The 72089-nt window shown below is 43.7% G+C and overlaps 2 protein-coding genes across 2 annotated transcripts; one reads left to right on the forward strand and one right to left on the reverse strand.

Annotated features, from left to right (window-relative positions):
• Positions 1 to 6771: 6771 nt before the first annotated feature.
• On the reverse strand, positions 6772 to 16568 carry LOC131260291 (uncharacterized). Its single transcript, XM_058261987.1, has 7 exons — positions 15854 to 16568; positions 11851 to 12003; positions 11303 to 11780; positions 10998 to 11165; positions 10577 to 10766; positions 10309 to 10457; positions 6772 to 9031 (listed from the first exon to the last, which is right to left on the reverse strand). The coding sequence occupies exons 1-7, from the start codon at positions 16566 to 16568 to the stop codon at positions 6772 to 6774; spliced, it is 4113 nt and encodes a 1370-aa protein (XP_058117970.1).
• A 13431-nt stretch (positions 16569 to 29999) lies between these two features.
• LOC131260293 (neuroligin-4, Y-linked) lies at positions 30000 to 51676 on the forward strand. Its single transcript, XM_058261989.1, has 11 exons — positions 30000 to 30373; positions 30609 to 30772; positions 43846 to 44007; positions 44405 to 44602; positions 46051 to 46293; positions 46368 to 46518; positions 46582 to 46794; positions 46921 to 47059; positions 49619 to 49770; positions 50039 to 50145; positions 50715 to 51676. Exons 1-11 carry the CDS (start codon positions 30021 to 30023, stop codon positions 51674 to 51676), a joined length of 2844 nt encoding a protein of 947 aa, XP_058117972.1. The 5' UTR covers positions 30000 to 30020.
• The last annotated feature ends 20413 nt before the right edge of the window (positions 51677 to 72089 follow it).

Consider the following 72089-nt stretch of genomic DNA (forward strand, 5'->3'; position numbering starts at 1 on the left):
ACTCACCACGAGCTATTTCCTTCCTCCCTTTTCGCTACACTCTCTCGTTTGCATTCTTGTTGTTTTTCCTCCGGGGCTTTCCGGAACGGTACTCGGCAGCATCGCTAAAGTTTTTTTTTTATTTCCACATCTTCTCACTCTCACGACCACAGATCGAGTTGGCCGTGAGTCGCTTTCCGGTTCCGCCAGATTGGCCACATCCGCCCCGCAAAAAGCTTCCCGCGGGCACGCTTAATCATATTTCCTCTCAACCGATATTGAACGGTTTTGACTGTCATTTGACCTTCCGCTTATCTTGCCGCCGCCCGAACACCGGAAAGAAGCCATTCGGAAACCGGGGTTGACTGGCGCAAAATTGGAATCCCAGCCCAGTCGACGTTGCAGCCGGTGGCTTTGGTTTGTGGAGTGAAAGAGACCGTAAGGAGATAAAGAAAGAGAGAGAAAGTTAGTGAATGAAAGGGGATGGAAAATATCGTAATGGAAAACGCTAGCAAGTAATGGGTTTTCCTTCAACTGTTCAAAGCCCTATTGGCAAATCAGGCGAATTCCAGTGAACGATAATACGAAACATGGTTAGTGGAAAGGTCCTATTAGGAAGAGGAAAAACAGTGTTTCTGTTCAACATGTATGCAGGATGTTGTCGCAGGTTGTGAACTTTACAGTGGAAAGAACAAGAGTTCTAGAAGCTTCCTGGGACAGTACGCAACCCTTTTGCCACCGGGCAACTGCATCGTATGTGCCCGGTGATGGCTTAATTTCACTCCAAGCAAGTTCCCGCAACTTAAATAACTTGACCGCTAATAACGTTACCACTAGGGTGGGCCGAATTGAATGCTACGTGAGCCCGGAACTCCAGGCGGACTTCCTGGTCCAGGAAAGTCCTTGTTTTGCACACTCAACATCTTAAATTTACTTCTGCTAGCACTATGTTGCCTTCGGGAAATCGAAGACTTTCGATGTGCATGTGAGTTTGTTAACTCAATTCGATGCATTTCCCACGGCGACGTATCGGAATGCCATCCCGGAGGTGGTTGTTTGTGTGCCGGCACTTTGTGTGCGCACGATGTGAACAACTCAAACAGCGTCCACCAGGCATGCAGCCTCTTCCGAGGCACGTACGCAGCATAAAAGTCCGCTGTCGTTTGGGTGCCGAATGCACACGGTCATGGCAAAGGCTTACCCGGAACTTTACCGTGCCTTTAACTGTCGCTTCCGGGGTGGAATCGGGAGTTTCGGGTGAGCAATCTATCCAGCTCCCTCGGCACTGGGATTTCGTTTTCCTCCTGGGACAAACATGAAGAACGAACACCAGCCGATTGGAGTGGGAAAGGAATCGAGTGACTTATCGTACGATGACAACGATGACATACACGATGGTAAAGAATACTTTACCGTCTACCATCCCACTCGGTGAGGGTTCGAGGTTGTGGTGCACTGGAAACAATTCTTTTGCGTGTTCGATTCTTTCACATTCACTCCTTAGTTGCTTCCCCTCCAAGCCTATGGAACCGAGTGTTTCTCAGGATCACTGCGAATGCTTGTCCTGAATCATGTTTGCGATGAATAATCGTTGAAGGCGAGTGTGCTAACCGTACGTACATATTTACGAACGTAAGTGAAAATGATCTTGCCAAACAAGCGAAAACATTGAAGCAACCTCTTTGGTTAGGTAAGAGAATTGAAAGTGACACAACTTTTGTAAGTCTTTCACAATGTAGAAAACATGGTTCGATAGAGAAAGAATCTATTAACATAAATCAATTTCTCTAAAAGAAAGGCAAACAGTAGAAGAAACAGAATAAAACTACAGTAAACAACCTTTAATCTCTTCTGGTGCAGAACAACATCAGAAAATGTGTGCACATCACCCGAGCCCATCGGAAGACATCGTCAATGAAGTATTTAATTATGCTAAAAGGCGAAAAGCTCCTGCAAAAGCCAACTCGAGCATCCCTCGGTACGGCTTTTTATAACAGCAAAATCCCTACAAAGAGCCTCCTGGCGTTTTTTATTCTCTTTTTGAAAAAAAGTTCCTTTGATAATCCTGGCTCTAGGAGAAAGGGAAAAGAATAGATAAATGAAAACACCCCACCGAAGGCACGGTATCGGTAAAGAATGTTGGAAAAAGTGTTAATTTAAAAAACCCTTCCACCGGACCCCCAACGAGATGGTAACACTGGGCGGTGTTGATGCTTCACCGAACTGCCGGGCCCTATTAACAGCGTGTCAGGTTGATTTTTTAATTATATATGCATATATAAACCGGTTGAGGATAAATCAAGGATCCAGTTCCAGGCGCCATCCGGGGAACATAAATCAATTTTGGCGTTAATCATCTCACCGGCCGAAACCATATCACCCTTTTTATTCCTCATTGTGTTGCATTCTTGTGATGTGGTACAAACAAATATTAATTGGTTTCCTTTTTCAGTCTTATACCAACCGCCACGATGGATTAAAGATATGCACGCTATAGAAGTGTATGGGCGGTTAAGTTTGAGCCGACTTAACAAAGAACCAATCCACACCGGTTTTCAAGGTACTTTAAGTACGCCAAAAACATGGCATTACCCCCGTTAGGCACGAACTACACATATTTGTCTTGCAAGGTGTCTCCGAAGCTAATTACACCTTTCCGGTTGAAAAGCTTTTTTTCTTGTAATGTTCTCTGTGGCCGTGTCTTCATCGCACCTTTCCGGAGCGTTTATTTCGTTCCCATAGCCAACGGTACGCACTGAGGAGAAGACAATTTAAACAGACTCGGCAAACCACTTTCAGGCAAGTTTCATTGGAATTCGTGCAGGTTTGCCGACAGACGCTTACTTCCATTCATTTCCGCTTCTAACAAGCTTTTACCATTCACCATTAACGCGAACATTGGCAAACAATTTAATTTACCAGCGTTCCATTGTACTTAGGGGTACACCTTCACACGGACGCCGAAGAAGCGCAGAGACATTCTCGGCAAATGTTCCGTCTTGACACAGTGAATCTATGAGGCGCGCAAGGATGAGTGAGGTGAGTTTTTCTTGTTGAAATAATTGTTGTTTTATTTGTTTGGAACACAGTTTGATTGATAAATTCATTTATATATTCAATCTTTTAACCTATTTACCAAGTTATTTGGACCATCAAAGTGTATGAATTTCTGTTTGACTAAATACTTACTTTATTGTTAGCTAAGGATCCAACGGTAGCATACAATAGAAGCAGACAATTTCTTAATCACTAATCAAATACAGTTGATTAATGAAATAAATAAATAAACGAATAAACAATTGTAAGCGTAAAAAGAAACTCAATTTGTATGTAAAATGAAATATTAAAATAAACCAAGCTTTAAGCGGATCGTTTCAAATCCTTAGATTATAGCCTAATGTGATTACAGTATTTGTTTGGTTTCTTAAATTTATAAATGATTTTGCTGAAATTCAAAAATGGAATTCCCGTTTCAGTTTGAATTTATATGTGTCAATAAAGTGACAGATGAAACTAATAATATGTACAAACACAAAACGAGGGTACAAAAGTATTGTTCGGTCTAGAATCGAAAGAATTACTTTATGGTGAAAAGAATATAGCTAAATATTTTATTTAGCTCTTCTGTGGATGTTTTTTTTTTCATGAAAATAAATGAACAAATTACCATTTAACCATGAGTTATTTGTTGAATCTGTAATCCGATTTTTGTAGCTAACATCGTCATATTATCCCACTATTCCAAGACTCTTGTTAGTGTTTGAAAGAAAGTCTCATTGTTCTACTCAGCTCGGGCTCACGGCGAAAAAGGATAGTTTTCGTAATCCCGTTCGATCTGGTTGCGCTTCAGCTTGTTCTCATTGGTTTTATTCTCAATTCCCAAGTGGCAAGCAGCTTTTTGAAACACAACAAAAAGAAAAACCCCAAAGCATCGATCTCGGCAGCTTACGGAGTGTGCTCGGGAAATAAAATCACCCGTCTTATGAAGCGCAGCCTGAACTTTCCTGACAGTGAAAGCCCCGGCCAGCATCCGGCTTCGATCGAGTCCGGTACCGCTTGTTAGCTTCCGTCTTACGGATTCATTATTTTCCACCGGTGTACCGCGTGTGAACAAGAGCCAACTACTCCGTTGGTGTACAAAAGAAAAGCAGGAAGAGTAAATGAACGATTCTGTAGGTAAAGGGGGTGGGGCCTGGTCTGAACCTGCCGCGGCAAGTAACTCGTATAATGAACGGCGGAAGTGTCGGCCACCCCGTTTTGAAGCTCAGTACCGGGAGATCCTACAGTGCGCAGCACCATCGAAGAGGAAAGCTTAAGGGAATTGCGAGAAAAACTCAATTAAAAATTAATTCACTGCCCGGACAGAAAGGAAAGCGGACAAAGGGATACACACTGTCGGTATTGCAGGGGTTTCAGGGCACAAAGCAAGGGAAAAGCCCTGGCGGAAAGAAAAAGGAAACAGAACCGGAGAGTAGTAGTCCTGGTAGGCCAGCGGATCGATAGCTGCAACACAGGCGAACAAATGGGCAACTATTCCCCAGCCGCTCCGAAAATACCCGTCGGTAATCAAGTTTTCTTTCGGATGCACTCGATACCGGGCGAATAGTTTCAACTCGGCTTTCGTTGTTGGGATATTGTTTTCCCCGCGTTTGACCGACTTTCGGCCGTCCTGTCCATTCTGGCACCTTCACACTCGAAATTTCAATTGAAACTGTTTGCGAAGAAAAGCTACTACTTCCTGCTAGCTACTGATTTCATTTCGAACAATTCGCCTACCAATTCAACCATTACAAGGTGTGGTGTTTGCGGTTTGAATTGTCTTTTTGATTGCTTCCAAGAAACGGTTCGACTGTTTGAGGTTGAGGGAAAAAAACAACCCCCAATCCGCAAAACACAATCCGTTTGAAATGGTTTTGAGTGATTTCTAGCACTAAGTGGGTAACACGAGGAGCTCTATGCGCCATTACGAGACGAAAACGTGCTAAAGGGGTGGAAATCGACGATCCATTATTAACTAGTTCATATACCCTGTGGAATACTAGATGAGCGATATAATGATCATTATAATGCTATTATGCCACGCTGACAGGAATGAAAAAAAATTCTGCGAGAAGCGCTTTCTTTATTTTTATATATATAAGAAATGTACAGCGAGCAGCAACAGTGAGCACCTTGTTTGGCCTAGTTGTTCATTTACTCGTTGAAAAATGGCTGCCTTCTTTCACGGTGCAATCCACATTTCTTGCTCACACCGAAGTCAGCAATCTGCTGCCGGTTAACCGTGAGGTTTTAATATTTGTTATTTTCTTTTGCCCGCTAGTTTGCTCGCCGTATCTCTGGTCCACCTGGTGCTGGAACCATTTCGGACGTAACTAGTTTTCATTTTTTTTTATTCGGAAGGCTAGGGTTACACTGGACAGTAGAGAGCGCACTGCCCGCGGCACTAATGAAGGAAAAACTTTTGTACGCGCGAAAACTTTTACTTTATTGCCTCGCGCAAGCGGTTTGCCACCAACAGGTTGAGCTGAATTTGATTGTGCCGTTCCGAGTCCTTCCTGGAGGAAGAGAGGACCGAACGGCACCTTTGATCAGGTAGAAAGAAAGAGAAGAAACATGTTGTTGTTCGTCTCTACAAATATTTACCTTTGTTTTGTGTAAAACCAATAAGAATATAAATTTAAATTCATTTTTACTATAACATTACTTGCTAATGTTTACGTTACTATAAACATGTTTCAAAGAACCAGTTTTATGGTAGGTCATAAGTGCCATAAAAAGACATGCTAGAAAATCACGCAAGTTTTTCTTGCATGCAAACTTGTTTGTTTCGTCCATCGCCAAAAGCTCAACCTGGGCGGAACTTTAAGTTTTTCCGACATTAGAAAAATATGGAAACTTACGAAGAAGAAAGAATCTATTATGTAGTTTTGACAAAGACTTCGCTAAACTTATGCCTTCTTATACATCGTACAGGATCAATCGACTAAGATAATTTTTATTTTATTTGCTGGGAAAATATAATTATTTGAATAAACTACCGAACAAATTCATAAAATAGACACAATATTCTCAATTAGTGATTTCCATTGTGTTAAGCATTATGTTTCGCCATACGGCGATGTTCAGCCTTCTCCCACTACTGGCAACTAAAAACAAATCAGCATGAAGTTTAACTTTTATAGTTAGTGGTTTTTATTGTCTTACACATCGCACCATACGTTCCACGTTTGTTCCTGTTTTCTTGTTTTCTATTATTGTTGCTTACACTCTACGCCGTGTTTGAGCACTCGTGTTGCATTGCGTTCGTTCCCTGTACAAATAAAGCATTAATAAATAGTCGATACCGGTCACCGGCACAGCGGACGCGGAAGCACATCGATCAGTTCGGCGTGGCTTTCAGCTTCCGGTGTTGGATTTGTGGATTAATGTAATCAATAAATGGAATCTCTTCATACGGTCCTAATGCATATCTCCGCCTCCGGCGAAGAGCCAGTCGATGCGCCTTGCGGGGATGATGGTGCTGGGTGGCAAATGTTACGAAGGGAGCCGCGGGCATGCGGGGACATTGTGTAGCACACCCTACGGAAGGCTTTGTTGAAAGTGGACGTGATCCTTAGAATAAATACTCGACCGCTCTGAAGTGCACGGCAAAGCATCCGTTCGTCCAACAACGAACGTCCTTGCCCTCAATTCGGTTCGAACCGGGCGCGTGAATCGATCCAAGTGTGAATCAATTCCCCATGCACTGTTCCTATCTCTCTCAGTTTGAACATGCCGCATTGTTTCCTCTATCTACAGTTTCTTGATCGTTCCGGTGCTTCCGGAAGTAGTATCGGTGGCGGACGAATCGGAACTTAGTTTATCCCGCTCGGGAACCCGGGAAGCGTCATCAGCATCGAGACTACCACCATCCACCGCCCTTTGTGCCCCGTCATCAAGCGGTCGCACCAACTCGGGACACTTGAAAGACGACGGAGTTCGCATCAACGCAACGGGCCGTACGTAACTGTAGTGGCTTTCCGGCTTGTGTTCGATGCAAATAATGTCCACCGGTGGGGTGGCTTCCTCTTGCTCGTCTCCTTCCTGGCTCGGCACGGTAGGGTCACACTCCGAGCTGACCGAATTCTGCCTGGACATGGTCATGTAGGTGCTCTCCTGGTGCGTCGGCAGCAGGGGCCCAACGTGGAGGGTGTTCAGTGCGATCGGGGGCTCTTCCGCAACCGGAGGCTCTTCGGCCACGATAGGGGGTGAGCTGATAAAGTTTTTGCTCGTGCGTGCCTGCCGTCCGAGGGTGGAGCAGATGCGGGGCGGAGGGGCTGGAACTAGTCGGCCACCGTTCGTCGCGTCCCGACGTAAACTGTGCGTGCCGTGGGGAAGCGGTCCGTACAGGGACTGTGGAGGCAGGGAGCGACGCTTCATGGACGCGCCGATGGTTGCCCCACCGGAGCGCGGATGATCCGGTAGGACCTTTGGGAAGTTCCGCCTCTGTATCACCCGCAGCGCTTCCTCCGGTGAGAGCGGATCCTTCTCAATGCTCGCATCCCGGCACGTCACGTTGATATCGTTCGAAGGGTCGTGTTCCGGCTCTATGAAACTGGTGACTTCCTCCAGTGCGTGCTCGGCTGCGAAAGGTGGCGGCTGTCGGTCGGGATAGTTGTAGTATATCGTTGGTTTGGCTTCTTCCGTTGTGGCTGAGCTGGAGTAGGATGACGAGGCTGTGCTGCCAGTGCCAGTACTCTGGCTTCCACTGTGAGAGCATGGTTGGCCGTCGGGAAGGTCGCAACCGTCCGCCTCGTCCATCGAGCCGTATTCGAACGACTTCGCCTTGGTGATCTCGATCGGTTCCTGCCGGAGGACGCTGTTACTTCGCGCTTGTGGTGTCGCGTCGATGGCCACACTGATTTTGTGTGGAGGAACGACGGGAGGAACAACGCGCGGACAGCCTGCCGAGGCCACCATCCAGTCGCAAACCTTCGTGTGCGAGTCAACCGCATCGAGCCCAAGCGAACCCGCTTCCGATGAGCAACCGATCGGTGCGCCCTCTGGCGGTGGGTCAACGAAGTGCTGCTTCGCCACCGGTTCGTAGGAGTTGGACTTCCGCAGCATCATGGCCGCGGTCGAGGGACTGTGCTCCAGTATGTACCCGCCACCACCTTGCTGCAGATGGGGCAGATGATGATGATGGTGATGATGGTGCAGCGGGTGATGTGGCCCACAGGGGTCTTCCTTTTCGCCCAACGCAACGCCGGACACGACGGCAGCGGCCGCACTCTCCAGCATCGCGTCGTCGTACTTCCGCTTGACCACCTTCCGCCCGGCTGGGCCACTCTGGTTGGCCGCCAGATGACGCCGCACGAGGTACGCCACGACGACGAAGATATTGAACAGCAGAAACACGATGGCGATCGCGATCAGGAACGTGAGCGTTGACTCACTCTTCATTAGATCCGCCGCGTTGCCATCCAGATCCGCCGAGTCCGGGCCGAACCCATCGCGTCCCTGTTGCTGTTGCTGCAGATGTTTCTGGTGCTTTTGCAGCTCAACGCTCGTGGCCAGCTGGGCGGGACCCTTGTCGTGGCCGGACGGAATGGCGGCGACGGACGAGGTCGCCGGAGCATTGTACATCCCCGGGCCAGCCAGCGGGTCCTTCATTCGATAGAGCAGCTCCCTAAACGGGTCTTCCGTCGGACGCTCGATGTCCACCCGTATCGGATAGACGTTAATGTGCCCGGTGGGATACGCGTCCGGGTTCGGTGTGGTACCTCCCCGCACGCGACTCCCCTGCCCAGCGATACCCTTCGTGGTGGGATTGAAGAAATCCGAGTACGGCGCGTGAGTCTTAGAGCTCGTGATCTTCTTCAGCTCCTCCGGGAGCTGCTCGTTCCAGTACTTCATGTACTTCTGCCGGTAACGATGGCCCACGACGGGCGTGATGCCCATGTGAAGGTAGCTCTGGTTTACGCTGTTGTACTCCGGCCAGTCGACGTCGTAGTACGACCAATCTTCCGGATTGAGATTCAGAAACAGGTCTTTCCACGGTGCTTTTGGATTTCTGCAAAAGGGGAAAAGGAAAATGGACCATTAGCCAGCTACCTTTGATGAAAATCGATTGGCGTAAGGGACATCCGGATCCATGCAGCTGAGTGGTATTGCATCACTAAGTGAGATTACGCTGTAGGTGAACAATTTACAAAAGGAAACTTTTCCCAAGTCCATCTCCTTCGTTCATTGATCGAATGTTGCAGCGTTGTGCTTCAGTTACTTTAACTCGTTAGGTTCGCACTCGAAGAAGAATGGTTTTAGAATTTGGTGGACAGAAAATCCAATCATGCCGAAAGTTTGCCAATCAAGTAACTTAGTAAGAGACTTTGTTAGAAACTCAACCTGCTTCGAAAAAGTTTATCATTCCTTCCCGCAGTAACTGAATATGAAAGCTTGCATATAAACGAACGTGCAACTACAATTGAAGTTCTCCACAAGTTACTTTCCAATTTCCTTTTCGATGATATGTGTTTGGTGGGTCAGTGTTCAGGTGTTTGTTCCATACCGTATTGGAAATCAAAAACACACGTTATGGCGTTAGTTTGCAACATGTTGCAACGCATGCAATTAAAATATTTGATTTGCACCTATTGTAAATTAACGCTATCTATTATTTGCATACATGAGAACATTGATTACAAAGTTTTTTAATCAACCGTTTTATTACAGCATCCCTCAACATAAACAAGGCATTTTGCGGGATTTAAATGCTCGCTCAACCTTTACAAAAAAGTTTCATTCAATTCAATTATAAACTGGTAATCAAAATCGATAAGCCTCATCATCAAACAAAACAATAAAAAATCTGTATCAGTTTTATCATTTTATCTTTTAAAGTATTTTCTATATTACACTCCAAACAAAGCAAATATCTTTAAAAATCAAATGTAAGTACTGATTTACAAATTACATTTGACTGGCTTTCCTCAAGACTTTGTTCACTCATTTAGATGAAGATCCTCTGGCGATTTTCAGTTTGTCAAAAAAAAAATTACTTTGCTGCGTTTTCATTCGTTATTTTTTTTTTTTTTTAGGATTTTATTCGTAACATGTTTTCCAACTAAGCGGAATTGTTTTACAAATCAAAAAGTATTAATCTTGTCTACTTAGCAATAAATATTAGTGGACAATAAAGTTAGCAACCAGTAGCAGTTAAATCGGTTCCTACAATAAATTATTGCAACGTTCACGTAGCACAAGGTTTGAATCGGTTAATTAATAGATTAATAGCGAAATAGACACAAACAATTTGAAATGCGCATATTCCAGCAACCGCTTGTCTCTTACCCCGTTTTGGCAAAGTTGGAAAAATACTTCATCACTGCTTCGGAAAACAGTCGCTCGCGGGCGTTGTAGTGGTGCTGGAATGGACCAACCTGACCAAGTGGTGCTCCAAAAACGTACGCCAGATCCTCCCCGACGACGCTCTGGGAAAGCTGTAACCGGAACGTGATGGAGAGGAACGAGGGACAAAACAGTCGGGTAGTAATTAGACATCATTCCAATCGCGGTCTGTGGAACATTCCCGAACCACGTTCCGTGTCGGTCCACTTACCCGTCCGTACTCCCCAGCCTCACTATTGTGGCCGAACACGTACATGTAGCACTTGGGGTTGACCTTCGACAGATAGAGCCCGGTCTGGACCATCGGGGCGGCGACGCGCGCATCGGACAGTATCTCGAGCAGATTGTCCCGATGCTCGTCGGCCAGGGCCTTGTTCGGATCCATGTAGATGTCGGTGTACCTGCGAGGGGGATGAGAGAAACGGCGTCGGTAATGATTTCCATTTTCGATGCATTTTGCAAACGGAATCAATTTTCCTCCCGCGCTTGGTGCACTCTTTTCGGTTTCCGCTTCATTCGCGTTTTGCGGTGATGTCATTTAAATCATTGCATGAACCGGAGAGCGATAAAGAGCAAGGCGTGCAGGAAGTAGAAAATAGTAAAAATGTTCAACACCATCCCCAGCTACGTACTCCCGGAGTGTGGCGGCCAGGGCGAGGTCGGGCCGAATCTCGAACCGATTCTGCATGTAAAAGCGCAATAAATGGTCTCTTTCGTTCTCCAGCAGGCCGTACGTGAGCGCAACCGCATTCAGGATGTGATAGGACTCCAGCTCGGTCATGCCGTACAGCAGGTCGTATCTATAACCGACCCGGCGGGTGCGGGGACGGCGCGGGAAAAGGAAAAGATAAATCAAAATTAGTGTTTTTGCCCGCCCGGAAGCGTGGAGCTGCTTCGGCCGCTGCTGCACGGAATGGATAAATCACACGACGGTTACCCACTAAAAATGTCACTGTACTGGCCCATGACTTTGTGCGGCAGGTTCGGGATAACCAGCCCGTCCACGATGGGCCCGAAGCGTGTGGAGAACTGCGGGGAGGCCGTTTTTACGCCCAGAATTTCGCTGTAGCGCTTCCGGCGCAAGCACGCGGTGACCTCGTCGTTCTCGCCGTTCAGCGGACAGTTCAGTCCCTGCAGGACCTGCATGGTTGCTTGGAGCGGATGTTGCGTGAGCGCCCAGTCCGACAGGGCCGAACCGGACATCAGGACCGCCCGGTGGAAGAGGCCTTTGGCCACCGGCGACACCATCAGGAAGTTGACGCAGGCTGCCCCCGTACTGTGGCCCATCACCGTCACCAGCTTGGGGTCGCCCCCGAACGCACCGATATTCTCCTTGATCCACTGCAGGGCGGCGATTTGGTCCAACAGGCCAAAGTTGCTCGTCGTGTGGTCGCTGATGCCGGGCTTCATGAATCCTGCAACGCGCTGATACGGTTAGACCCACGAATAGCTTTTCGGTCGAAGCCCAGGCCGGGCGTTACTCACCGAGGATGCCGAGGCGGAAGTTGAGTGTCACCACTATCACCTGACCGTAGCTCGCCAGGATGGATCCATCGTATGGGTTGCCGCTGTTCCATTCGTACGACTCGCCGTGGATGTACACGATCACTGGATATTTGCTCTGCGGTCCAATGCCTTCTGTGAATACATTATTATTCGAGTAAGTAGGAGGTTTGCCTGGTCGTGCGTCATTGGTTGTTGCAAATTCAATATCTAATTACAGCTCCAGATCCCACCCCTCGGAAACTTTTCCTTTTACTCAACGGCAGGTTACATCCATTCGGGTGTTTGGTGTTCCAACGCGAGATAGGTGCGGATTGAATTATAGGGTTTGAATCAGTATAATCAAGCGATTGCTTCAGTTGTAAAGAATTATTTTAACGATTTCAATTAGGAGTTATTTGAATTCAGCTCTTTTTGCACTCGTATCCATGGTAGGTTTTACAAAGAATTTCTTTTAGCTTTCGTAGATATCAAAGTGTTTAAAGTTGTATCATTTAGAAAATCATATTCCTTGTAATGACAAATGCTAATTGTACCATGAATTTACTACCCTTTCAGTTGCTAAGCTTTTTGCAAATGTTGAACGTAACTAGCAATGAATAAAAATAATTCCTCGGATTTATATTGACTAGCAGAAAATTATTTTACTCCAATAAATGTATCTTTATTCTGGTAATTTATTACGGGATGGTTATCTTAGGAAATACCAGTCCGTCGTCCTCCATCTTTCAGAAATTGTATGTTAATGTTATTGAAATCGGTTCGGTTAATTTTTTTGTAAATCGCCCTTATAGTCAGCTATTACGTGTGTGAAACAAGTCTTAAGTTAACCAATAAGAACACAACGAGGCAGTTAGAACACCACAAATACCACAAAATACAACGGACGGGTTTTCTCAGCAAAAACTTCTGTCAAATAAAATACTGTTGATAGATGTTAATGATTTATGTAGTAAAAACGCTTCTTGCAGATCTAAAACTGTCTCATCAATGCCACCCATACATGCCTATATAACGCTACAAATTCTTTTTGTTTTCCTGGGGTTTAAATACTGACTCAAAAAATCCAGTGTGTGACACAGCTGAATGAAAAACAAGAAATATTAAACTATTCCTATTTGCAAACTTGGTGATGTCTGGATTATGAACAGTTGACACCTTTCTGGTCGATATTAACCTTCTCGAAGACTCTAAAATCTTTGGCATACACATTTTTAACAACTATCTGTTTCATAGGTTTGTTCTATGAACAAGATATGTAACTTATACTGCAGCCATAAGAACACTTTTCAATTAACTTATATGTTGTTTTTTAAGCATCTAACGTTTGCTTCTTTTCCTATTTATTTATTATTTCAACACCAAATTGGTTACCATCCGGTGCTCGAAAACAGAATAAAACACTGTAATTAAACTGCCAGGAAATATTCAAATTATTGAACAGACCGTTTTCGGATGCCAGTATAAATCATAAAATTCCGAACTGGCGTTATTCCAATCCCGCACCGCCGCGTTAGTGGAAGAAATGAAAAGCGGGCAACCCTAGAGAAACACCACAAAAACGACTCCTGTCAAAGCTCATCCGATCTTTCCGCTCTCCATTGAGCAGAGTTAAGGGCCTGACGTGCGGGTGGAACGGTTCCGTCTCGAGGTCGGGTGATCATTTTCACGTTAGCGAAATGGGTCAGTGATTGAATTTTGCTGAGCATAATAATATTTTCCCTCCAATTTCGTACGGCATGCCACTACACCTGTTTGTTCTCTCTCTTTCTGCCTCCCGTGGCCCTTCGTATTTCCACAGCGCATAGTGTTGTTTTTCATTTATTTTGATATTCACAATTTTATTCCGCCCTTCATTACACCTGAGTGGATTTCATTTTTTCCCCTGGTAGATCGGTAGAAAAAAAACATATCTCGTTCTCGGAAACCTTTCAGTTTAACTCGGCAACGGTTAAATCATTCGGGAAGGGCGGCAAGACGCCAGGCGAAAAAACGAGAATTTCGGAATGTGGGTAAAACGGAGGTAAATTAATTTCATTCTCAACCGCTCGCGGAATAATTCGAACATAAATTTTCATCCCAAGCGATCAAAATAGAAGCAAAACATTGCAAGCACGGAACACCATCGACTGCATTGCCGCGCCAGTCGGTCAGGTGAAGCACGTGCATCTTTTAGCACAACTGCATCAAGTCGCTTCAGCTCAATATCGATCCACTCAAGAACTCCCTCGTGGTTGGCATCTGTAAGTGCATGTTTTTAAACCCATTCCATCAAGCTTCAAGTACTTTAAACACCGACAAACCGATGTTGTTTTTGTTGTTGTGCGAGGACGGTTGGTTCCATCTGCACGGGAGAAGCAAAAATAAAACTCGAACTTTTCAACCGTCACTAACGTTTTCTCATTTACCATTTCCTCGTACGTCACTTTCATCCGATACTCAGGAATTCTCCGGAACGGGAGAGGAGGGGTTGTTGTTATGCCAGTGACAAGCTGGACCAGGAACTTCACGCTAACGGTGTTGACGACCAACGTTGGGAAGCTTTTCCGGATCACGGGAGCAGGTGAATGGGAAAATTGTCGACCTTTAAAGCCTCACATTTGCCGCAGTTTTTTTAACGTTGCGATAGTTTTCTTATTTTCTTTAACAGAGAAAAGTTTTTACTGAGCGAAAGATGTTTCACATCAGCGTAGTTTTAAAGTTGAATCTGACAAACGATTGGTTCAACGAAAATGTGCTTTAAAACTTTAAGTGTCACGTTCAATGATTCCTATTGCAGAATATAGAAAATTGTTCTTGGTACTTTTTCATTAAGACCAACTAAGATTCTTCTGATCAATGCTACTTTAAAGAATATAATATGCATGTTATTTTAATTCGATCGATCAATATACAATCAAGTAAATTGGAAATAATTGCATGTAGCAAAAAATCAAATAGAGACATTTAGACTTGTCTGACTTTGATTTCTTCTATTGATGTCATCGATTTTCTTCATGATTTTTTCAAAGATATGTTCAAGTTTCAAAAATACTTGTTATAGGTTTAGTGGAATCGGCTCGCATAAAAGTACTACACAAATTATAGATGTGATTATATGACTTGACTATACATTCATGTTTTCGTTTTCTGGTTTATTACCATAAAGTTTACTATTTTTGTTGTGTTGTTTGTACATACCAACGTAGTCTACGAAACTATGAAAATTTACCCGCCGAAATGTTTTCTCAAGCATCATAATATGCTTCAGCTAGGCAACAGAGGTGATGAGAAAGGTGCGCTCGGAAAAATGCGTCTTAAGCCCGAGCAAGAAATTCCTCCTTCAATTCCACTCCTAGCACGTTGGAAAATAAATAAAAAGCGATTGCGATTGGCGCTGCCCGAGGCCAATTAAAATCCCGAATTGCGGAGCAAAGAATATGGCCCCGATCCAACAAACGCGGCCGATCGCAGGAAAACAGTGGACCAGAAGCGATTTGGCCTTCTTGCGACCCACATATCTTTTTTTCCCTTTCGGCTTTCCCTTCAGCCCCGCCAGCTCGAAAGGATGTCACCAAGCGATGGGACTCTCTTCGCCTTCCTCTAGCTCGTGCGGGGAGAAGTGCTTGGCGCCACTTTTCTATGCGCGCTGTTCGGTGTGCTCCCATTTCAAGGACTTTGCTCTTCGTTCGCGCGCGCTCGCACACGCTCTAAATCGATCGTTCGTTTGCCCAATGGTGTCCGCTGGTGACGCCGGGTAGGAAGCGGGAGATCGTTGGGTTTATGATTGAGTGTTTCCCACCCAGCGCGGTGGGCGCGGTATTCTTCGTAGGGGGTTGTGGTTTGTTTTTTCTTGGTTCAAGTCATTTGTGTGTGGGTTTTTTTCGCCATTTCATGTCAACATAAGTTTCCAACATTTCGTTCAACTTGACGTCAATTGGCCACCAACGTCGAACGCAACCGGATCAGAGGAAACGGACAAAAATTCTTCGCAAGCAAAACTCACCATAGCTCGGGACGTACAGGTTCAGGTAGAGACAGTCCTCGTTTTCCGACTTCAGGAAGGGCAGTAGTCGCTTGATCTGGTCGTACCGGCCCTTGGAGTAGTTGTTGTTCGCGTTGGTCAGACTCGGCAGGTTCTGCGGGCAGACCGGTGACAGCTTTGTCGCCATCTTCAACCCACTCCAGGGAATGGGAGCACTGGGAGGCATGAACCGTCGGGACCCGACCGGTGCCTCCGCATACGGTATGCCCAAATACCGGTCGACGTTCTTCAGGCCGGACTGTGGGTGCATAACGCGCACAGAGCCCCGCAGGATGCCCTGCTTGACGGCGATGTCCCGCGTGTAGGGCGTTCCGTCGCGCGGATCATAGCCCTGTTGCTGCTGCTGTTGTTGCTGCTGCTGTCCCTGGACAGGGCTTTGTGGTCGTGGAGCACCGGCAGCCTTTCGGTAGAGCTCAGCCCGTGCGATGAACGGATTGCTTTCGTAATTCGCCATCGCTGGACGTTGATAGGAGGAGGAGGAAGGACCATCGTTGGACATCGACATCGATGGGTAGAGGTCGGTTCCGTCACTCGCGAGAAATCCGGCGATCTGTGGCTTGCGTACCGTTGTCGCCGGCAGTCCCAGATCGTCGTACTCACTGCTGTCGAGGATGGTTTCCACTTGCGCGAGGACCACACGCAGCGAAAACACCAGGTTCAACAGGAGCATTAGCATATGCTTCGCCATTTCGCTTGCCGTGCTATCGTTGGACTAGCGGAACGCATAAATTTACTGTTTGTATGCGTACACACTCACTTCGCGACTTTTGTGTGGGGTGAACTTTTTTACAGCACGAAAATATACTACTTGTCAACATAGAACGGGTGTTTTTCTAACACTAAGCACCTTCTTCAACATCACCTCATACAGACTCATCATAATCCACGACTGCGGTTAGTTCCACAAAAAGGACCGCGTTGTTTTGGCGAGCACTTGAACATGGAATTTTCACAACACTTTCCGAGCAGCTGTTTTTGTTCTTTCTGCTTGCACTCAAACGTAAAACACCGTTACGTACGCCACCATCACACGCCCGGGCACAGATGATCTTCCAAGATCGAGCTATTTCTTCGTCGCTTGCCAACACTCGGGCGTACATTCGCTTCGACAGTTGGTTCCGCTACCATTACTCGTTTCATCAAGCGTCACGCACGGTTTCACTAATCACTCGGAAACTCACCGATCCTTCAGACTCGCTCGGTTCAGCGGCGTTGATCTTTGCGAGCGGAGTGCCCGTGCTTCTGCGTCACGGAACGATCCTGCGAAAGAGATAGAGCCATAACAATGACGATCCCAATGCCCGGTAGCTGGGGCGACCTACAAAACTGAAAGGGCAACTACATATATACATAAGGCACGCCGCGGCAATAACAATCGATCGGGCGGTTTTTTGGTGGCAGGGAAATGTGGCACGGTGAAGGGTGCGGCGCATGACCGACGCGTTGTATAGTAAACCGAAACGGCGCGAAACGGCAACGAAATGGTTCAAGAATGACGAAGGAAATTCCGCACGTGCGGAGTCCTCGGAGGATCCCTCGGGGGTTCGAAGGTGGCACAGATGACACAACGTGATAATCCACCGCATGGTTTTTTTTTTCTTGTTTCTCGCTTGCCTCACGTACACCCAGCGTTTTACGGTTGGGGGGAAGGATCTTCGGAGGGGTTGACTGATGAAGAAAAAAACATATCTTCTTCCCCGCAACTGACCCTCCGGCCCTCAACGAGCAACAAACTAATCAGATGTTTACGCTACGGGATGAAACGCGAACCGGTTTTAAGTGAGGTCCGTCGGTTGATGGCGTGCTGATGTTTGGCATTTGGACAGTGGAAAGAAGAAGAGAAAATGAAAAAGGCAAACAAAAAAAACACACACACACACAAACCGGTGGATGCGATCGTCGTACAGGGGAAAGGATTACGCAGGAGAGAAGTGCGGACAAGAGGTGGAACTAAAAATGAACATCAAGAGGAAAAACATAAGAGAAAAATAAACCCACCGCCCATCTAGTGCGGGTCTATTTTTAAGCACACCGATGTCCCCCTGTCCCCACGATTCCGTGGAGTGCGTCTTGAGCATCCTAAAAGACGAGAGGTCTTCGCTCGCTTTCAACATGCTACGAGATAGATTGAGTGCGTGATTGTGTGAAAAATGGGTGTTATCGTGCTCTTGAATTCATGAGGGAAAATAATTCCTATGAAAAGGAAAATACTATTCAGAACAGTCAAGCATAGGAGAAATTCTGACGAAACGTAAGGTAAAATCATTCGATTTCAACGAATCGACCTTCTTTTAATGATCCTACGTCTTCCTTTGAAGAGTAGAAAAGCCGGTCTCATCAGTTAATGGCGTAGTGAACCGAATCGCCCGCTCGTAGGAACAGCTCGTTTACATCAAAACACACCGACACTCCATAAGGATCACTCGGGTGTGTCGAATTCGATCGCCACCATGATGGTTTATGATTTATCAATAAACTTGAAAACCATGTCCGTCGTCCAGGGGCAGCAGTTTTGATGTCGGAGGTTGTTTTTACCGACTTGAATGGACCGCGTGCTCATTGAGAAATATCATTTCTGACAAACCAGCAGCAACAACGTAGTTATATTGTAGCAAACACACACACACAAGCCACAGCATACGCACACACATGCTGTTGATGGAATAAATCAATAAACAATTCACGAGAAACGCATCCGCTTTCGCATGCCCCCGTAATGAGTTCAGCCGAGCTTGTTGTGTCCGCACCAAAAATGTCTCCTCGGTAACTGTACTCGCATCTCTGCTTGTGTCGACACATGTTAACATTCCTTCGCGCTGAGGCAACCAGCAACCTCCCGGCGTAATTTGGGAACATTTGAGCAAGCGTGTTTTTCGACGGAACCATGATTTAGTCATAATTTCCAACCCATCACCCGAGGGCTCTAGCGAACCATCTGCCGTTGATTGAGCCATTTGTTTTACGGCGAGAAAATCAACACGTCGAGGTGAAATTTAATTACATGTTTGCCACGCTTCCCACAGACCGCTCGGTGAAGTGTGGGACGCACAAGTGTTTGGCACACCCGAACAATCATATCACAATACAAATTTGTTATCATCGGTTTGGACAAGGGATGGGTTCCGAAAATGGGCGTAAAATCAGTACATTTTACGTCCTGTGGGCTAGACAATAATTAACTGGAAAATGTTCATATGGCAATCTAATAACAATTTCATAGCATTTAAATAGTTCATCGTAAAGCTATGGCATTACCACATAAACAGAAGGGACCAATAATTGTCAAACACTTCGTCAGTTTATGTCCTAGTTTCTTTGTCAAATTATCCATCATTCAACTGGCTTTTCAATCATTTGGTCACTGTTTATGATATTTACTAATCATTTAAGTAGCTGACTCTTATGTTTAGCAAACAAAGCAAACATTTTATTGGTTGACAATAAACTTAACGATACTCACAATGTCAGCTCAGTTCAATATACATTTCTACTGGTTTAATTTAAATAAAGCCATCTCCGTACATACTAGTCTTGTTATCAAATTCACATTTCATTAATAACATCATTAATAATAGCCAGGGGTTTTGTCACCGACACTTTTTAGAATTTCATTAGAGTTGAATCAGTATAATCTCAAAATTTACCATTCATTATTTCAAATAAAAAAACTACGTATCTAATGTTAGAAATCAACATTTCATACGGTTTTCTTACCCACCTCTCAAACACAAACAAGAATATATTATAAATGCATACATGAAATAATTCTTATATAATTAATAAAACCAATTCTTCCAGTGATATTGCAATAAAATCTCACAATATTCATATTGCAGCAAATTTAGCGTAGATAAGCCGCATGCGTACGTTACAACGCCATATCTTTTACTCATAACCATATTCAGTTGTCTGAAACAATAATTAACACACTTCTAGCACGTCGTTGGACGATTTCCCACTAACAATTCGCATGATCTTCAGCGAGCCATTACTTTTGGTGCCGTTGGTGGCAATCAACGGACGCCCCATATAAATAGAAACACCTTCTCTTCCGCCCAATGGCACCAAACGCACCAACGGTGTTGTTACGAGCGCGGGTGCGTGCACCTTCGCCTGTGTTGGTACGTGTTTGTGCCCCGTAAACCGGCAACACACACGCGGAACTGGCCACGGGATGAAACGCACGGAGGAAATTACTCAAAGGGGCACATAACTTCTTGATGAATGTTGGCAAGTTTTATTGGTCGGGTCGGGGGAAAAAAATAATCCACCGGTGCTTTTCCAGCTGAGTCCGCGGCCATCTCTGCTAGAGGAAATGGTCCGCAGCCGTTGGAGAAGGAAAAAAAGGTGCTCCTCTACTTTTTTCTGCTCTTATGACGGAGCCGAAAAATAAGCGATTTCCTCGGTTGCCTCTTGACCACCACTGATCGAGCTGATGTACGTGTGCTGCAGGCATCACTTTTGCCGTCATGGAAACAGAGATCATATACCAAAAACAAAAAAAAAGCGAGAAGAGGAAAACGCTAACCACCGGATGCCTTTGACCACTTTCTACCATCGGGCGCTGGGAGGAAACTTTATTAATTAAGGAAACTCGACCGATACGATGTGAAAGGACCAGAGCAAAAAAAAAACGTAGATGAAACGTCAACGAATTTGCCACAGACTTCCGGGGCTAGGGGGCCGGGATCTTCGTGCCCTGAGATGACCAGACCCAGAGGGTGTCCAGCGAATGGTTTCGGCGAATGCGTGCACGAGCAGTGGACCAGCAAAAATGTCATCTCTTCATCACGAGCGCTGGGCCAAGCGAAGGAAACGTTGTCGAAACGGTAATATATTTCACCGGTGATCAAAATAGCATTCGTTTAACAACTCTTTTGAATAGGGACCCTGTGCACATGAGGTCGTTCCTTGGCCGCTCGTGAATCTCGTGACGGCAATGGCCGTCGAAAGCAATTAATTAAAGTTCGTCCACTTCGGTAACGCTCTCCGTCCCGAAAACTACGACCGACCCATTGATCCGGTCAGTATCCGCACCAGCACACCAGGTTCCACCGAGGTTGGTACTAAGGGATCCGTTTGGTTCGTGCCTTGGCGTGGAGCCGATGCTCGTAGTCTCGTCGATGTGACTGAACTAAAATTAAACCAGGCTTTCCCGTTGCGTTGGATGCGTTTCCCGTTTATAGTTCCCTCGGGAAGGACGGAATTTTCTTCCCGAGTGCATCGACGAGTCAAAGACATGTGAACCATGAGGAGGACGATGGGGTACGGCACGAGGAAATATGCGTTTTCCTTCTTTCTTGCTTTCCTTTTTTTTCGATGTCAAAGTCCATCATTTCCAAATCCGCTGCGATGCGCTTCGTACGGGTGCCCAGCCGTGCTTGGGCGTCGTCTGCCATCCTTGGAACATCTGTTCCCGCCAGCCTTGGTTTGGCTCGTGCTAGAGCCGCTACCCCTGCATGGTCCCTCCTTCAGTCAAACCACTGGAGCTCAAACCGGGTTGCCAGGTTTTCTCCTGACGGTAATAAACGGGTTTCGAGCTGCAAACTACCAGCCAGTTCTTGGGATGGAATGATAGCACCGACCGTTATTGCCTTCGCAGCCATGAACAGGGTACCGCAGGTGGAAAGTCCTACCTCCGCCCCCCGTGGTACTACGTCCTGCGCTGCGTTGTTCCTTTAATTACGAAAAAGGGCGCTCCATCCGCAGTCGGATGCGTCGTGTGGAGGGGGCCGGGGGGGGGGGGGGGGGGGGGATAAAAAAAACAGGAAAAGGTTGTAGGTTTCTCCCGTTCGCGTTTCTGCGTTAGCATGCATCATCTTTCGAGTGCAGCAATAACCGCTCATGTTTCGTACGTCTTCGTCCGGGGCAAAATGGCAACCAAATCCGTGACCGAACGGAACCCTCGCGAAAAGGGAATGCACTCCGTACCATATGTGTACCGATTCGAAGGCAAAGCACACATACAGGCACACCGACACGCTAACGCAGCTGTGGGCACGTGCAGCATTCATCATCACCGGCACCCGGGTGTGTCAATTGCGGTAGCCGGAGGCGAAAAAGGGAAAACCCAACGCAAATGTCCCGGAAGAGCAAAACGAAAACAGCGTCGGGGAAGCATAAGGAAAGTGCACAAGATGGGGCTAGAGGGGGTGATGCTGGTGGAGGAAGATTGATTTACTTCTCTTCTATGAGCAAGCACTGGAAAAAGGGGAGAGTGGGCAATAAGAAGCACTGTTGAAAAACTGTTCTCAACCAGCCTTCCCGAGGTCCCGGAAAGGCCCAGATGGTGCCAGAGACACCGGCCTGCCAACCCTTACCAACCCTCACACCGTAGTGCACACAACGAACACGGGCAGACACGAGATAAAATGCATTCATGCACCTGTCCGAGGAATGCAATCACTAAGCTAATATTTTGAAGATTGTCACTTTTCCAACCACAAGCTGCTCTGCGGGTTTTAGACTTCCTGGTCTTCCAAAACAAGGTGGTACACCATCTTCGGCTAGACTACTAATTAATTCGTGCCCTATCATCATCAGCATCATGCCGGTCGGTATCTTGCTGCGTTAAGGGAACCTAAATCTTTTAACGGAATCGACGCCGAAGACGGAAGCAACGAGTTCCTCGTGTTCCAACGAGTCCTGGCTGAAGGCTCGCTACACTACGCCAGCCATTAGGTGATCATTAATTTTCGGTAACCTTTTCGGCGCAAAGGTAGTTTGCGGCCCTCGAGCCCCCCCCTTAATGCCTCGTTGAACTAATCGAAATTGAGGCAAACCTCAGCAACCTCGACCCACCGTTCCTCGATCGGCACAGGAAGTTCGGGTGCATTCCTCGGGGCGTGCGGCTGCCTTTGCCTTTTGCCGCCCGGGCGGAAATCCGAAACTCCCATGATTGGGTTTAACTTTTCCTTCCCCGTTCTGCGTTCCATGGGGAGCAGGAGGGGGACGGGCTGATGATGCTGAGAATGCCAACATCTGGTCGGTGCCGTCTATTTGTCGGAAGTACGAGAAATGTAAAAATAATGGCCAGTCTTTCGTCGTCGTCGTCGTCGTCGTCGTCGGTTTCGTTCACTCGTTCGCTCGCGTTCTCTGTTTCACCCAATGTTTGTCGTTCTCTTTTCCGGTAAAATCCATTTGCCATCCCGTTTGGTGCACTCGTATCACCACCGGGGAAAATGTGTTCGCATTCAGCCACAAACGATAGGTAAAGTGTGGCCGGCACCGGCCCAGAACGGGAGCGGAGAGTAGAGGTTTCGGTTTCGGTTCGTCCACATTTATGGGATTCCGTGTAGTTCCGACTGTTCCCTGGGGGGATATTTGATGACCTAAAATTAACGCTACGAAAAAAGGAGGGAAAACATGCGTACGGCCGGAAGGAGCTAACGTATCGTCCGAAGCATCCTGGAAAGACACCACGGGGATGCTAAGTATCCTTTAGAAGACCGTTCGAATCGAAGGCATGTTTGAACAAACGAACCTAAATTTTGTGATTGATCCAAGGCTATAATTAAATGGATCACGTAAACTGTTGGCACGCCTGGATTTAATCCTGAAAGTGATAAATTTCCTGTTTTAGTTGAGTCAACTTTAAAACAATGTATTTCTCTAGTAGGTTATATGCCATATTCGTACGATATGGTTAGACTAGTAGTTAATTAATAACCAAGAAATTTAACCAACTTTGAACTAGCGTTTTGTCTTATGGATCTTTAGGCGAGATTCATTCCTATGAAGCCCTCACCTAAGATTCATTCATATTAATTATTCATCGTTTGGGATTCAAATCTCAAAACATTGTTGAATCTGTCGAAATCGAAATGAATCTTCATAAATCTTTTATGAATCTTTTACGAATTTTCAAGTTTCTTTTGTTGGCGTGGATTAAGCGACAAAAAAAACAAAGGTTTCTTATCATTGTTCAAGGCTTCACTTTTATGTCTTTTTTACATTAATGGATCCTAGGAATTCAAGAAACTCTCGTTAAAAGATTCATGAATCTTGGAAATGATACAGTCACTCAAATTAATGAATCTGAATCGGAATTGCACATACTGCTACTTTAAACTGATTATTCTAATTGATATTAAAGTCTCATCAACTAACATAAGCCTCCTATCTTTTTATTTTACAAACCCTTTTCATATCTTTATGAACGTCTTCAAATTAATTGATTTCAGTTATATCAACTTCGTATTTATGGAATACACTATTTAAAAAAATGATTTGTTCCATTTGTCCCATTCCAAATATGTATTATTTCGCGAAATGGAAAAACAGTAACTTTTTCTCATTCCAATATTAATCCTTATCGTTCTTTCCCAGTGCCCTCGGCAACATTATACCCAGCTGCTTTACTCATGCTCCAACTCCGCCAAATTCGTACAACAATTCCGGATGCGATGAACATGGCAAATTGTGATATGGAGATTTTTCCCTCTTTCGAGCGCGTGACGCTTAATTTGACGTTGGGTTGCACCCGGCATTCAACTAGCAGCTGGCTATGCTGACTTCTGCAATGTGATGATAGTTAATTCTCGCTCAGCCCAACCAGGCTTTGCCTGCTGACTCACCAGCCGAACGATTCAGCACCAACCAAAAAAACCCAAAACAAGAACTAGAACCCCTCGGACGCCTTGCAGCACATGTTGTGCTCGTTATGTGTTTTTATCCCTTTCAGAGCATTTTACTATCAACTTAAGCAGGCGGCAAAAAATAAACCAATGCGAAAAGGGTAACGCGGGGGCAGTAAATGTAGCATAGCGTAATCCACGTAACCCTCACGCACACCCGTTTCATCCGGATCCGGCCCTCAAGCCAACCAAACGAACCGATGATGAGCTGCACGCTGCAAATGGTACACAGCGGGCCGAGGATGGAAACCGGATCGGGACCATCTGGGAGTTTCGTTGAACGTATTTTTATAGTTGAAAACAAAAGGGAAGCGCTAAAACCTTCCGTCAACCGGCGGCGGACGGACGCGAACGGGGTGGATCTACTAATGGCGTTTAAACATCAACGTTGCAACGCGGAGAGTTTGTAGTTGATAACTAAAAATAATTATCACGAAACGCTGAGGAGTGGAAGAGAGGTTGGATGGTGGCTGGGAAGGGCAAGCAAGTTCTCGAAATACACCGCTAGAAAGTGAGTTTCCCTCTCTAGCGCGCGGGGGCGAAAACGGGTTGCGTTCAGAGAAAGGTCAGGGTGGAAAACAACAAGCACATAACTCAGCGCGGTACATTGTTGGCGCGTTCGTCCTCGTGATTACAGTCTGACGCGTGACGGATTTCGCACAAATGGTAACAATCATGGCGCGCATAAAATTGACCTTTGATAAAGGCTCTTCGTGGTGTGCCGTTTTTTTTTTTGGGACATGGTTCCGCACTCCGAACACCCTCGCAGAATATTTTATACTGTTGATTTCGTTCCAACCGAGGATACGCAACGCTCTACAGCGCGTACGGCGTGTCCGATGCTTCTTACCACGTTTGGTATGGGTCGCTTGCAGGAATGTCATGCCCGCACGAAGATTGTGCCCCTAAATCCACTTCCTAGTGTCACCATCTAGTGTCATTGCGCCGGTTGGACGTACCGTATCCACTTCGGGATCCACTTTTTCGCGTCCATCCCCGGCATCGCGCTCCTTCCCGCGCACGGAAGCTGTTAGAATGTTCTGCTGTGGCACAATGTTGTTGTTTCTCTTCCGCCACACACACGCACGCACATTTTCCCTTTTCCTCACACGAGAGCGCGATCTTCTCGCGTCGTGACACTTTATAAATTTAGCGCACCTAAGCCGCGCCGAGGCGAACGTTCGAGCCTCTTTTGGGGGAAGCAATTCGGACACACGCTCACATTAGCGCTCTGCAGCCGCCTCCTCGTCACCAACCCTCCATAACCAGAACGCGCGTCTTTCAAATCCGGCGAGGAAAGGCGGAAAAGGCGACGTTTCGGCAGCGCCTTTTGGCCAGCTGCGCAAGCTAATGTTGGCTTAATGCACGCGCGTCACTAAACGAAGCACTTTTCCTTCGGCAGATAGTGAAGGGAAGGATAGAAGGGCTTCAAAACATTCACACATACACGCACACACACACACACACACACACACACACGAGCACACATATCGGGCATCGAGCGGCGTTATTTATAAAACGCTCGAAAGGAAGAAGCTACGTGATCTTGTTTTGCCGTGCACGCTCTCGTTACCGAAATCGCTTGCTTATGCTGGGTATGGTGCACCCAAGACATGCGGTCTCTGGTGCAGTTTTCTTTACGAAATTGTGTACATAGGCACAAAAACAAATAGAAAAAAAACTCACGCACAATAACATTCCTTTCCACCAGGTGACTGAACTTAATCAATCTCACCTCCAACTGGTCAAATCTAGGTCCTCCCCACCATACGCTCCGTTTTGTCGTGCTTTTCTTTATCCACCTTCAGGCGGATCAATTGGGGACGACTTGTAGAGTCCGTCACAATGTTTTGCATAGTTGAATATGTAGGACACGCACAATCGACTGTTTAGAAATGCAAAGATGTACCAAAGGTCACAAATGAAGATAAGTTGTTTTCTTACATGTACACACTTACACCACCACCATTCTTATGATTTATGCATTCTTCACCACAAAACACTTAACACATTCGGGAATCCTCAGTGGCCTCGATCGTTTCGCCTTTTTTTCATCACTTCAATCTTTGGAATTCGGTCGTCAAGGAATCTTGCACGCGACGCCATCGAATCCGAGACACGAGATTTGATTTTCGTTCGCTTTTTGTTTTCGAATGTCGTCTCGCGAGTAAGGACTTAATATGGACAGATTTATGCTGCCACAGTAAGAATACTTTTGAGCGGTTTTATTTTTCACTTTCGAATTGTCGGTGCGTTTTTGTGTGTGTTGAATGTTTTTTTTTGTTTTCCTCTCCCGCCGATGACGGACGTAGCGCGCGCTTTGGCCAATCGTAGGAACAGGAAGCCACAGCACCCAGCTGCTGATCTTGAGCCGCGTGTTGACGACGCGACGACCGATCGGAGACTGACTTTGCGCGAGGGATGCGCGCACTCGCGACAGTCCGATGAGACGCGATCGCATTCATCTGGTGACAGGCACGATCGGTGACAAATTTAAACATTCCCGTACGCACAGGGTGCCCCATGTGGGACGTTTAGAGTGATCACTACGTGTATCTTAGAGTTTTATTTTAAAATGTTCTTGTAAATATGTTGTCTATAGTGTTTTTTTGTCTGTTTTTGTAAATATGCTGTCTTAAATATTCTTTTATTAAATACAACTTTATTTTGTTCAACTGTGTAATAAAGCAGTCCAAGAGCTAACAAAAAACAGTTTACGAGCAACAAGCGCGGCTAGCCCTAAAACCCCGGTAGTTGGGGAGGTTTATGAAAATGTACACAACTAAGCTAAATTTTACACAATTTTAATAAGTTCGTGCTATGTAACCTTTTGCCCCAGACTAATTTTAAAAATGAGCTTATTTTCTCTTTAAAATTTTTCATAACAGAATCTTCTTAAAGGACTGACTTACTCACACGTTTCTTTTACGACAGTTTTACAGAATCTCAATCGTATTTAATGATTAATTAGATTTATACTGTCAAAACAGAAAAGAATCCTGAAGGTGTAACACAAAACATCTCAATAAGAAAGCGATGTGCTTTGATCTCCAAACAAAAACTTTTTGAAATAAACTTCAACGTTTATTAAATTAAAATCTATTAACTTTGTTCATCAACTTATTTGTAAACATTAGGAAGGGAAGATTGATATAGTGTATAGAATGTAGTCTAACATGTCATGATTTTTTATTTTGGATTTTTATACTTCAACATACTTCGAAATAGGCACGTTGAACGTTCATAAATAATTTATATATTGTTTCAAAAGAAATAAACTTTTCATAGTTAATTTTCTTTATAACACAGTAACAAAACTAAAATACAAAAATTTTTCACCATGATCTATTCATTATTTCCTTGAGTGATACATCAATGTCATAATTTATATATCCTCAAAAAGTGATTTCCGTTACAAAACCAAACTCTGGCGTTTGATACAACCCTGACGATTATGGCAAACGTATATTTTATCACAGTTGCACTCATCAAACAGCTGAAAACCACTCAGTTTCCCATCCTCAATCCACCGCGGGGACTTTTCCACCGTCTCAGCCTTGTGCGGTGCTGGTTGTCATGCGCACTTCAACCACCCTACTTCAGTTATCGGCCACCAGAGCGCACTAACCATCCGTCAGACAGGCCAAACCCTTCGCAGCACGACGGCAAACCTGGAACACACACACCACGGTCAGTTGGAGTTGGGACACGAGACAACGCTGAGTGAAACACGGTTCCATGCCGTTCCGTTCGCCGTTCGACATAAGCCCTTTTGGTTCCCTTCGTTCTTCGGGCCACTGTTCCGCGTGTGTCCGTCCGTTATCCGTCGCCATCGGTGGCCATCGTACGCGAGCGGCATCATCTGCAGCCCGCTCGACGACAGGACGCGCTAATCATCAGCAAACACGGGTGTCCGTCCGTCGTGCTTGAGGGCAGGGTTTCAATGGAGTTAATCGGCCGTGTGATGTCGCGTACGTCGCGAGTGCTAAGTGCGTCCGCCCGTCCGTAGCAGGCGAAAGGCTCGTGCTCGTGACGCGTTGCAGCCAGGCAAATTAAATCCGCTCGGTCGTGCAAGGCCAGGCGCCTCCATCGGGCGCTGGTATCGTTTTTTGTGTACCCGTTTCCATTTCAATGTGCACAGTGTGGTTGGTGAATTTCTCGCATGCTAGTCAAGCGTTGCCAAAGTGCGAGATAGGCTTGCGCTGGTGCATGGCGCTATTGAGGACCCGTTCGTAATTACGGTATCGTCCGTAAACGCCTTTTACGTTGCTAAAGGGGGGCAGTTCCGCTGGGTGTTACGCGTGAGGCATACGGGTGTGATTATTTCGTTTGCAGAACGTTCCCCGTTTGTCGCTGCCGTCGCAAGGTGCAATGGATATAGCACCGGGAGGCATCCGCTGGATACAGGCCCAAGGCTATGGATAGTGTTCGGTCGCCGTCGTTACTGAACATCAAACGTTGGATTAAGTGTACGCCATGTCATTACTGTCGAGAATCTTCTGGCTGAGTGTATGGTGATGTTGATTGTGGTTTGCTTTTTCTCTAGCACTCGAGGGAAAAATGTTGCCTATCCCTTGCATGAATACAGAACCGTGCGAATGTGGTTAAGTGACGAATAATGTTAGGATGATGCAAGTAAACGAAAATTAAATAAAAATATTACAAGGCAGCAAAACACACGCTGCTCCATCCACCAACGGTTAAATGTGTTCAGATGGAAAGGATTTCTGTGTTCGTGTTTGGTTGTGCATGTGAAACAGTGGGCGAGAGCGTGCGATAGTGAAGCAAAGAAGAAAAGAAAAGCTTGTGGCCAAGGTGTCACGAAAACGCAGCATCGCAGAATTCCGTTCTGAGGATGCACTCTCAGTTCGTGCTGAAGAGAGCCCGTGGTCGATGCATCAACGATTCTTTGGGGAGGAAAACGGCTTGAAAAGTGAAGCACTATCTTGGTAGCATCCAACTGTGTGGCTAGAAGAAGCACAAAAGGATTAAACATGTGTCGGTCTCGTCGAAGCGAAAGGGATTGGATTTCGCTTACAGAATTTGTGCAACGGAGTGTAAATGTGTGCATTTAGTCGATGGGGATAAGAATAGTGGTTTTGAGCAGTTTGAAACGAGGTTAAGAAGTGAGTGTTGAATACCGTTCGGCAGTGTGTGTTGTAGGAGCAGTGGTTATGTAAAGTGTGGTAATAGAAAACCGAAGTTGTTCATAAAAATAAGCAAAAGGAAAGATAAATAATACGGTGAAATCAAATATAGAGCTCCGTTTCATGCTGTGCTCAGAAAAATGGTGATTATTGAAGGCTCTCATACGCAAATGCCTGTGTTCATTGGAATCCATGCGGTGTAACCTGGTTCGTGCTTTCGGCGTGGAACAGCCGATTACAACGTGATCGCGGTGGCAAAACCGTGTAGTGCAATATGTGTTATGTATAAATTTGCGCTAGCGATGTGGCAGCCGCAGCAGCCGAATCGACTCGAATAAAGTAACCATGCTGCCAGCAACGGTGATTATTGTTGTGGTTGTTTTCGCCGTCTTGCTGGTGATTCCTCCGACTAGTGCCGCCGGATCCGGAAGCAGCAGCAGTAGCAGCAGCAGCAGCAGCAGCAATAGTAATAGCAACAGCATGGATGAGAACGAAACGCTCAAGAAAGCCACCAGCTCGCGGATCGTGCACACGAAGTACGGTTCCGTTTCCGGCACGATCGAGCACCTGGACGGGCGCCACCTGGATCCGGTGGAGGCGTTTCGTGGTATACCGTACGCGTCACCGCCCGTGGGCAACCTGCGCTTCATGCCCCCGGTGACCGGGGCCCTCTGGTCGGGTGTGAAAAAGGCAGACAGGTTAGCATTGGAGTCTCTCTGGGGGGCTTATGAAGCAAAAGGGTTCGCAATCGCAAGACGAAGATGTTTAGTTGGCGTGTTTTCGGCAAGGGTTTTCCGGGAGATTCCTTTAATTCCGGGGCTTTCTCGTGCAGAACCTTCACTGAACCGTCCTCGAACTGATTTTTCTGAGGGCTAGAGTGACGCCTTTTTTCGTGTTTTTGTTTTCCCATCATAATCCCCATTTCCTCCATAGATTCAGTCCCGTCTGCCCGCAGCGGCTGCCCGACATCTACAACGAAACGGCCGCCCTGGAACGGATGCCCCGCGGCCGGCTGGAGTATTTGCGGCGGCTTCTACCGTACCTGCGCAACCAATCGGAGGACTGTCTCTATCTCAACATCTACGTGCCGACTCAAGGTTTGCATAACAGAAAACAAAGCGAAAACCATAGCCCCTTCCAAACAGACCACAGACTATCGCCGCGCCGTAAAACGCTTGAACGGGTAGCGGAAAAACAATCAAACGCCCTCATAAAAATAAGCCGTTTTTATCCGAGGCGCCAAAGGCAAAGGACACCGCTCTTCCCTGCTAGCTTAAAAGGGAGACAAACAAAATAAAAACAAACACCCCACTGGCTGCCACTGTAAGTGTCATTTTGGATTTTCATAGGAAGGAAAAATATGCAAGCAAACAATATCCTACCGGAGGGAACAAAGAAAAACCCACGGGGAGAAAAGGGGCACGAAAAGATTGGTTGGCAAAAAAAAACCTTCAAACGAACCAAAGAGTGGAAAGCGAGAGATTTTATGAGATTTAGAATATCCTTTCCACCCGTAAGCTGAGGTCGCCAAACATAAATCCGTCGATTTTGCTCCGGGGTGGGATAGGGGTGGGCGTAGACATTTCCTCCGGCCCTAAGGACGAGGTGGTGGGAATTTTATATATTCCTACCCTTAAAAAATCCTTTCACTCAGCCATGCTTTCTCTCTCGAGCCTTTTTCTCCCAGGCGTCAGAATGGTGAGCGAAGAATGTGAGATTATATTTTAATATCTCCTCAACACATACAGCAGCACCGCTAAGTATCGATTTTGTGACATCAAAATGAAATAAAAAAAACCGGGACACTTTTCTTCCCCTCGATCGTTGGTGAAGACGACGACGTGCCAAACCCGTGGACAGAGTATCGTTGGAGTTAAGGCTTTTCCCCACATCGTCGAGGAGGCTCGGAAAAGAAGATAAAAAAAACGATGTTGAAAAAGAGCCGAAAAAGGTGAACATATCCAGCCAGGGCAGAGGATCGAGAGGGATTTTTGGTCCGAGGGTGTTTTTTCTTCGTTGGGAAATCCTTCACTCGTCAACTCCTACGGTCGGTGCACGGGTTTTGTAAGCGAAGGTTTAGCAAGGCGCGTCTTTCCCTCTGTTGGGACAATTGGACAACAGAGGAAGGGTCGGCTGCCTAGTCGATGAGTTGACCGCTTTTATGCTCTACGCGCAGGACACAGAAGGACGTAATAAAGATAGGAAAAAAGTTAAACGAAAAAACGCCTCACAGACACCAAGAACCAGACGACCATCGGCTTATGTTCGTGTTGTGTAGCTTTTTTATGGCTTCTCATCCTTCGAAGCATTCGATGAAATCATAATCTAGTTCCGAACAAAGAGAGAGAGGAGGCAAATGGGTGCGAACAGTAGACCACGGTATTTTATGTCATTGACGAACTCCTGACCGATGGCTTCCTCGACTGGCTGGCAAAGGTAGTCTGCCTCTGGTGGCCACATTCTCCAGTCTCCATTAAAATACTGGCTGATTCTTAATCAACTCACGAATTCCAACCCACAGCACGGATAAGGCACGGGACATTGGAAATTCTACCGGAGCGAAGGTCCGATCGAAGGTACACCGGAATGGAGGGGTCGATAGGAAAAATTTCTTACGGATAAACCAGTCGTAGGTGATGTGATATAGAGAGGAAACCCCGGAAATTCTTTGATCTCGACCTATCCACCGATAAACGGTGAGAAAATTCAAGCAGGTTTCGTTCGGGTTGCTTTGATTTTGGTACTACGTTGTTCCCGTGAAAATCTAATTTCGATAAATGTAAAATCTAAGTCGTTTTAGTGTTTTGAAAGGTGCAGTGCTTTAGAGAGTATTAGAACTAACCATGCGCATCGATTGCTTCTCTAATGTCAATAAACATATTCGGTTATGTCTACCGCTACCTATAAAATTTTACTGATCTTTTGCTATATACGTTCGATTTCTCTGGTCAGAAGTGAATTGGACGTAAGGAATTGCAAAACGCCGGATTTTATACAAAAAGGAAATAAGACATAATAATTAACAAATAATGGAGTTTTTCTGACCAAACAAACAAAACTAATAAAGTTTAGCAGCTGTAAAAATAAGTTTACATCCCCAAAATTCATCTTTTGTACTCGAAAAAAAAACAAAAATATACTTAAAATGGTTTCGTCAAAAAACAAATGCCGATGAACTAGACCCAAACTCAGATGCGTGAGAGACAGAAGCTGATAACTTACTTTCGAGATAAAGTTTAGTAACAACGACTATATAATGACCTGTTTTAATACGTTTAGATACTATCACGGTTGTAAATAAACCCTGTAAAACAAGCACGTAATACATGTGATGGCTAATTGAACTTGTCACGTATTGAAATGGTAATGGAATATCAGATAAATACCTGTGGTTTAATTATAACGCGGCGTAGTTTAGCTAATAAACAGCAAAATCTGAAATACTAAAATACGCGTAAAACATAATTTTAGCTAAGTCATGTTAGACCAGTCTACAACACGCAACAGTCGAATAGAACAGGAGCTGTCAAACTTGAGAGCTCACATTATGAATTACTGGCAACACTGATGAAGTGTCAAATAAATCTCTCTTCTTGCCTAAAACGTCCAAGTGTAAGCACGTGTGTTTTTCATTGAGTTCAACAGGTTATGTGCCCAGCGCCTTTGCGAAGGAAATTCGTGGATATCTAAAAACAAAAATGGATTTGGCCAAGATCAGCGTGATGCGGCTAAACGGTAAAAACTACCGTGCGTGGGCGTTTAAGGTGCAGATGCTGCTGATGAGAGAAGGTACGTGGTGTTTTGTGGAGGGTAGTGCTCCTAACCCGGTGACTCCGGCTTGGACGGAAGGGGACTCAAAAGCACGTGCCACGATTGCGCTGTTGGTGGAGGACAGCCAACACAACCTCATCATCAACAAGGCCACAGCAAAAGAAACTTGGGATACGCTGAAAGCGCATCACTCAAAGCAAACCCTGACCGGTAAAGTTTCGCTGCTTAAGGAAATTTGCAGCACAAACTACCGGGAAGGTGAAAGCATGGAGGAGTTTCTTTACGCCATGGAGGAGCTGTATTCTCGGCTAGAAGATGCCGGTGAGAGGCTGTCGGAATACATGCAAGTGGCGATGATCCTGAGGAGCCTACCGAAAGCGTTTGACTCTCTAACAACTGCTCTGGAAAGCAGATCTGACACGGAGCTGACGATCACTTTAGTTCGAGCAAAATTGATCGATGAGAGTGAAAAGCTGTACGGCAACAATGCTCAGGAAGAGCGGGTCCTAAAAAGCGAGGCCAGACACATGGTATGTTTCTTTTGCCATCAGCCCGGGCATAAGAAGCAACAGTGTAAGGAATTCTTGGCTCGCAAGAATGGAGGAGGAATGCCGAAAAATCAGCGGAAACCAAACGGTAATCATCGAGTAAAACTAGTTCGTGAAAATGATGCAAGATCGTTCACGTTTATGGTGCGTACGTGTGGAACAGCAAATAGCACCAATACATGGCTGATTGACTCGGGTGCCACGTCACACATGTGTAGTGACAGGAACGCGTTCACGGGCCTAAAGCTAGGAGGCTGTTTGAGTGTCGCCGTAGCTGATGGCAATGAAAATCGAGTTGAAGGCGTCGGTAATTGTTTGATAAAGTGTGCAAGTGAGAACGGGAAAACAATTAACCTTACATTAACAGAGGTTCTGTATGTTCCTACTTTGCAAGGCAATATGATTTCTGTTGGAAAGCTTGCTGAAAAGGGTGTTAATACAGTTTTCGATGAGAAAGGCTGCAAATTGGTATTTGAAAAAACAACGCTAGCCATAGCGGACAAGAGAAGTGACATGTATTGGCTTCGACTTGCCGGAGAAAAAGTGATGAAAACGACCACCCAGCAGCACAACACTAAATGTCAGCACACTTGGCACAGGCGTTTCGGACATCGGGATCCAGAAGTTCTCAATGAGATTAAGAAAAAAGATTTGGCAACCGGTTTAGAAATTGTAGACTGTGGAATTCGCTGGACATGTGAGTGCTGTATCGAATGTAAAATGGCTCGACCCTCTTTCCCGAAAGTGGCCGAGAAAACATCGACCAAGGTACTCGACATCATCCATAGTGACGTGTGCGGCCCAATGGAGGAGACAACCCCGGGTGGGTGCCGTTATTTTATGACTCTAATTGATGATCATAGCCGGTACACCCAAGTATACTTCTTGAAGAAGAAATCTGACGTTGAAGATCGCATTCGGGAATACGTCAGAATGGTTGAAACCCAGTTCGGTCGCAAGCCACAGGCAATTCGTTCCGATCAAGGAGGAGAGTACTCCAGCAAATCGTTGAGGAAATTTTATGCGGACGAGGGCATAAAGGCAGAGTATACCACAGCCTACTCGCCTCAACAAAACGGTGTCGCGGAGCGAAAGAATAGATCCATATGCGAAATGAGCCGCTGCATGCTCGTTGATGCAGGAATGCATAAGAGATATTGGGCGGAAGCAACTAATACCGCTTGCTATCTGCAGAACCGTTTACCATCTGCAGCACTAGGGCGTACACCATTCGAGATGTGGTATGGCAGGAAACCAGAACTGAATCATCTACGACTTTTCGGGTGCTCGGGCTATGTACTGATTCCATCGGCAAAAAGGAGCAAGCTAGATGTCAAAGCAGTAAAAATGACATTTGTGGGTTATTCAGCGGAACACAAAGCGTACAGGATGCTCGATATGCGTACGGGACAGATTAGTATCAGTAGAGATGTTCGCTTCATAGAACTTGGAGATGGATCTAAGGAGAAACGTGTTGGAATCGAAAGCGAGCGGAATCTTGGTAGCGCAAACAGTGAAATTGAGTGGACACTTAATGAATGGAAGATTCAAAATGAGGAGTGTGATGTAAATTCCGAGAATGACTTCTATGACTGTAACGAAGATGACTGGCTGAAAGGATTGTCACTTAATGACAATGAAGGTGATCCTACTTCTAACAACGCGACAGAAATTCGCAGATCACACCGGAAAACGGCAGGTGTTCCACCAGCCAGGTACTCCGGAGGAGTGAATTTGGCGAAACAGATTGTGACTGAGCCAAGATCGTACAATGAAGCAGTGTCCAGTCTGGAGTGTGCCAAATGGAAAGAAGCGATGGATGACGAAATGCAATCACATCACGATAATGGCACATGGAAACTAACGAAATTGCCTCCAGGAAGAAAAGCCATTGGTTCAAAATGGATTTATAAGTGCAAGTCTGATGAGGAAGGCAACCTCGTGCGGTTCAAAGCACGGTTAGTGGCGCAGGGATTCTGCCAAAAGTTCGGTACGGACTACGACCTTGTATTTGCTCCTGTAGTAAAGCAGGTCACATTCCGGACAATGTTGACCGTTGCAAGCCAGCGGAATATGATGACTAAGCACGTCGATATAAAAACTGCGTATCTTCACGGACAGTTACAGGAGGAGATTTTTATGCGCCAACCTCCGGGATATGAAAGTGGCGTCGACGGTGAAGTTTGTTTGTTGCAACGAAGTATATACGGATTGAAACAGGCAGCACGCGTCTGGAACATTAAAATTAACGAAGTTCTAAAGCAGATGGAGTTCGCACAGTCACTGGCGGACCCATGCCTATACATTCGGGAGAGATCAGATAAGTGCATGTTCGTACTTATTTACGTTGACGACGTGATTGTAATTTGTGACATGGAAGAAGAATTTGCTGAGGTAGTCGGTGGACTGCAGCAACACTTTACGATTAGCGTCATGGGAAATCTGCGGTTTTTCCTTGGTATGCGTGTTAGGTTAGTCAACGGGCAGTACTGCATTGACCAGCAAGCTTATATGGAACGACTATTGGAAAGGTTTCATATGCACGATGCAAAACCGTCTAAGTACCCAATGGATCCTGGATTCCTACAACAAAAGGAGGAGAATGATAGACGTTTGGATTCACCGGAAGCTTACCAAAGTCTAATCGGGGCTTTGTTGTACGTCGCAGTTACCACCAGACCTGACATTGCCATTGCTACATCGATTCTGGGCAGACGGATGAAGGAGCCATCCTTGTCCGATTGGACAGAGGCCAAACGTATCCTACGGTACCTAAAGTATACAAAGGACTCAGTATTGTACCTAGGAAGCTTAGGAAAGACGCTTGAGTGTTTTGTGGACGCAGATTGGGCGGGCGACGCTAGCGATCGCAAATCAAATTCAGGTTTCCTCTTTAAGTTTGGCGGTGGTCTCATTGAATGGGGGTGCCACAAACAAAACTGTGTGGCATTATCGAGCACCGAAGCAGAATATGTAGCTCTTGCAGAGTGTCTTCAAGAACTAAAATGGTTACAAAAGTTGATGAAAGATGTCAATGTGCAACTGGCTCTCCCCATCCTGGTAAACGAGGACAACCAAAGCTGCATAGCTTTGACAAGAGGTGACCGATCGGAACGGAAATCGAAGCATATCGAAACGAAGTACAATTTTGTTAAAGATATGGTTCGGGAAGGCATAATAGAGGTCAAATATTGCCCAACCGAAAATATGGAAGCGGATTTGCTTACAAAACCACTGCAAGCCGTAAGACTGCAACAACTGAGGGAAACGATCGGCATCCGACCATTCCGCGTTGAGGAGGAGTGTTAGACCAGTCTACAACACGCAACAGTCGAATAGAACAGGAGCTGTCAAACTTGAGAGCTCACATTATGAATTACTGGCAACACTGATGAAGTGTCAAATAAATCTCTCTTCTTGCCTAAAACGTCCAAGTGTAAGCACGTGTGTTTTTCATTGAGTTCAACAAGTCATTCAAAATATCAAGACCAGTATTTACAGTTTGTACATTTTGTTGCTTTAATGCTGAAAAAAATGTTTCCAATGTAGTATGGCGCAGTTTAATCGAATAGAACACAGAATTACATATGCCAAATATTGTATTTTGCTCACTTAACTACTATGATACCTTTTCGTCATGAAAATACATAATAACATTCTAACTTTAATAGTATACTAGAAATGGAATAAATTTTACTTTCAAGCACCATTGAACAAAAGCAAGGTCATCCTGCTTCTTCCAATCGTCTTCAATAACACACGCTTCCTTCATGCTCAAGAGGCAATCCGTTGAGCAGGAATAAACAATATGATCATGCTCACCATAACGTACGCAATGGTTGTCCTTTCTTTTCCAGTCTTCCTTCTCCAATTACGCTCCAGGACGGTCGCGCCACGAGACGAGCGTCAGTATTGTAACACCCATAAAACCTGTCATTAATTATACACATCATGCTGTGGTAGTTAACTTGGGGTTTTATGAGTCCCAAATCTTTCGGATACTGGGCGAGTAATCCGGCGTACATAAATACACACATGCCATCCGCCGAGGATACGAGATTCTGCTATGTTTGAAGCCTCTTTTTCAACGCACCGCCTGTATTTTGAAAGGATACCCGAGTAGGGTTAGAATGTGACGTCTCATCTTATTAGCTAACATAAATTAAATTTCCACGACGCCAGACCGAAGCATTCGCTGGGTGGCTACAACTTTTCTCGTCGTAGTGTGCCGTTCGATGACGAGGACAAGCGAAAACGCATTTACCCGTAACTGACAGTTTCCACCAACAATTAATCATTTGTTTGATTGATCAATAAATCTTCTCCATACTTTGGCCCGGTCGGGTACTCGATTGGTGGACGACCGACGACGGGCGAGGGGATTGGGATTGGTCGTAGGATTCAGATGTTGACTCGTGTACCTTATCATTTCCACGCGTGCGGCCCAGTTTAGATCCAGCGTAACGGTAATACATACTAATTTGCGACGGTTCTTTGCATAGAAAATACACACAACATATCGTGTCCAGCATTGCACGTCCTGGAGCACATAGACAAATAAAAGCTGTGCAAGAAAACAATAGACAATTCAGCGAAATAGTGGGAGTTCAGTTCAACACGGGACAGGAAGGCGCCGGCTTGTTTTGCACCCGTGACTTGACACTTCCGGAAATTTTCCAACTTTTCCAACCCCACCACAACGTAGAAAGCTGGTGATGGGTTGAAGCCCTGTATTGACTGTGGGCTGAATGTTTCACAACTTCCGCCCACACTTCCACGCGTTGACGACGTACGCACGCACTTCAGAGCCAACATTCGGAAAATGCATGATGGATGAGCGTCGCTGACGGGGTGCGTCGATGGCATTCTCGAAAAATGGGCATAGTTTACATATTTTCCAACCGCAACCGAAACGGCTGGCGGTCTGTGCATTCTGTGCGCCCTAGATAGGGTTACCCGGAGCGATAAATTTCGTTCGAAGCGACCGATCTGTGTTGCGCCATGAGGGACGACTGGTCGGAGAGTCGAAGCCGCAAAAGGCTGACTTTGATTGATTCGTTCGGTTTCGGTTTAGGTGTAGGATATTGGCTATACACTTCTACCCGGATCGGTTTGCTCAATCGCTCATGGCGGGTTATCACGTCATGGTATTTCCAGGACTTTAAGGGCTTCAAAACAGGGTGTGCGTGTTGTCCCCAATTTGCCACAGGTAGGCAAATGGCCATTTCCATTTGAACTGGGAAACTTGTGGAGGGTTTTTATTTTATTTTGCCGCGGATCGTTTTAAAATTTAATTTAAATGACGGAATATCTGGAATTCTGTACTGAAAACAGAAACAAAGTAGCATCGCATAAATAAACTAGTATACAAAAATAACAACTGTAACATAGAAAAGAAAAGCATTATCCATATTTTTTAGTATTGTTCTAAATCATTCTGTGGACTTTTGATGTGGTGATGGTTAGAAACTTCTAAACGATTGCACTTGTTGACGGTATTTAATAAAAGCTGCTCTTTACAAAAACGACGGGAAAGCATTGCAATCACAGCGCACGGAAATCATCCATACAAAACAAAATAAATGGCCGCTTTCTAATCTGCCCACTTATTTTCTGCATATTTGTCCCTTGGCACTGACATCCGCTTTAAGTTCTTTTGGTAAATGCGGTAAAAATAAGAAGAATTGTTACTAATAATCAAACCTTCTAGTATGGGATATACCTAGCTATTGACATGCCAGTACGAAATCGGGGAAGAGGGCATATTTTCCTAAATAGTAAATGTCTATTTTTCCATGTACAACTGTTCATTAATGTGGACCAAAGAGGACGCTTCTTGTCGTTGCCTAGAATATTTCCCAAATGCCATACGCGTGATAATGTTTGCGCCATTCAGTGATGTAACGATTTAAACAAATTTCTATGGTTTTGTTTTTGATATTTCTTTTTTATGTTTTTCACAGTCTTTAACGATACTAAAAATTTATCCAAAGGTCATTTGTTGCCAAGCTTCAATCAATTTCCCTCCAAGTGCGGGTTAAAGGTTATTCGAGGCTTGCTGTAGTTGGATGAAGTTTATAATTGTTGTTGTCTTGTTGTTGGCCAAAACTGTTAGTCGTTTTTGCAACCAGTTCTGAGTACATTTCGAGGCATCATATCAAATATATCATTTGAATGCAATTCCTTCTGTTTTTTTATCCGAGCAAAACCTTATTTACTTAAAATCCTGGTGTCGACATCTGTATGTATGTTATCGACTTCTGAAATCATCATTCCACATTTAAACGATGGTGTAAGCACCGGTAGGAACTGAAACTGATAAGGTGGTGCCTACAAATCCTTGCGTGCTTATGAATGTCGTCTAATTCATACCGATCTACTTGGCTGAACATTGCAACAACCGATAAAACTTGCCAACTAAATAGTGCCCACTGAAGGTATTCAATTTGGGGACCGAATTTCTAGGGACACATTTGCTCAAGAAACATTTAGTCGTGCAGAACGTCACGGGTGAACTGGTGAACTCTTTTCCATTAAGTTTTTCGATTGCTCTCAAACCGATGACCCTTCACGACTTCACGGTACACGGAACAAAATCGTGGTTCATAGGATCTGCCGAAAGGACCGAACGTCCACCGAGGTTCGCCTTTTGGTTCGATTATTTCAGATAAGCCGCAGCGTTTTGATCCCTCAGCAAGCATTTTCCTATGCCTTTGAAAAAAAGTTGACAGCAACCAATATTGAATTCGGCCTAGTGGAATATCTTATTAATAGCGCAATTTAATAAAGATGAATTCTGATTACGACAAGGTTTGCCAATACTTTGAAAAATAAAACCATGCCAAAAATGCTATCGAATGGTCATATTCGAACTGTCCTTTCCAGTAGACTTGTAGAAAAACGAATTAAAAGCCCGACGAGGCACCCCAAAGTTTGTATTTGTGTGTGTGTGGATGGTTCAAGTGGGAGCGCTTGGCCTCAATATGGTCCACAAAAAGACGCACTTGGATTGAGATAAATTGAATTTGAACAACCGAGGGGAGGAAAAGAAAAAGCGCTACTATTTTCCACCGAATTCTGATTCACCGTACGGTGAAGTACGGTGGCTCTTTCAGTAGGTCCGGCCATGCCAATCATAAATTTTTCCCGTTTCCTGCCATTTTTTTTTTCTATGGGGGAGGAAACCTCGCGAAGAAACTCGACAGTGGCGTCGATTCCAAAGTTCCGTTTTTGGAATACTTTCTGAAAGTCTTACGATTTTTGTTGGCTAGCTTATTTTGACGCGAAACAAATCCTGAGGGCTACTTTTTGGGGACTTTTGATGGGGCTGTTTCGCTGCGGGTGAAGTGGGAAAAATATGGGCGACATATTGAAATTTATTGAACAAATACAGTACAAATCCTCGTGGAAGAGATTTATGCGATGGAATTGTGGATTAGTTCATAAATGCGTGAAGAAAGAAAAAAAATGTGTGAAGTGTTGGTAGGCTTAATGCCAAGTTCTGCCCCATCATGAAGAGGCGCAGATTTTTTTAACATTTGTGACTCGTACAAATACACACAAATAAAAAGCACTATCAATCTGGTTTGATTTGTTCAGTGTTGAGTCTAGATAGATTCTTTGTGCGTATAACAGCAATTGTTTATACATTGTGATAATCTTTAGCATCTTTCACTACGCTCGATTTCATTATTGGATTACCACGGGCAAATCAATTAAATAAATCTCAACACCGGCTGATTGGTTAAGATCCTTCGGCATCGAAAGAGAGAGAACAAGAGTAATTGATACAGCTCTGTTTTCCGTCGGCATTACAACATATCGCAACCCATCCGGAACGATTATCTTGCACTCAACGGGTGACATATGAACAAGTGCTGTTCGCAATCGCCACTTAAAAAGCTGTTGCCAAAGTGAAAGACTACTTCCTCTTTTGCCTAATCGATGCCTTAATAGACCAACCGAGGAGACACTCGAACACCAAATGACTTTTCCGGTCGTTCGTTCGAGTTTGGTAGGAAACTGAATCATAATTCAAACCCATAAACGATCGAAGCAAAGCCATACGAAAGCTTGGCATTCCATTCAAGTGATAAGCATTGTTACATTGAACAACTCTCCCTGTCTTTTCGTCGGCTCAACATCTTTTCTGTCGACGACAGAAATCCCTCTCCCTGACAGCGCGTAGGGGTATCAAATTTCGACAGGGGAAATACCGGAAAAGCTGGTGTCGAGAAATCCGGATACAAGCAACAAAAAGCGATCGTCCACCGAGCCACATTTCATGACCACAAAGGAGGCTTCTAATGGATTAAACGTGTAGCAAATCCTCTGTCGATGAAGCAAGACGGCGAGCGAAAATTAGAATATGACATAAGCATAAAATTAGAGGTTTACTAAGGACTTTCATATCTGCAGGTCTTCTATTACAGATAGTGCCATTTATTTTACTATTTTTGGCTTTCAAATAACTGGTCTTCAGAAACATAGACATACCCGTTCTCTACAATATCTGTTGACGGAAAAAATAGCTCATTTAGAGCATAACTGCGTGCGACTGTTTCGACACACGTGGACTAGGACCGTAGACTATAGCAATTCCATAACAACAAACATTTCAATGCCGGAGCTTCGGCCCTCGGGTCTGATTTTTAAGAAAACAATCTGAACGAGACATTGTCTAAAGTTTGACTGTGTTAAGGGATATGGAGTCCAAATGGTAAGCTGTTTAAAATGTATGAAAATTAACTGGTCTCGTCGATCCAAAGACCACAAACCATGCTTTTGGCTATTTTATACAATGTGTTTCAAAAACAATAAGCACATTGCAACATCAGTTTTTTCAAAGCATAATTTATCCTTAAAAAATATAAAAATCGCTACGATTGGTTATTTTATGTTTCGGAAAATGAGGTTTTCGTGTCGCATGGCGTTTTTTGCAAGAAAAAATATGCTCAAACCATAATGTATCTGAACAAATAAGCGAATTATATGCTGTTCCGGGAAAATTCGGTACAAAAAAGAGTGTTTCTGCGAACTTCCCTAAGCGAACTCAAGGTAAAATATACTAGCTCGTCTACTTTCCCATCGAACGCAGGGAGGTATCCCATAGATTAAGGAAAACATTGTCTCTTTCTTATTGCGAAACCAAAATTGTCCCAAAGCGTGGACTCGGCGTACTCGAAAACACTCACACAGGAAAAGTGGCACGCAGGTACTCGATAAGTATTACACAAAATTCAATTTGTAAAAGTTTGGATGCGGAGAGAGAGAGTAAATAGGGGATGGGACGAAGGAAAAATGCGTAGTGCTTCTATGCTTCCTGCCATGGGCCGACGAACGAAACGATTCGTATCCTGGCATACATACGCGAATCGGATGTGTCTTCCATGATGTCCTCTTGTTGTTTATGTCCCCCTTCATCCGTCACAAGTGTGATTTATGCTCATTCACCTGTCAAAACAAGCAACAGAGATTGCACAAATATGAGTATCCTTTTACCGGTTTGGAGCAAACTCTTCGGTTCGGATTTGCACGCAGGATATACATATACCATTGGGCACGTAACAAACAAACAGCACGTTGACACAACACGGGATCCAATCGTAAAGCAACTTGCTTCGGTGGTTTGTTTGGTTTTTTTCGTAGAAATTCGTTCAACATACTCAAGATGATTCGCATGATTTCGTAACTTCATCGAATTTCCATTAAGACACTTTCAAAATGACAGCTAATAATGGCAGTTCTTTATAACATCAAAAGAGGCAACCACTTCCGCTACCTTTGCAAACGTGTGGGCCGCAGCCGATAGAGGTAATTCGAAGAATAAACGCTTCTTTTTCCCGTTGCAGCCGGATCTCGTGAGAGTTCAAACTCGCAAAAGTTTGCTGTGATGGTGTTCGTCCACGGCGAGTCATACGAGTGGAACAGCGGCAATCCATACGATGGATCCGTTTTAGCCAGCTATGGACAAATTTTAGTAGTTACAATCAATTATCGTTTAGGAATTTTAGGTAGGTACATTTCAATAGAACTGGTAAGTTGAGTTGATTTAAATTGCCAGAGCGTATTAGATAGAATACATTATGGTTGTTTCGTATTAAATTTTCAATATCGTTGCGAACAGAGCAGACGATTGCTCAAAAGTTCTTATTCACCAAATGGAACAAATTTCTTTCAAATTAAGAAAGTGCATGGCCCTAACTAATTAGAGGACATTTCATTTGTTGAGCTAGCATGATTGTAACTTTTTATGAAATTAATCATTTAACAAATGGACATATTGGATGTTTAACCGTCCGTCTCGTATGATGAAGAAAAAATCCGAAGAGTCATAAAATATTATAGCTAAAGCTTCGATTACTGTTTACAATTACTAATTAATTAATTATTCTCATTCTTTTGCTGCAGGATTTTTAAATGCCAACGTTGACCGGTTCTCGAAAGCGCCGGCCAACTACGGCCTGATGGATATCATCGCTGCCCTGCACTGGATACAGGAGAACATCGATGCCTTTGGTGGGGATCCGAAAAGCGTTACCCTTGCGGGGCATGGTACTGGAGCGGCGTGTGTGCATTTTCTGATTGCTTCCGCAGCCGTTCCGGAAGGTAAGCGAGGCATAAAAAGTATTAACCCCAATGTAGTTTCACTTTGTCAAAAACTTTTTTCAAATTGCTTCGTTCAATTTCAAAATGGAAGATGTAGAAAGAAGTTAAAATTTATTAATGAAGTTTTACGTACAATAAATTGCACGTGCGCACGTTGAACATGTGCAAAAAGATGGTAATAAAAATATTCTGCTCCTTTATCTCAATTCCTGTCGCTTATTCGCGCTTATTATTATGATGGGGATAATCAGTTTGTTTGAAAATAATCAATTGCTGTGCAAACATTTCCCATCCAATGCTACCAATGATCGGAAATCAAATAAATTAATCCATCACTCCGTCGCTGTGAAGTTTTCAGTTCCATCAGTAAATTAAAAAACCTGTTCCTGTTTTAAATAACACACGGTGTTGATGTATCATTAGAAAAACCTAAATTAAAGCTATTGAAAAATTATAAAAACAGTTCAAGGGGCATGTTTGTTTGTTTAGAAAATGTTTCCGATTCTTTTTCAAGTACCGCTTTTCACTCCGATCCGTCATTTGCACAACGTAAAACAACAATCAACCATCTGGACAATTATGCCATTTTATGCTCCTGGCTTATGTTTCCATACCACTTCAAATGTGGCTAAAGCAACATAAAAAGCTAATTTAAAAAATGAAATAAAAGTACACGGAAACAAAAGGAAAATCCACCATTAGCTCATAATTAACAACATTTCTTGATGCGTGAATTGTTGATTTTAACTTACGCCGGAGGCAGCCGTTAGCCTCGTTATGCAAATGTTGCGCACCCACGTGAGCGCAGTTCTGGTTTATTGCAAGTTTTTTTAAACAATTTATATGAAAAACCCAACAAAAAAGTGCTTACTGGAAGCATTTGCAATTGCCGTTTTTCCGACGCACGAGCGCATTTCGTACGCATCAAAGGTGCTTTTAACGAGCGCACATCGATAAAAAACGGAAGCGAGGGCCTGGCAAAAAACTCTTCTGCGAAATGGAGCGTAATTATTGTAAAACGGACGTTTGGCTACGTCCGGGTCCGGTTTTGAAGTAGTATCGCAGCCCTACTCAACCGCAGCCACACGTGGGACTCGCGCGCAGAGTGGCGCCATTAATGGAAGCTCTCCGGACGCACACTTGAGTGACGTTTCAATTTTCATTTCATGTTCGTTACACGAGGGCCTCAACTGTTGCCATCGGGGGTCCAATTTGGCCTTTTATCCAACGCACTCCTGGGACCCTTTGGAGTCTGTTTTCAATGGCCAGTATTTAATGAAAGCGTTGCATCGAGTTGGATTGCAAACGCGTGAATGGACATCGAAGTGCGTTAATGCGCCACATTCAAGGACGCGTTTCTGCACTTTCGTCCAAAGGAATTGTAATTGGTATAGTTTATATTATTGGAATATTTAGTACCAACCGATTGTCGTTCCTGCTCTCACTAGGATTACTGTTCCATCGGGCCATCATGATGTCCGGATCGGGACTGGCACCGTGGTCGCTGGTCGGGGAGCCGGCCAAGTTTGCGGCGTACGTCTCGCACCACGTAAACTGCTCGCCCGACCTACCTCATCAGCTGCTGCTGAAGTGCTTGCGGGACAAACCGCTCGAGGACATCCTGTCCACCAGCGTGCGTGCCCCAGACTTTGGCAACGCGTTCGGGCCCAGTGTTGACGGTGTTGTTATAGGTAAGTTATTCACCTCCGTCGGGAGAACCTTCGAATGATTTGTCGACACGTGTCGCTTCACCTTCGTCCTTCAGACACCGGCGAGATCCAGCAGATGGACGGGACGCACTACAGCGACTACAATGGCATTCCGTCGGCAACGAAACCATCCGCTCATATCCACAACACGCTCAACACTATCAACGCGATACTGTTGCGCAAACTAGCTATTAACAAATTGTCCAGGTAAGACGTTATAGACTTCTCGTTAGCCCGTGTCAAGTATCGCCTTCTCTCGCTCGCGTTCAGGTACGACCTTCTCGTGGGCGTCACGAGGGCGGAAGCGTACTTTGCCTTCAACTCGGAGGACGTTCAGTACGGCATAGAGGCGGACCGGAGGGCGAAGATCCTCAAGAACTACGTGCGGAGCACGTACAGCTTCCACCTCAACGAGATCCTCGCCACGATCGTGAACGAGTACACGGACTGGGAGCGCCCGGTGCAGCATCCTATCAATATACGGTAGGTCCGATACTAAAATGGCCGTTCTTCGATTCCATTTGTTCAGCCTAAATTTGCTCACATTTTTCTCCCTAATTTGTGCCATTTGTTTCGTGTGCGACTTTCGCCTTCTACTCTTCTGTGCAGAGATGAAACGCTGGAGGCCCTCAGTGATGCCCGGATCGTCGCACCGGCCGTCCAAACGGCTGACCTACATTCCGCTGACCATCGCAACTCGTTCCTGTACGTGTTCGACTACCAGACCAAGTTCGGCGATTTTCCTCAGGTAAGCGGAGGGCGACATACGTGCATGATGGGTGATAAATTTGCTTTTTTTTTTGCGTTGCTAGTGGGGAACACTTTTTCGCATTCACACGGTTGGTTTTGAACAGTAATTGGAAGTTTCCATGGTTCCAATGGGGGCATTCTGATTGATGTTGTTGACCTCAGCAGTTTATGCAATCGAAGCCCGCATTTTGAAAAGTTTATAGCAGATACTAGACGACAACCATTACAAACGATTTTGAGCTGACCGTGTAAAAAAGAAAAATCTCTCCTGGATGTCAACTGAAGGTCGTGAAATGGCTGCGCTGGAATACTTTATCAAACATGAAACGCTGGGCAGATGGTGTTTATTCCATCAAAAGATGGACATTTTCACAACATGCAATGCGTTATTTTTCTTGTACTCAAATTTATTTATCAAATCACTCTGGTGAGATTACTTTGAAATATATGTGTTTTCTGGTGTTTTTTCTGTGGACACATTTCATTGGTATTAGCAGAGAGATGATTTACTTGCATGACTTGGCATACGATTACGGTTTACCACTTTTCCTTATATCTTCTTATTATCGAGTGAATTGTTGCTGTCTATAACTAATAAGAACGATATTATTCACGGTTGCTATAAATTTTTCTCATACATAAACTCAAATCTTCTACTAGCAATTTTAAATATTTTCTGCATTGGATGCAATAGAGTTTAAATCAGCAACATAGTATAAGTAAAATATTTTCAACCATCAATTGCAATTGATAATTATTTGCAGCTTAGTGGTTTAGGCTGGTGTTCTTCAATACCATTCAATATTTAAATTATTGGTTACGAATATTAATTGTAAGAGATTTTAAACCTTCCATCGTTGTTGAAAATTGCAAAAAAAAACTAAATGTAATACTCGTTATTAATAAAACAAGAAATGCACGAACCTGTATATAACCCCCGGGGTAAAACAATAGAACGTTGGCCACAAATTCTTCGTCCGTCGTGGGTTGCCTGAAATTGAAATTCCTTCACTAGCCACCGAGTAACGTAACAGTTCTCCCAGCGGATTATATTACCCCCTCCCGAAGGCAAACGGTAGGCAACTGTTTCAATAAATTATTACACCGAATCTGTCCAACGTCTGATCTGCGCTGGAACGAACTCTAAACCAAACGCCCGTTCTCGGTCGACCCGTACGATGGTCAAAGGGCCAAAAGATTAAATATCCTGTTGTGGCGAACACTTTAAGACCTTGTCAACGTCTCGCCGGAGGCGCCATCGGCCGCAATCGGATACCGAGTTACCGGTTAGCCATTGTGCTTCTCTTTTTTTGTCAAATGACCTGCTTCCATTGTTCCGAGCCTTATTCTCCATCATGAACTGAATTATTATTGCCTTTTGAGTCGAAATTATATTTATCGTTCTATATTATCAACAGATTTTCCATTGAGAGCTTTAAATTATGTGTTTCCTTGAAATGTAGTCTTTATAGTGTGTTTAGCCATTTTTTCGGTGCGTTTGTTTTATTTTTCACTGTTTGATTTTAATATTTTCCATCGGCGAACACTTTCAAAAAAGTGTTTATATTCCCACTTGCCCATTATTCCTACTTGATTATAATCTCTTGATATTCATATTCCCTACGATCGAATTATTCTACAAAAATGAAACAAAAATTTTGTTTATTACAGTCAATCCATGCTTTTCTAGCTCCTTCGAAGAACAAAACATGAGGAACTGTGAAAAAACAAAATCCTTCGAGATCAACAAAACCGAAGGAAGTGGTGATTACCACAAATGGCACGTGCCAAACGTTGGGTCTGTTGGCCTAAACCTCATAATCCGTTTCCAATGGAGACAATCCTTGCATGGAAACCGCGCCTTTCGACTTCTGCCATTTTTTCATTCAGCCTCACACCGAAAGCCGTTTCACCTCCAACGACAGACGTTCTTGACCTCGATTTTTTCATTCTATTCTCAACTTCGGTTTATTTTTTGTACTCACACATCTACCCATTAACTCTCGTAGAATTCGCGTGCTCGGTTTTGGTTCCCCAGTTTTTTCAGGTTTTCCCAGCGCTTGGCAACATCATTCCATTCGCGGGGGGAATAAGCACAAACTCGCTCGTTTGCGAACGCGTTTTGTTTCCTTTATTTCATGTGATGATTTGCCGTATCACATTCCATCCCTCGGACCGTTGTGGTTAAGCTGCGGGCAAGTCCCTCTGGAGTGGTTGCCACGGCACAATCCGGTCAGGAAAACCATCAACATACCACATACAACTGTCTGAACGTGTTTTTGGTTGTTGGCAGGCTGAGGTGCTCTCTCAGAATTCGACTCGCCTTTTTCGAAGTCAAACTCACTGATAAAACGAACCTGGTGAACGGTGGGCGTTTGTGCGGGAAAGTGACCGAAAAAAAGCACATCAACTGCAAACGCTGTTCGAAACATAAGTCGAACCCATGTTGTTATCACATTGCCCTGAAACACTAATATTTTTTTTCTTTTACTTCTCCTTCTTTTCGTCCTGCTTCATCTATGTCGCCTCGCCCGTTCGCAAATATCTCGGCCGCCAGCGACAAGGCTGTATCCATGGCGAGGATCTCCCGTATCTGTTCGGAGCACCGCTGGTCGGAGGGTTCAATCATTTCACGCGAAACTACACCAAGTCTGAAATCGCCCTCTCGGAGGCCGTTATGATCTACTGGTCGAACTTTATCCGCACCGGGTAGGTACCATTGTGCGCGTTTTCGATCTCTCCTTTCAGCTTAAATCACGTGCAGAAGGAGACGGAAGAAACAAATGTACGCACAAATCCTAACTCCCACGCGTTGCGAACGAATTCACGTGGAATTAGCTGGAACTTCGTTTCGGGTAGTTGTTTTAGGATCATTTTAGCACGTGTCCATTTCCCAGTAACACAGCCTTGCAGAACGTGTTTTGTGTCTGACTTTTGGAAATATTGATTTCGTTTTTTTTCCCTGGCCGAACGCTAGCAATCCAAATGAGCAACTGGAAAACGACCACGTGCGGGACCGGACGCGGTTCAAGAATATCGAATGGACGCCGTACGAAAGCGTCCACAAAAAATTTCTCAATCTCGGTAAGTAGAACCTCAAGATGTGTCAAGGAAATTCGGAAAGATTTTGGAACATTAGCAAAAAAGGAACCAACCCAAGTGACAAAGGGGATATGAGAACGCGGACGAAAGTTCAACTTGCTGATGTTCGTTCAAACACGATGTCATTGGCGAGTTTTGCGTTTGATCCAGAGCACGCACGGTGGTCACATCGGAACTGGATATCGTACAAAGGAAGACATTTGGGGATGTCCCTAAGGAAAACGGCAGCCTCGTACCGTACACTTACCGAATACGTTACCAAATAGACTCATCCTTTACGGAGAGCTTTTCCATATGAGTTTTTTCGTTTCTGTTGGATTTAGTTTTATCATCTTTTTGGAGGCATGGGTCAATCAGTGTCGAGTGCCGCTGCGATTGCAGGTGGCTATGGGAAATGTTGTGGGTAGATTAGAAAACAATCCAGTTCCGATGCAAAGTTATCTCTTTACCGTGCTAGCTTTGTCCTTGGAGGCTCCTGATTGTCTCTCCTTATTTGTTGTGAAGCATCTCACAAAGTCAATGATGGTGTTTTACCGTTGATTCTCCGCTAGACACGAAGCCAAAGCTGAAAAACCACTACCGGGCGCATCGGTTGTCGTTCTGGTTGAACCTGGTGCCGGATCTGCACAAACCGGGCAACGACGACGTCCCGAGTGCGCATCACGAGCTGGAGGCGGACGACGAGGAACCGGCGCCCATCATGCCTACGGTGAAACCGCTCAATCCACCCCAGCGGGACCCTTCCACAGCGAATGGCAACTTCTCGCTGTTCACCACGCAGGTCTTCTCGCTGCTCAACTTCTCTTCCTACGGCAGTGTCTTCCCGAACGGTACCCGCCATCATCCAGCGCGGCCCGTACTCCCGGTGACGGCCGAGTCTTCCGAGGGTGGTGACGATGATGGCACGGGCCAGGGCGGAGCGGGTGGCACCGGTGGCATCTCTTCTTCCAGCGAGGACGGCTTTGCCGCGTACAGCACGGCCCTCAGCGTCACGATAGCGATCGGGTGCAGTCTGTTGATCTTGAACGTACTCATCTTCGCCGGCGTGTACTACCAGCGGGACAAGACGCGCTTGAACGAACCGCGAAGCGGTGGCCACGGGGGCGTCGGCAGTGTGGGCCATGGGACGCTCAAGAAGCGCAACGAGAACGGCCAGATGCCGAACAACATCTGCGGCGAGCTGGAGAGTCTGACCATCCACGCGAAGAGTGGCGATCCGGCCACCATCTTGGGCCACCATCATCCGGCCCTGCAGCACCATCAGATGCCTCCGCCGGAGTTTGCCGATCTGCCGCAGCGCGCTCCCCCACCACCGAAGCACCTGAAGTCCGTCCCGACGGGCGGTGAGGGTGGGGGCGGAATGCTGCCGGCACCCGCACTCCAGCTGATCGGCAGCAACTGCGGGACGCTGACGAAGAAGAGCTGCGTCAAGTCGAACCTCAACTCGACCGGGATGGGCGTCGGCGGCCAGCATCCGTCGCAAAACGTCACCATGGATGAGCTGCGCGTGTGACGTTAAGTGTCGTTCGCTCTCGAGGACCGAACGGGACCGTGCGTTGTGGGCGCCCCGCTGGGGATGGCCGCTGGCCGGGAGCAGGGTTTGGTTGCGCTGTCGCTAGAGGGCGCTACGACCGCACTGTAGACGTGCCGCGTCGCTAGCATTCGGACTAAATCGGATCTTGTCAAATCCCGCAAATCCCACGGCGGTGACACTTTTTGTACCCCACTTAGGGGCACAGACTCAGCGGCTGCAACCGGTCCGACCCGAGAGAGCGGACGCTAATGATGAATTTCAATAGGTTATGAATAATTAGCAAAAATTATGCCCCAGACGGGCAGAATGGCGATGGCTTGGAAAAGCGGAAAAATCGGCTCAAGTGGGTCCTCGGGCTAACTTGGGCCGTCGGTGGGAATCGTGCTTTAATTTTCGGCTGCCAGCAGCAGCAGGTGTAATTAATCAAGAACGGCGATGAGATTGGTGGGCGTTGGTGGGCGATCTACCATTTTTTCTGGTATCCTGGCATCGGAAGAGGATTGGATGGAAACATTAACACATTAACTTTACATTTCTGACAACGCCTTCATCAAGCATCAAACGATTTTTCGGTTATGATTTATCAGTGACACTTCCGGAGTTAAATTATTCGTCCTACCAAAGCTCGAAGAATTGTTAATTGGAAGGAGCTGGTACAAGTCAAAGGTCACCTTCCGCTTGCCAAGCTCAAACCTGTATTTATTGGAAAGAGATGGTACTTCATCCATCCATCAATCCATCCACCCATTCCTCGAATCACGCGCCCGGGTTGGGTTTCCAAGATTTCAATTAATGATTCAAGCATTTCGCCCAACAGGAGGGTTTGGTTAATTGGAAAATATTTTAAATTTCTCTCCGCCTTTCAGTTTGCTTTGCCGTTGACAGTTTCTATTAGCAGCCATGGCAGCGACCGGTTTGCCAAACGGCGGCCAAAAGCAGGAAGCAACTCCGTCGGTTCAAACGTCGTTAAAATACTTTACCTTCTCCGGTAGGATGTTTGTCAGCGAAGAAACCAAACGGCGAAAAACGGAAATCCTTTTGTTGCAGATTATTTGTGTCGCTTGTCTGTTCCCTCTATCTTCGAGCGGTTGTATCCCAGGGTGATTTCTTTTTATTCTGTTTCATGCTATTCACCTTGGTTATGATCGTTTGCTGTTTCAGGAGTTTTCTCGTGTTTTCACTGTTTGACCAGGCAATTTATTTGTTCCACCCCCATTGTCCTCCCGCAAATGATTGATAGTATTACCGGGAAGGAGCGGGGGTTTGCTTTTCCGGTCTCAGTTCATTACCTTGCATCTCCGACCGAGAGACCCATCGCTTAATCCTCGCACGCTCACCAACCTCGCCATCACCAGCTCGTTCTTGTGGACAGAACTAATGCTCTATTGTTTGAATATAGGACCAAGCGACGGCGTCATAAATTCTAGGAAATAATAACAATAACAATAAAAATCTCTTTGTACATAATAAACTCCTTCCCGAAAACCGGGCGGCAGCAAACTGGAGCAAAACGGCACCGAACATCACCATCATCGAACACCGCAGCACACACAAAACGCCCCCACCAGCCCTTTTTCTGCCCTTCGCACCGTCGGGGCGAAAAAGGATGGAAGCCAACCCAGTGCGCAAAATCATCGTGCTTTCTCGTTCTGTCTAATTGACAATTGTTAACAACAAAACGAGATAGCATGACGATTTTGCACGCTGGGAATGGCGAGAGGCAAGAAACCGGTACGGGAAAGCACATTTCCCGGCCTGTTGTATCTTTGATTAAGTATTCGATAAGCCGGCATAACGAGCCAGATAAGGGGTTGGAATGCGATTTAAAGGTTTCCTTTTCATTCGCGTTTTTTTCTCCTTTTGTGACCTCTCTTTCCGATCTCATTATTCCTGACTGACGCTTGGTGGATGTGGCAAAAGCATATTTCTGTGATTCGTGAGTTGCGATGGAATTTTCTATGTGTTTCCGACACGTTTCTTAACCCTCCACCCTCCGGACCCGGGCAGGATAAAGAACAACCAGTACGCAATAATAATACGGAATGAATGGAAACCAACCGCGATAAATAATTCCACCAGCATAACAGGTTTATTAAAGAAAGTCGTACTGTAAGTACATTATGCTGGTCGAGTTATTTCATCCGTTTTTTTAACGCTTTTATTTCGCTCAGTGTTGATGGAATATTTTTGGTTGAGTTTTTGGTTTCGTTTTTTAGGGAAATCAACCTTCCAAAACATTTTAACAAATGAGAAAAAAAACTATAAAATGTGGAGAAACACAATCACCTGCGTGTGGTCAAATAAAAAAGGCGTTCAAATTTAATTTCAAAATTACCATAAGGTTTAATGATGAATTGGAAGAAAGTGTGCTGGAAATTGTCTGGAAACAAAATTGTGGACGGAAAGCACAGTTGAGAAATTTCACTCGCCCCCTGCGTTCCACAGGCTAGTAATGTTCTTATCATGCTTTCTTTCATGCATGTTTGTAAGTCGTGAAACAAGGAAGAAAGTAACACCGTAAGAGAATTGTGAACACGCAAGTCGAACGACAACCGAGTAAAAGTATCGTTAAAAACTAAACCGACGACAGAGTAAAGCAAACCAAAGCAATGTTTCGTGTGTTGTCGGGGACAGATTTTATCTTTGTTGAATATGATCGATTTGATTTTAATAGAATTTTCTAAAGACTGACATTTCTAAAGGCACTTCTTCTGCCTCGGGGAGGAATCTAGTGAAAGAACAATCGTTGTGTAGTGTACAATATAAATGGAAACTTAACCTAACCTAGCGAAGCTACCACGCGGTATATGGAGAAATTGATTGGTGAGGTTAGCTCTTGCCAAGGTCAGTTAAAACATGTTCGTGTTAGGTGTTTCCTCTATTGAACATTCGAGTGATTTCTTGCGTTGTCCTTTTTCGTTGCCAGGTTTGTACGCTAGGTTTTCCATAACTCAAAAGCTGCGTTTTTGAGCTAAGGATGTTTTAAAACAGATCATTGATAGAAACAGGAAATAATTGCCACTGTGTGTCGTCGATCAAACAGATTCCATGCAAGCAAGAAAATTCGAATGTAACAAAATAGAAATAGTGGAAGCCCAGGGTTGAGGTTAGTGTAAGCTACCAACAATTCATCTTCCGTGCGATGCGAACAACCTTCTTCTCCCAAATCTTGTCGCAAGCCAGGTGCGCAACACGTGGTACATGAAAGCAAATCATCTTGGCAAGTAGGTAGAACATAGGAGAAACGACCAGCAGATCAATGGGTAGCAGAAGTATTTGTTTTAATCCTGTACATAATTCGGAATCCCTAATGAGCTAAACTATTGTAACGATACATGGAGTAAACGAAGCGTGGTTGGTTGGAGCAACAATGTCGAAAAGCAAAAATTCACGTTAAAAACTGAAAAAGCACCCAATAAAAACAAATACACTAACATCGATAAAACGTTGCGAATTGTATGCTCATAGCGGTGGCAAGGAGTTATTCAAATATAAATGGAATAAATGGACGATACAAACGAAGCCGCAGAGAAGCATGTGAACAATTGCACATCACAGGTTGTTCGGAATAAAAAGTGCAACAAACGTTAATATTTAAATGGTGAATCTTGGTTATTGAATTTAAATGTTTGAATAGTTATGAAAGAAAAATTGTAAATTATTTTTTCTGTTTGATGGGACAAGAATATCACCTCTAAAATTTAGTTTTTTATGAACTGGTTGCATTTATTACTTCACGATGGCGAATTAACTTTTCTTATTTGAATTTATTCAGGTGAAAGACTTTCATACGAGGCATAAGCAAACACAGTGAAATTACAGTACAGTGAAATTATATCATTACCGGCCGTTACTAGGGTCAGTGGAAACGGTTTAAGTTTTACTTAACTTTTCCTGAACCAAACAGCGCCAGTGCGGGAGATTATTTTATTATTTACTCCGATTCTCGCCATAAATTGTTCATGACCTGATGTCTTTTTCCCATGGAAAAGTCGTCAGAGGTCTCAAGCTGTTCAAACACGGCCTCGTAGGCGGTTGGGTAGGGTCAGTTAAATTTTTCAAGACGTTTTCCGCCATCACCCGGTGCAGTGAAAACTCAATCAAACTGTTAGAGCTAAAATAAAACTTGGTCATAAGCGAATGACAATCCAGAGGGTGATGCACACTGTGGGAGTGCTGTAAAAGTACTCGCATACAAATTACCCAGAGGCTGATGAAAGTATCTGGGTTTTTACCACCATTAAGGAGTTTTCCACGGGCTTATTGTTGCGTGTTCTCTTCTAAACTTACCGAAAGACATAGTAGATAAACTCTTAAGCATCAGAAATTCAAATGTGGCGACTGTTTGCAACGGTGTACAGTGTGACTTACCGTTTTTATGAGACACTAAATTTTGGATTTGATTTCGGTTGTTCTACAAATCTTCTGCCACCTTTTGTCGAAAATGAGCATGATTTATGATTGTGTTGTGTTCTTTACCGACTTTCTAACTAAGCAGTGAAACTTTTACACCAAGGAGTCTTTTCGTTGGATTGAGGGTTTTCGTTGCAAGAGTACCTTCCCACACTGTGTCATTTGGTTTGGTAACATTGGGAGAAGGAAAAAAGGCTATGTAATACTGCTGCATATGTCAACGTGTCTTAATCGATTATGTTATTCATCATACCGTCTCGTTGCGAACATTTGCGCGATCGTAGTTGAATTATGTGATTCGGTGGATCGGAATAATCTTTCAGCTAGTAACGATTTGACGGTTTTGAGGAAAGAGGCTCTTTATTTATTTTGTTGGCATGTTTTGAATGTGGAAATGACTTGAACTTGAAACAACAAGTGTTTGCATAAAAAACCAAATAAATTACAGTTCATATAAGTAGAAGCGAACATTTAAGATGAAACAAAACATTGTGCATTTTGAAGACATATGAAAAACTTTTTACAATCCAGTTTGAAGCAAAAAACACTATAACCAAATATTTATATGAAAAAAGTGTTTTTTGAATTCAAATCATTTTACTTGAGAACTAGACACAACTGACATTTGAAAAAACAAAACTTGAGCAACTACGCATTTTGGTGGTGATGTTGAATAAGCAAATTCATTCGATGTTTTCGTCTTTAGAACGAAGCCACAATATTAGTGAGCAGATGCAGCTCACCAACATATGCGCAATAGAATTGTAACGTACACATTTTATGTACAGCTGAAACTTGGATACATCTCACTGATCAGCCTTAATTCATCTCAAAACTTTATCAATTCAGTCAATCAGCTCTATTCATAATAAAACAAACAATGCTCTACCAATAGATGAATTTGCATGCTGGTGATAAACGAGGCAATAGTTTCAATATTTTCACGTGTGATTTGACATTGGAAAAACCCTATCCTTTGTAATATGATCGGGAAACCACGCGAATTTACATATGCACATTGATAGTGAAAATCAATGAAACGTTGAAAACCAAAATACAAATGGCACCACCACCTGGCTGTATTTTCCATATCAATGCACAGTGCAATGTGCCAACGTAGCAATGGAGAAGTGAAACAATAGACACTCAAAGAAAGATGGCTCTGTCGTTTAGTCTCCCAGACAGGAGGTTGGTTGGAATTTGCTGAAAATAGCTCCGTCTGACTGTCTGTCTCGAGACTCGTTACGCCGAGCATTATGTTGCGACTGCTGTCAAGGCGTAAGGGTAAATACGTTTGTCAAGAGGCATCCCCGGACGAACGGAATCCGACCCCGGGTGCCGAAAGAAAGTGTCTCGAACTATGGCCATTTTCTTGACGCAAAGGAAAACAGGCGCATCGCAGTGACATAACACGACTGGGTAGATCGATGCATCCACCGGATGGATACCCATATGAAGGAGCTGTGGAAACCAAGTTGAAATTGCTCGTTTGTGTGGAATAATATTGCATACGATACTTGGACCGTATGTATTGATTTTATCCGATGGTTTGCCGATGATTCAATTTGTTTTCCAATTGGGATTCAACACATATCCAATATATGCAAGAAATTAACATCAGAAAAATAGAAATTGTTTGAAATATAATTTATTGCAGAAAGTATGCGATCAGGAGACTTTTCTGAAAAGAACATTGTTGAGGTAGTTTTGATATTTTACGATTCTACTTCCCTTCTCTATTTCAGAATCTAGGAACGAAGGTACTCGTAGTTTGTAGTCATATCTGCAACCGATCAATTTGTTCTTTTGATAAGCAATGGCCTCTGTGCATAACATCATTATGTCGGGGCTTCATCAAATAAAAACATATCAATAAGTTTAACGGGAATTCTTGAGAGGTCGAGCTAATGTTACAAGCCAGTATGACGTTTGTTGACGGCTAAAGAAGTTAACAAAACCCAATCGAATCTGCATGTGTGTTTCATGTTGGACGCTACATGCTTGAATTAACGCAAATAAAATTAGTTCAATGTCATTTCGTTTGTAAGCCTTTATTCTTTGGTGTACGTATGGTGTACAATACACTGAAAAGATCATTTAAAAAAAACTAATCTCTTTTTTTGTTATTAACATTCTCACACAAACAAATTAGCTAGTCAAACAATTCTTTTTTGACTGCAACAGTATTGTTTTGGCTAGTTATTTGCATAATATCATTTTTGTTATCAATTTACCTCCACTCCAGCTGTGGAAGCGAAAACTTGTCTTGCCATTTCGCTGTGCAATTGCTCCGCCGAAGAAACATTACCCCGGCAACCGCTAGACCATGTAATGCAATTAATTTGTCTTCGTTTTTCATGGGATGTCGTTGGAAGCAACATCGACAGCATGCGGACATGCCACCTGAACTTACTTTTCCATAGTGACGGAGCCGTTGAATCAACGAACGGAGGAACGATGTTTAATTAATCCCTCTTCGATAACGAATTTTCATCATCCATTAGAGAATTAAGATGATGTGCTCAACCACTTATGCATAGCACTTTGCTAGCAAATTATTGCCTCGACTGCACTGGATTGTGGTTAAGCTAGATTAAATTAACATGCTCAAGTTCGTGCCGGCAGCTCGAGTTCTGTGCCCAGACAGTGGCGAACGATGAGCACGCTTGAAAACGCGCTTTTATACATGTTGTGCAAAACCAAATCAGGCTAGCTGCTTCCATGCTATCGATTATCATCACACGCACATTCATCTTTGGTTAGATTCGGTTGGTTGAAGCAATTCGGGCCTACTAGAGCTAAATTACGTAAGCAAAGAAGAATACAAAAACCTTTTTCCAACAGAAAAGCCGCTTGCAAAAATCTTCTTAGAAATTTCATCAGCACTCTCTCGAAGCAAAACACCAGGAAAATATGTTCTCCTTTGAAGTTCAACCCTCCGGGGGTTTGAGAGGAAAATGAATTGTTGGTGGTCTAGATGAAAAACTGATTGAAAAACTGATTGAAAAAGCTTGCCCTCCTTTAACCCTTGTAAGCGGATGACAAAGCAATGCTTAATTATCTGGAGGTGCTGCTAAATGAAAGCAAAAGTGGCATGAGCACGGCCGAAGAATGAAAGGTCTTTTGTTGCCATGTTGTCTTTCTAGCAGTACTCGGTATGCTGTCGAACGGCGATCCTTACAGAGGGAGATATTTCTATTTAGCTGGATTGCAGCTAATAGTATCGTTAAATGGACAATAGCAGACGAACACGGATACAGCCTGTCATTGCCTGTTGCTTGTATACCGAAGCAACGAAAAGGTTGACCCGATGGCATCAATCATTCACCCTATCTGGTTGGTGTCAAAATATTTTCCACGGAGGATGGAGAGCTTTAGGAGACATCTGTCCTGATAGGTAATAAACGTATCATTAATTATGACCCCGGGGAAGGTGATACCTCTGTTGGTACTTGTGACGGGCTGGGTTGTCATCAACAACCTGCGCGTTTTCTTTTTCATCTGTCACGTGAGGGTCAGAGCAAGGACATGATTCTGTGAAAGTTTCCTTGACGATTGGAGACCTTATTCAAGGGAGGTGGTAGGGACGATGTATAAAACCTGTATAAAGCCTACCCGAGTCCTACCATCACGCGTGGATATAACTGATAATTTCTTAAAATGAAATAAATTCATCCACTTAAGTGATGATATTCTTTGATTGAGATGATCCGTTAAAAAAAACTCAGTCAACTTCCTTTTAAAATAAAATGGACAAAACTAACAAACGGCCGTGCAAACCGGCTCGTGACGATGTACTAAGTTTGGCTGCATACATCTTTTGAAAATAAGTCAATACACTTTCTCTGCGCAAAGTTCTTTGCACTCGAACACTCGTAAACATTGGATTCTATTACAACTCAGCAAGAAAGACCATCCAAGTGGCCGGTTATTCGAAAGAGATAAGATCGATTGTTATATTCAATTTACGAAAGATGAGGCCGTAAATTCAGTGGAAGCCTTTTTTTTCTCGATCCATTCTTTACATAACGCGCTGCTGGGCTTTACAATATCAAAAGCCCAACCATGCTCGCCCAGTCCTGGCTCGTTAAGTGTAGAATCAGTTTTGATCACAGTCAAAAATGTAATAGCTCCCAAGGGATCTGGCCTCGCGAAAAATGCCAAATAAGTAACTTTCACTAGCTTTATACTCTTGCACAGGAGACCAATGATGGAAACTAGTTTTGGAAGCGTGTTCAGTGTTCAGTTTTAAAGCTACTAATCCTTTCCTAATGTTCTTTCACAAGAGTGATACAATAGGAATAAGAACAAGGTTAAATTAAATGACTAACGGAATCCCAACAAACATGCGTTTAACTTTAAATTAAGCTAGCATTAGATTTGAATAACAAAGGCATGTTGGTAGAGTAATAAAAATGTTATATTGCTCTAAATAGATCACAAAATTATTTCCATTAAATTTTATTTATTTCTAGTTCTAGTCTATTAAAAATGCTGCCGTTTTCATAGTTCTCAAGAACTTACTTTGATCTGCGTTTTCTTCTCTTGGAAACTTGTGCCGTTAGTAAGTTTTTGGTAACCGACAACAAAACCAATGGAAGGCACGTGTGTAGACCGTGAACATTTCGAAGAGAAATAAAACTAAAAACATACATGTGGCCCCATTAAAACGATGGGGAGCAAGGAACCAGGAAAATTTTCAAAAAGAAACAAACAATGCCAAAAGAGGCTTATTTTCTTACATGAAAAGAGTATCATCTTGCATGTGAATGAAACTCCTTTGAATTCCGTTACGTCTTACTGGTAACGTACCTTGGCAATTATTTGAAAAATACCTTAGAACATGGCATCGAACGGAAACGCGATATGTCGGTCTTCATTATGATTGATTGTCGTGTTGGAAAATATGTTGAAGTGTTTCCAGTCTTGCACGCAATCGATGTAAATAGTCGAAGAAAATGAATAACTAAATTTCTACCGCAATTTTGAGAAACGCAACACGCCAGTTGATATGAAATTTGAATAAATTAAACAATGATAAATTGACATAACTGTGTATTCCTTGAAGAGCACGAACATGTGGCTGATTAGGATTTATTTGTTTTCGAAAACGCTTTTGTTGGAGTTATACCAATGTAAAATAAATATCCTTAATGAATGGTACTGTAAAGAATAAAAAGTTTTCGAATAGTCGAATTTTTCATAGTCACGGCAGCGCGTTGCTTTAACGAACCATTGTTACTGTTGGACACAGTCCGTAACCGAGAGTTTACACTCGCTCTAACAGCACCTGTTAAAGGTTAAAAGAACGAGATTAAAGTTAGAAACAAAAAATAGGTAGAACGGGGTAAAACCCCATATTGGGGGGGTTTTTTTAAATATTACAAGCAAAAGCTATATACTCGGTTACAAGCATCAAGAAATATAATATATTTTTGAATTTACAAAAAAAGAAAGAAAAACATATTTTTTAACTCAGCCCGTCATTCCTTACAATTCTTTTAACTTAATACACCAGAGAGAGTTTGTTACAGTTATATTGTTTTCCAAATAATGACCAATACATAGTACGTAAACTATGACATCTTTTCTAGGGTATGCTAAAATTTTATCGTAAAAGAGTAATAACAATTCTATATATATGCACGTTACATTTTTCCTTAATTATCTGTTGTACTTCAAAGTGCAAAATTCTACAATGCTCATTTGAACCGCAACCTCGCAATACGGTTGCGTGCTTGACGTCATTTGTAAAATTCAACAGTCCAGATGATGCTAGCCAATTAAATGGTGCATAATTATTATAGCACCACACGTCGTGTCAGAATGCAGAGCTACGTGAATACCTGCATTCCTAAATCGCAACCAGGGATAAAGGGTGGTTTTAATTACATTGGATAACTATCTCATGTGAACATCCATACCAGCTACTCAACCCTTTCAAGACTAACATCCCATCCTAACAGTGTGCCTCACAGTTCATTTCGGCTATTATACGTATTTTTTAATTAATACGACACTCAAACAAATTACAACTTTGGTTAAGAGGAAGGAAAAAATTCAAACACTTTCCTGGAACTGCATTTTGTACAGCTCGACTTTGGGATTCTTGCCCACCCTTACTCTCCCTCTAGCCAATGTTAGACGGGGATGATTAATTTCGTACCATCTATCGGCAATCGTTCATCTGACACATTCGTTACCGGAAAGAGGGTTTGAACAAGTTTGGTCACGATACTAAATGCAAATTAAATCCTCTATAAATAATACAAATGGCTGATTGCACGAGTTTGATGCGAATAAATGGATTAAATTTAAGATATCAGGTGTGTCTAATCGTAACAAAGAGTTCGGATTAAATTGGCACTCGTGCAGTCATTTGACAATTGTAGTCCTAAATTGGTATCCGGTTTCCAGCAAATGAATTTAAGGTTTTAATTCAAAGCTAAGAGCACATATAAAATTGCTGTAAAAGTGTTTACCCGCTATAAGCGCACCGCTGACCTTTAATTCATTTGATTAACTGTTGCATAGTAACATAAAACTTATTTTATTTTCATTTCATTAAATTTGTTGTATTCAAATCCATGATCTATCCCTATCAAAAACTTTTGGTAGGCTATGTAAAATTTAGTTTTACTCACTAAGTCCGCCAGAAATTATGAGTTATTTTTACCTCTTATGATTTGCATAAATGTCTAAGCAATCTGATTTTGCTTGGAAGGCTATTCTACTCCGCTTAAACGATAAGCGTTCCGCAATTTGCTAGCAGGATGCCAAATTTCTGTACAGTAGGTGTTATTCGAGCGTCACCATATTCACGTGGTCTGCTTCTGTTGACACTGCATGGTTTCTTTTCATGAGTTGGTCTCCCCAGTATTTCGGGAAACAGGTAGACAAGGCGGTCACTAAACACAGCGTGAAAATTGCTCCTGGCAGCGCGACTTGCGTAGCCCGACGTGGAAAACCGTGTGAAAAACAAATTTCAATTTTGTTCGCGCTGTTTTTATAAACAGCGAAACTACAATTGTGTGCCGTCGGACGAAATTGGTCAGTTTTAACGAAAGTTTTTATATCACCAACTATATATTTTGGGATATTTCATTAATTTGTTTTGCCCCAGAAGAAAATAATATTTCTTCACTTTATATTTTTTTCGTACATAGCCCGGGATAGCCGGTAACAATAACGTGAACAAACTGCTCATATACCACTATGACAGATGAGGAAAACTAGTTCATTTTCGCTGAATTTTCTTGCTGAAACTGGGCTATTCGTTCGCGTAGGGCGATTTTCGCGTTGTGTTTATTGACGGTCCAAGTGGTAAAAGGAAAACCTAGGAGCAAAAGCATATGAATTTGCTCATTTTTGTACCAAAATAAAAAAAATATCTCGCAAAATATGCGAGATGCATGGTTAGTTCGCAAACTCACTATATAAGACGAGGAGGATAATAGAAGAAAAGTAAGACCATCGCTCGGAGTCCCGGAGAGTGAGCAACCGTTGGCTCCAGGCACGTCGGTTACTTCTCGAACCTTGAGCAGTCCCATCCTTGAACTTTGGTGCAGACAAACGTCGGATAAAATTACCAACACTAACCCCGACCTCCAACGAACAATTTTATCACCCATGCACACATACATATGCCCGCAGGTGCACTTTATGCACCGTGCACAGGAAATAGTATTTTTCATTAGAACTGTTTACCTTTGTCGGGCCAGTTTGCATATGGTGCTCCTTAGCTTGATGTACCAAAGCAGGAATTGCTACCAAGCACCCACCAACCATCCTCCACCCTTCGCATTGGGCATTTCCACCGAGCTAAAATGATGCGACAGTAGGGTGGTACAGATCCTATCGGCACCATTGGAAGACGTATGGGCTTCAAGTAAATGCAGAAAACAGGCTCACGACGGGCAAATAATTACACCGGCGAGCACTGCACTGCTTCTTTGCTGTTGCAGTGAGGCGACGATTTGTAATCAGGCGTCGGAAGGAAGATCGACGGAAGCAAGCCCAACACGAATAGAGTGATGGTAAATTGCGACATGTAACGACAATATGGTAAACTCACCATTTCACCAAGGAGGAACACGAGAAATGTTTGCACTTGTAATGAAACTAATTGAGAAAAATAATCAGACTTATAATTATTTAAATCAGATGAAGTTATTAAAATGATTTCATCTATGTTTTTGTTAAGAGTATTGAATTGAATTTACTGTCTTAAGTTTAATGACTATAACTTGTGTGGAAAATTGTTTAATACCTGTGAAATTACAGACCTACAAAAGATTAAAGGTTTTTTTTTTTGTGATCTTCGAATTAATTATTTCTCCCGCTTGCTTTGTTTCTGCAAACTTTTATTAACTGTTGTTGTCGTCCCAACATTGATCTTATGATGTTACAGCTATGAACGACACATACAACAGCTTTAAAAGCTCAGGACGAATTTCTAAATCAAATTGGTTTCATATATCCAGTCTTTAACCTTTAGCCTCATCATTTTCCATAACCAAAATTCTACAGGTTTAACATAAGCATAAATGAAAAATGCAAATTTGATATATTCAGGTCTTCCCAAAAACTAATCACTCTGACCACGGACACTTTAATGTGCTAAACCTTCACCATTAACACTTTAATAAATCAGTTGTTTATTTGTTCTTTTCTGCTTCCAGAATACAAAAGGATCAAATACCTTCTCGTAGGCCAACTAAATTACCGTTCTTTTGCTGGCAGAACGCGACGTATATTAACGGTGTTCCACCACGGCATTGCGAAATGTCCGGTGTGGCGCTAGCATGATTCCCTTGATTTATGGCGCCCAATAACCTTTCTGGTGGAATTAGCGTCCATCCGCACCAGGACATCCATGTACCTAGTGTTCGTTCGCGTTGAAGACTGGTTCGGTTCGCTTCCGGCTGGCGCGCAAACGATGACAAATTAAAATTACGAATTAGCGGAAAATGTGAAGCAGAAAAATACGAAATCTCCTCTTTTAAATAATTCACTGTGGCTTGCTGGTTCGTTGAAGAAAAAAAGGAGACACATCGGAAGCACGCAAAGTACCTGGACTGTGAAGATATAACGCGTTTCTCTGAAAGCTTACGGTGTTGGAAGGGCTACCGAACCGACGAGTGAAGGCAAAACGGGCGAAATTATCATTTGTCATATTAAGATTATTACGTGTAAGGTTCCCGTCCGGTAGGGGCGGAAAATGCTAAGTGGCGCACCAGCTTCACTCTAATATTTGATGGCAGCCTCTCAAAGACCATCGCCACTTCAGAACGCACGTTCGCTGTTGGGCATGAGCCGGAGGCAAAGTAGCATGGGGAAATTTGGACCGTCCCACTTTAACATACACACTCCTTTCCACGCAAAGTGGAGGGGCTTTTTATGTACTCACGACCGGATGTAACCATTTTCGTTATCCTTTTGTTGCCTATTCAAATCGGTTTGGGCTGGATCTTGGGCCGAATCATTGGGAAAACCATTGAAAAGGGCCGGAAGCTGAGACCGTGAGTGAGGTTGGTAATTTTCGTTCAGGCCTTTTACGGTGGATTGTTGTCGCATCTCTACCTGTGCGGCACATTATGACGGCGACAAGCTTTTTTCACGTTTACGGTAGGTGAGAAGGAGTAATCCAGATGCCACTGCTAAGGGTTTTCGTAAGGCCGAGGAGCTAAGAGCTTCCTCCGTGAAGTGAAACTATTGATCGTTTCCAGGGACAGCGTTCGGCTTGAGTGCTGTAGGGAAAAAGGGGGCCGGCCATATCGCACACTAGAGCCTACCGGTAAGCTCTCAACCTTAACGAGTGAAACCTTGGCACGTTTCACCACAATAGCCCTGTCGTTGGATGTTGTAGTTAATGAACCATCTTTCCATTCCCCCAAAATAGTATAGTTAAAAATTGAGTCATCAACGGTTTTTACAGCTGGTTGGGATCTAAGGACAAACCTTGATCCAAGAGAGGTGTTTTCAAACGAAATAGAGAGAGAGAGGTTATGTGTGAGGAAAACAGAATTATTCGATCCACGGCTTCGTATTCGGTGGATTATTCGATACGGAATGAATCGTATTCGGTGGATTGAATGAGCATCGTACAATAGAAGTGATGTCATCATTTGAAAAATATATAAAATATTGGGGGATTTCATAATTCGAACGATGAAAACTTCAAGCTATCGATCCTCTTAAGCTAAACCTGCTTTATTAATGCACCTGAAAATAATAGGAGTTGTTGCAAAAGCTGCGGAAGTAATGGAGGTTTGTTAAATATGACTTGTCTGACTTTAGATGGTTCTTTACATCACATCTTCGTGCAAAATTGCAGCAAGGTTGTTTTCTGTCTCATTGTTAGTTTTCAAACATTGAATAATCTTTTGTTCAATGTTTTTTTCTGTTATATTCATTCGACATCGATAAGAAGGTAGATACAATGGACACTCTTCAGATCTGCTAAGCAACTTTCAAATTCTTGATGATTCCAAGATGCTGTAACAACACCTTGGATGAATGCTATCCTCAAAGCAGTCTACAAGAACATAAACAAGCACGATTGAGCAACACCGACCGCGTCCGCCATTATTCGTGTAAATTTATGGATCTTTCTACGAGGTGAAATAAATTTGGGGACATTAGCGATCCATCCTACTAGGCAAGCGCCTGTTCAAAAGATTTATGTATGGGTCACGGGATGGCTACGGCCTGGTTCTCCGACAACTGACCATGCCGTCTCACACGCTGCAAGGATACAAATAAGAAGTGCATACATAATTTAGCAGATTGTTTCCCTAGTCGAACCGCTTGTAAACAGATTTCAAATTAAGCATTTTCAGAGCGCCATTTCTAGATCGCTTGCTCTTTCGCCTAGTCGGTACATAATTTCCCCAGTGGATTCAGTGCTTTTCTCCACCGTTTACGGTGCAAACAGTCGAGAAGATCAAAACACACGGTAGAAGCTTGCTTCGCTTGTAACTAATGACATAAAATATTGACCAAACGGCTAAAGGACCAGCCCGCCATAGAGAACAAAATGACTCCGAAGTCTTACGGGTCCAGCTTTTTGAAAAAGTGGAACAAAATAGACGAATTTTGGTCCTCCAAACATTAAAGATGAGTCTTACGGTGCTTAAAATGCTGCACAAGAAAGTTGAAAATAGAATGCTATCTTAAATTGCTGCAAAAGAAAATAGAATGCTATACATATTATTCATGAAACATTGCTGCGTTGAGTTTCACCACTTTTACGATGATGGTGTTTTATGTTTATGTCGATTTTTATTTGGTCAAAGAGATATCCGATATTCAGCACCACAATGTTTACAATTGTGCAAAGCACTGCATCGCTGGTTTATATCCTTATCGTTTTCCTCACCATTCCATCTATTTATGTAGGCGCATCCGTTTTATTGCTCGCGGCCAAACGATTTTACGTGAGGGCCTCCGCCAGTATAAATTTGGTTCTCGATGTTCAGAAATCCTGCTGCCTCCGTCGTTTCCGGTCCAACAAGGCACTTGCACGCATTTTCCGCGGAGCTCCTTGTTTATGGTGACAGACACTTGTGCCATACCGGAAGGCATTTCCGCACCTTCGTCATTCCAAAGGTTCGTCGACATTGGCTTGTTTGACTAGGTGCTCATGGTAATTAGAGTTAGAGATTTGTGTCAAAATAAAAGAATCTATGTTTTGCATTGTAACTTAAAACATCTACCGCTGTCCATTCAATATGACAACTATATTGATTTTTTTGAATTTTCTACAACATGATTTTTAAAAAACTTTAACCATCAGTAAATATTTAAACACAAATTCAACTAAAAATTCGAGTCTTTATGTTAATCGCAAAACACAAAGACAACGACGACGGTACACGCATCTATGTCGTTTATATCAAGCATCACTTTAAAAAGTTAGAGGGTTTTCGAGTCACTGCATTTTCGTTTTGTTTTAATTTTAAAAATTACATGTTGTTTTTGATTGACTTGACATTTGATTTGATTATGTATCCATCTAAAACAAGATAATAAATCTAGAATTAGAGGATAAATCATATAAATATTCAAACTCGCTCGCTTACGAATGCCCCGTTGTATAAGATGTTTTACTTGAAATATAGAAAAGTATATACCGCAATAGTAAATTCACCTAAAGATCAAGTGCATTGGTAATATTATCAATTGAGTTTTCACGAGAATAATCTGTTTGACGAATCAATTCCATCAATCATTTAAAATAGTGGGCCTCAGCATAGTGGACTACAAAACTTTCATAATTAAAAACAAACAACGTGTCTTACACATGAAAAAATCCCGACAGTGTGATACTCCCTTTTAGAAATTCAAGTAACTACAAAGTTCACAATTTTGCTACAAGAGAAAACGTTCGATCCATTCTACTTGCATCATACTGTTCACATAGTGGATAACTAAAGCGAATTTCAACCACAATGCAGCCGTTCTATCTGGTGACTTGGATTACTTTCACCGAATAGCTACGATGCGTAGGACTCCCATTTTAAAAACGGATTTTCCACAAGCTGTAATAGGCAATCGAACGAGAATATTCGAAACGATAGATCGTTGTTTTCATGTTTCGATGTTCTTTGGCTGCACCACCGCCGAATGCAGCATGCATTCGTAAAACAATGTTTCACCGTTGCACATTGGGTTGCCCTGCCTACATGTTGCAACGCCGATGCAATGTTATCGATGCTTGCTGACTGTTGCTTTTTTGCCTGCTGACACGGAACAGAAAGGTAAGAAAAACATTGTTCCAGGTATGTGGAAAGCAGTAGTGCGTTTCCGTCACTGAACTTTTCGTTTTTCGGCAGGTATACGCTAGCTTGGTTCAAAGAAAATCCGATGGCCAATTAGACTAAAATAATGATGTTATATTTTTTAAATTCTTTTTTTGGAATCCATATGGTTATATTCTCATTCAAGTATAATTTATACTTATTTGAAACACACATACATTTTTTTTTATTAATATTAGATTTTAACAGTTAGGGATCAACTGTCACCGGCTTAAGGTAGGCGTCACGAATTATCATTGAATGAAATATCCTTAGCATTCGGCTGGTGTTCTCGCCTAGGGCACATCGGAAAATTTGAATATAGTGAGGCGCCTCGACAAAGTCTGGTAATATTGCAGTCAAATATATAAGCTCGAGTTCAACGAGCAGTTGTTTTTGCATCTGCTTCCAACAAATTCCGGTGGAAAAGCTCAAGAAAACCATCAACGCACATCCACCCGCTCTAGTTTAGTAGAAAGTAGTTTTCCATTGTTCGCAGATTTCAACACACTACTGCCGAGCTGTCAGGAGTACTGCCAGGGGTGTTGTTTGTAAACGTAGGAAAAAAGAAACCAGAAGCAAATGTCACTTTGCAACCTCTTCCTTATTTTCCGGATCTGCTACCATGGATAGCTTCTTGTCATTGGCACCGTAGCATGTACATCATCGGGCTGTATGGCGCTGTGTGTGAGAATTTGTTGGTATGCACGAACACGCGGTGGTGCCTTTAAATTTTTTTTTTAACATTTCATGTTTCTCCTCCAATGGTGGATAGTCCTACTTTTACCCATTTTAATATTCATGAGATGAATTTCATCGTCGTCGGAGCATTCCGTGGATGGAAATAAAAGACGCTTTTGGTGAAAAGTGCCAAGCAAAAACGCCCATGCAGGATGAAACAACGGCAGTTTATGTAGTTTCCCTCGGTGGCTCCACAGTGGAGTGCAAGTAAAAAGCAAAAAGCACCCCGGCTCCGGTTGGATTATCTCCTGATAAAGGAAAATAAATGAGAAAAGTATCGATCCGCCGGTGGGGGTGGGAAAACATGCATTTCAACGCGACAATCACATGCAACAACGGAAATATTTGCGACCAGAGAATGAAAGCCGTATGGAAAACTCCGTAAGACAATGCGACCAAATTGACAATGTTCAACAGTCCGGACATTGTTTGCGATTAAAATGTGATCACACCACGTTAGAGATGCATGGTTTGGTTTGAGTATGACACGAAACCGTCAACTTATGGGGTGCAAACGATATTCATTCAAACAAAACTCGTTTTCCTTCCGCTTGTAATGAATCGGTAGAATTTTAAACTTTAAACAAACGAACTTTAAATCAATTTATAATCATGTTGAACCGTCAAACATGTTGTCTCACGCCATTATTGATCAACCATTCAACAAACTTTGACCATCCACTGCTTTCATCGGCCAACTTTTTATGCGTTCCGTCTTACCTGCAGAAGCTCTGTTAAACTATATTTCGGATATTGTTTCAACAAAGATACGTGCTGCTTTGCATCTGAATTCGAAGTTCTTTGGCACGGCTAACCCGAATAGTCCAATATAGTGACCACAAACGACAATCATCCTGTCAAAGTGATCGAATGCTTAACAGCTGGAGCGTCACGCACGTCAGCTTTGAGTATATGAACCCTAGCACACCATCTACGAAACTAAGACCCGGCAAGGCGAAAAAACCTATACAAAACCCAGCAACCCTCCGCTAGTTCGCATGGGGTCAAACTGGTAAGTGATAAATGAAGCTTGTTAGAGCGGAACTTAACGAAGAAATTTTTCAAACACTCACTCGAGCCGAGCGGACGTGCATCGATTCGGGAAGGGACAGCTATGGCGCGGATGTACTGGAAAGTGCTTTTCCGTTGCAAATTACGAAGGTAAAATAAAGGGGTGACCGGAACAATTTATTATCTGAGAATAAGCGCTATTATTTGTCACCCGTGCGGATAAGGACAGCTTACAAATGCGCCCAAACGAGGTTTGCCGATGGTCAACAGTAGAAGAAACCAGGGTTTTGTAAACGAAAATTACTAAATGTTTGTTTTCTTTATTTAAAAAACCAGGTGGTCAATACCATGGCATGTTCAATGTAATATAGTTATGAATGTTAATCGTGTTTGAATGAAGACAATAATCTTTGAACAAGAACCATTGAATTTATAGATGCTTGCGAACTGGTAACTCGGGTCATAAATCTTGTCGTGGTTGAGTGATTTGGGAGGATAAAAAGCAAAAAGGAAGCTAGAATTTATTTTTTGTCTTTCTGCTTGTTGGAAACACGTTGCTAACTACAAAACCATCGCTGAACTGAACCTTCCCTTAATTCTTTTCATTCAATCAAATCAAACACATTCCCATTGTGCTTTTAAGTAATTTTGAGCTTCACCATGAAAAAGGTTTCTTGCTTTTAACAATGTAAATTTAAGGCTTTGTCACTGAGAATTCTGTTTGGTTTAAAATTGTCGCATCATTACATCCCATCCAATCTCACATAGAAAACCGTTTCAAGTACAAACAAGCGCGTTTCGATGCCAGCTGCAACGTTTCGCCAATCTTTCGCGTTACCTCACACGCTGACAGACATTCTCTTTTAAAAGACATCTCATAAATTCCTTCTGGCCACAGGTAGCGTTCACCAGCCTAGCTTCAAAATATTCAAGAGGAAAGAGAAAACGATCCAATTTAGCACTCCTATATTCGAGCCAAGCCTTTTAAGCCATTAGCCATTTGAAGCCATTTCTACTCATCCGGTAATTTGATACACTGCGGCACTGCGACAGCGTCACCTGCTGTAATTTCGTTGGCCTTCGGTGGGAAGAGGGAGCATGGACCAGGACCACTTAGGTTATCCCCGGCAAATACTCATTACAGAATATATTAGATTTTAGATTACAATTTTATGGTTTCTGCAACAGCTTCCCTTGTCCCGTGAACGTGCACTGCATCTGAAAACGGAATCAACTTGGCTCGGACCTACTGAATTGCCGACTTCGTAGAATCTCCCTTATTGAGAGAGAAGCTCCGGAGAATGGCGCGTAGCGTCCTGGTTATACCACACGGACCAGTGCTGTTAAAATACCGTATCAAATTCAATTAAGTTCAAATCATGCTGCCACCAATCTGTGGCCTTGCTCGGGTCTGGTAGGAACAGCGT

The sequence above is a fragment of the Anopheles coustani genome, chromosome 3, assembly GCF_943734705.1.
Source record: "Anopheles coustani chromosome 3, idAnoCousDA_361_x.2, whole genome shotgun sequence".
Classification (NCBI taxonomy): domain Eukaryota; kingdom Metazoa; phylum Arthropoda; class Insecta; order Diptera; family Culicidae; genus Anopheles; species Anopheles coustani.

Excerpts from the sequence above, each read along its gene's own strand:
- LOC131260293 (XM_058261989.1), top strand. The coding sequence starts at position 30,021 with ATGCTGCCAGCAACGGTGATTATTGTTGTGGTTGTTTTCGCCGTCTTG. Across the intron at positions 46,294-46,367 it reads TGTTGACGGTGTTGTTATAG|ACACCGGCGAGATCCAGCAG; the intron begins GTAAGTTATTCA and ends TTCGTCCTTCAG. Across the intron at positions 49,771-50,038 it reads TCGAACTTTATCCGCACCGG|CAATCCAAATGAGCAACTGG; the intron begins GTAGGTACCATT and ends GCCGAACGCTAG.
- LOC131260291 (XM_058261987.1), bottom strand. The coding sequence starts at position 16,568 with ATGCTAATGCTCCTGTTGAACCTGGTGTTTTCGCTGCGTGTGGTCCTC. Across the intron at positions 12,004-15,853 it reads CCTGTACGTCCCGAGCTATG|AAGGCATTGGACCGCAGAGC; the intron begins GTGAGTTTTGCT and ends ATGTATTCACAG. Across the intron at positions 11,781-11,850 it reads CTTCCGCCTCGGCATCCTCG|GATTCATGAAGCCCGGCATC; the intron begins GTGAGTAACGCC and ends AGCGCGTTGCAG.